The sequence below is a fragment of the Hypanus sabinus genome, chromosome X1 (assembly GCF_030144855.1).
Source record: "Hypanus sabinus isolate sHypSab1 chromosome X1, sHypSab1.hap1, whole genome shotgun sequence".
In the NCBI taxonomy this organism is placed as follows: Eukaryota; Metazoa; Chordata; class Chondrichthyes; order Myliobatiformes; family Dasyatidae; genus Hypanus; species Hypanus sabinus.
Window position 1 is genome coordinate 46,649,806 of NC_082738.1, and position 72,089 is coordinate 46,721,894.

The following is a 72,089-nucleotide window of genomic DNA, read 5'->3' on the forward strand; positions in this document are numbered from 1 at the left end:
GATTTAGTGCGTTCCTGGCGTTTTGACGAATAAGCTCTTCTTTACTCACTGTGCAGTTATTTAATTATTTAAACCTAAATCCTCCAACTGCACTGGTGGAGCATGATTTCATGTCTTGGGATTAGAAGTCTAAAGCACTGGCTTCCAGTCTACTAGCTTTCCTAAACAGTGTAGCTTAAAATGTAGCTTTGTGCACCTCACTCAATGCATTGCTCACAAACACCTGGGCAGCAAGTTGTCAAAAATGTCATCTCTATGTTCATAATGCATGCATAATACAATGTACAGCCATCATTATATTGCAAGTTAACCAAGTATGAATTCCTGCTCTCAGTACACAATACACAAGCTGAAGTCATGACTCTATATGCTCAGCAGCCTACTTTACAGGCAGTGCAAATACATAATTTTGTATTCCTTTGACCAGCTGCCGTTTCTCTTCACTTATTTCTACAGTAGTTCATTGTAAAGCTATCTTTATAGACTGAATTCTCAGAAGTAGAATTTTTCAGCATTACCTGGTACAACTTAGCTGAAGGAAGATGCCTCTGGATGCTGAGTGTAGGAAAATGTCGTTACTCCTACAACATATATATTTCTCATCATTCTCCTCCTCAACTAAACAGCCCTCAAGTTTAAACATTGAACTTGAAATTCTTTATCCCATTTTCACCACTCACGTATTGCTAATAATAAAAAATACTTTTTTAACTAAGTTAAAAGTCATAGTTGCAGTGATCTATATAAATTCCTTGTCAGCATATATGCACACAACTAAGAATGGAGAGACTCAATTGAATTATACACATTTGCCGTGCACACTAATGAGATATTAGCTTTTCATGTGTGTAAACTATCACTAACAGTAACAATAAAATTTATTTCAGATCAATGTTTTTGATTTGTTTAAAAATAAGATGGGACATTTTTACGATAGCGGAATTTGGTTCGTAGAGCTACGAACGGACCCAGCTAGCTGGGACCCAAGTCGGTTCCCTTTCTATATTCTCCAGAATAACTTTTAATTCATTGCATGCAGTTTGAAGGTCGCCTTTCACCAAGACTTTGTCGATGAGATGACCATACTTCTCTTCGATATGGGCTGCTGACTGAGTCATTTCCTGGTAATCATCTTCCTACAGTTAGAAAACAGAATATGAACAGGAAGACCAGAACCATTTGAAATGAAAAATAAATGGAATAAGTGAGAAATAGAAATTCATACTGGAGCGTGAAATGCCAGCACAATGATCCAAGCCGCTGATGCACCATGGACAATTAACATATCCTGAGTTTCACCAAAAATATGAGCAAGGTTAATAACAATCACTACTATTCACATGGGAGTTGGACAGCAAGGTCTAAAAATGAGATTTAATAATAAAATCTAGAAGTCACTGTCTGAGATGTGACAGTCATCCAAAAGTTTGCTGAAACAGTATCTCATTGTTTCCCCTATTCAACTAAATTGCAAAGCTAAAAATAGACTAAGTTTATTAGGAAAAGTTAAACATTACCTATTCTCTACTACATACACATTGAGTATCATACTAAGTTCCTGTTCAGATTGGCAACAACATCTCCTCCACAATCTCCATCAGCACAGGAGCACCACAAGGCTGTGTGCTTAGCCCCTGCTCTACTCACTTTACACTAAACACAGTTCCAATGCCATGTTCAAGTTTGCCAATGACACCACTGTCATGGGCCAGATCAAAAGTGGCTGAGTGGTGTCATCACAACGACCTCACTCAATGTCAGCAAGACCAAAGAACTGATTATAGACTTCAGGAGAGGGAAACCAGAGGTCCATGAGCTCGTCCTCATATGAGGACCAGGAACAGAGGTGGAGAGTGTTAGCAGCTTTAAATTCCTGGATATTACTATTTCAGAGGACCCTGTTATGGACCCAGAACATAAGTGCAATTATGAAGAAAGTATGGCAGTGCCTCTACTTCCTGAGGAGTTTGTGGAGATTCAACATGACATCTAAAACCTTGACAAACTTCTATTGTTGTGTAGTGAAGAGTATATTGACTGGCTGTATCACAGCCTGGTATGGAAATGCCAATGTCCTTGAATGGAAAATCCTACAAAAAAATAGTAGGTTCAGCCCAGTCCATCACGGGTAAAGCCCTCCCAACCACTGAGCACATCTACATGAGATGCCATCCTAGGAAAGCACCATCCATCATCAGGAACCCCCGTCACCCAGGCCATGCTCTCTTCCCACAGCTACTATCAGGAAGAAGGTACAAGAGCCTCAGGACTTGCACCACCAGGTTCAGGAACAGTTATTACTCCTCAACCATCAGGCTCTTGAACCAAACGGAGATAACTTCACTCAAATTCAATTGCCTCATCATTGAAATGTTCCCACAACCAATGGTCTCACTTCCAACGACTCTTCATCTCATGGTCTTGATATTTATTTATATTTGCATTAACACAGTTTCTGCACTCAGGTTGAACACCCTAGCTGGGTGGCCTTTCATTGATTCTGTTATAGTCATTATTCTAAAGATTTGTTGAGTATGGCCACAAGTAAATGAATCTCAGGGTTGTATATGGTGACATATATGTACTTTGATAATAAATTTACCTTGAACTCAGAACATTTTATTACCAAACAATTTCTATCACTCTCATTACTTCACATTTAAATTACCAGCAATTTAATAAATAACACCAATAAAAGTCGAATGTATTTTTCACTTTTATATTTAGTGCTATGGGTTTGGTCACATATTTGGCAGATTTCATTCCTTGAAGGACATTGATACAATAATCCAGGGATGTCATGATTACAAATACTGATATTAAATTTTTTATTTCCTATGTTTTAATTTCCCAGCTGCCACAGTGAGTTTCAATTCTCAATTTAATGCTGCACCATTTCCTTCTCATAATTTAGTGAATGCTGTTGGAAACTTAATTGGACGCCAAAATAATATAGTGAGTTACAAATATTGCAGGGATAGAGCTTAGAACATAGTAGTGTTCTGTTATTTTGAATATTTTCCTGATTCTTTTACATTTTTTGAAAGGTTAAAGTGAGATTCATGAAAAACTTTGTAGCATAAATTACTTTAAGTGTAACTTTGCTGTGATTAGACTTACCCCTAATTCCTTAATGACATCAGTCTCTGCTGTTTCAGCTGCTGTTGAGTTGGCCCGTGGTTCTTGAATAAACGGCTTGACAAATATCACATATGGTTTAAATTCTGCTGTTCTGAGATGTTTGATTGTCTGTAATTTAGACAAAAGCGCAACTCAGTTGTACAAAAAGATTACTATTGTACAGACGTAGCTACAAAATGGATATTATGCCAGAGATCAGTCTATATCAGAATATTTAAAAAGATCACATTTTTGTATCATTTCCCTCATACAGATCTCAAAGTTTGGAACTTTCAATAAGCATAAAATGCAAATTTACTTTGTAACATCAATGCTGGCAATTTTTAAATAATTACATCTCACAAATAACAATGAGATCAATAATTAGCTGATTTGCTTGTACTGGCATTAATTAAAGAAAATATTCGTTAAGACAGTTCCATGAGATGCTATCGTTTCGGTCTGCTGATTTCTAGCATTTTTTAACTTCATTTAAATACCTGCCCTTCACTTGTGCAGTGTTTCAACCAGATTAGAGGTTCTGCAGCAGTTCAAAATAGTATTTGTCACCTGAGAAAAGATTTCTTCAAACCTGTGTTCTACATTTGGCAGGAGGTACAAGTCAGTGTCAAATGTTACTTCAAAGTCAATTTATAATTGATTGCAAAATAAGGTGCAGAGTAGGGCACTATACTTGATGATTTCCAAAATCAATATAAATAGTATAAAGTGCTGGGTAAATGGACTGGAATCACTCTGTTGAATAGAGTTTGGCAAGCAGTCGTGTCTATTAAGGTAATCATCATCATTCCCCTCTGTTCCACTATTGTTTTCAGCCAGTGTGTGTCTTCTGACCCAAGCAGGCAAGTTTCCATGAGCCCATTAAGAAGCAAACTTTTATGGATACTGTTGCAAGTATGAGTGAAAGAGTGAGTCAAGCCTTTTAGTATTTCTGCTTCTGTGTCTAGCATACGTGGGTAATAAAAACAGAAACTGCTGCAAACACTCATCAGGTCTGGCAGCATCTGTAGAGGGAAAAACAGTTGATATTTCAAGTCCAAGACCTTTTAACTGGACGAAAGCTTGAACCTGAAACATCAGCTGTTTCTATTTCTGCAAATGCTGCCTGGCCTGCATTTGTTTCAGGCATTTCTGTTTTTATTTCGGATTTCTAATATCAACAGTTTTTTTTTACAATTTTAATTATACATAACTACGTGTGGCATCACTGTTGGACATATTAGGTCACGTGTGAATCACTACAAGCATGTATTTAGTTTGAAGAGAATTTTAAGAGTCACAGTACACTGCAACACAGAAACAGACATTTTGGCTGATCTAGTCCATGCCAATCTGTTATTCCGCCTGCTCCCATCAACCTGCACTTGGACCAGAGCCCTCCATATCCCTCCAATCCATGTACCTATCCAAACTTCTTTTAAACATTGAAATCAAACCCACATCCACCACTTCCACTGGCAGCTCGTTCCACACTTCACACCACTCTCTGAGTGAAGAAGTTCACCCCCAGGTTCCTCTTAAACATTTCACCTTTTACCCTTAACCTATGGCTACTAGTTCTAGTCTCGCCCAATCTCAGTTGAAAATGCTTGCTTGCATTTACCCTATCAATACCACTCATAATTTTGTATAGATCTATCAAATCCCCCCTTCATTGTGCCAGAGTAAGTCCTAACCTATTAAACCTTTCTCTATGACTCAGTTCCCCAAGTCTCAGCAACAACCTTGTAAATTCTCTTTCAATTTTATTGACATCTTTTCTGTAGGTAGCTGACCAGAACTGCACACAATACTGTATTCCAAATTAGGTCTTACCAATGTCTTCTCCAACTTCAACACAACATCTCAACTCCTGTACTCAGTACTCTGAAAGTCAATGTGCCAAGAGCTCCCTTTAAGATGCCACCTACCTGTGATGCCACTTTCTAGGAATTATGGATCTGTATTGCCACATCCCTTTATTCGACTGCTCTGCTTAGTGCCCTACCATTCGCTGTGTAAGTCCTACCCTGGTTTTAATTAAACTAATGTCACATTCTGGAGCTTTCAGTATTTTCACATACTTTGTGCACTACTTCACATTAGCTTGGAGCATGTGCATTCTAATATTCAAGTTAAAAGTTCAATAGTCAGATGACCTTCTTTAATGAAGTCATAAAAAAGAAAGACCTGCAGATGCTGAAAATCTGAAAGTAAAACAAAAGTGCAATAAACACACAGGCAGTTAGGCAGAATCTATGAAAAAAGAAATAAAGTTAACATTCCAGGTCAGAACCTTTAGCGAACCTGATCCGTAGTTTGCCATCTAGACTACGTCACTTGGCCTGATGTAATACTTTCTTTCCGCATCTGTTGAATGCTCCATAATGAATTGCTTGCAGTAACAAGAATTGAAGTTTGATCCTTACCCATTTCTAGGTGATGTGTTTTAAGTTTGTCACTTCTCATAGCTTAGAAGCTGCCACATCGATGATGAAGTACACCATCTCTGTCAATGTGTCAGCACAGCTTTAGTTAATAGAGGAAAAAGATGTTTGAATATCAAAACACAGACCTCATGGTTTACCAGAAAGGAGTGCTTCCTACACTCTTATCTTCAATGAGACTTGGATCACCTATGGCAAGCACCCGAAGGCATTGGAAAATACCGCAGACTTGTCTCCATATAATCCTCCAAGTTCACCAGAAGAAAAAGGAAACCAATGTCCATTCGGTTTTGGGGATAAGGCAGAAGAATGGGGTGGAGAAGGAAAATAGATTTCCTATGATCAAACGGTGGAGCCGACTCAATAGGCTGAATGGCTTAATTCTGCTCTTATATTTCATAGTTTTCTCCTAAGCCAGCGGCCCCAGTGATACACCCTAGACAGGTCACATTATTTTCATGCAGCTTCCTAAAACAGGCACTCTATTCTGAGCTCTTGTGGAAAGAGATTACCAGACAGATGGAGAAAAAGATTTAAGGATACAATCAAAGCCTTCTTGAGAAAATGCCATATCCCCACATGACACCCAGGAGTTTCTCAGTTTTAAATGCTCACAGAGCAGAAGCTTTTGGGATAATACTAAGAATGTCAAGTTTATGCATCAGACATGCTGCAAAGCTGACGGAAGGGGCACACCACTTCATATCCTTCAGGCTACTGAGAGGGTAGGGGAGGGGGATTGGATAACTGCTTTTCAGAACACCTGCATTCAGTCTGCAGAGCAACCCCGAGCCTCCTGTTGCCTGGCCCTTTAATACACCATCCCACTCCCTCTCTGTCCTATCAGTGTATGCTTTCTTACACGGTCACTGTGATGCTCAAAGTGAGCTTGAGGAAATACCGCCTCCCCCCATCAATATCCCCCCCCCCCCCAATTTTCCCGTTGGGTATGTTGCAGCCTTCTGGATTCAACACTGAATTCTACAACTTTGGCTAACTTGATTTCTTAGTCAGAGTCAGTTATCCATTTGTAATATTAACTCAGCTTGTTTTGTGTCCTCTTTTTCTCTCTGAGAGTGTATGAGATACCAAGCCTTGCTTTTGATAACTCACACATTCTTTTGTCAAGGTGTTTCTGTTTCTGTTCTCACTCACTGACTGAATAACCTTCCTTTCTGGCTGTTAGAGACACACCCCTTCACCACCTTCCCTGCTGCTTTACAAACTTTTTGTGTCAACTTTTCGGTTTTCATGAAGGATCTCTGACTTGAAACGTTAACTCTGTTTCTCTTCCCACAGACACGGCCCAACCCACTGAGTGTTTTCAGCATTTTCTCTTCTTGTTTTAGGTTTCCAGCATCTGCAGCTTTTTTGATTTTCTCTGGCATCTACTTACTAAGGACACATAGAATTTCTAACCGCCTTCTTCATTTTTATCTTCAAAGACTCTTCTGCTGGAATAATTGCATGAGACATGATGGGCAGGATATACCACCTCCACTCAAGAGATGGAATTAATCTAATATTTATGCACCAAGCTCTGGTGTCTAATCAATGGAAGTCACAAAGTGTTCACCTTCTAACAAAGAGATGGGAATGCTACTGCTAAATCAAACATCTTGTAGTTTAACCAACACATACAAAATGCTGGTGGAACACAGCAGGCCAGGCAGCATCTATAGGAAGGAGCACTGTCAATGTTTCAGGCCGAGACCCTTCATCCTATAGATGCTGCCTGGCCTGTTGCGTTCCACCAGCATTTTGTGTACATTTCTTGAATTTCCAGCATCTGCAGATTTCCTCGTGCTTGGATCTTGTAGTTTAACTATTGTTTTCCTAGCCCTTAATTGTTCTGTAATGCTTGATGGCTCTGGGCCTGTACTCGCTGGAGCTTAGAACAATGAAGGGGGATCTCATTGAAACCTATTGAATATTGAAAGGCCTAGATAGAGTGGATGCAGAGAGGATGATTTCTGTAATTAGTAAGTTTGGGACCAGAGGGCACAGCCTCAGAATAAAAAGATGTTCCTTTAGAAGAGAGATGAAGAGGAGTTTCTTTAGCCATAGGGTGAGGAATCTGTGGAATTTATTGCTACAGACGGCTGTGGAGGCCAAGTCATTAGGTATATTTAAAGCGGATGTTGATAGGGTTTTGATTAGTAAGGGAGCCAAAGGATACAGGAAGAAGGCAGGAGTATGGGGTTGAGAGGGATATTAAATCAGCCATGACAGGAGCTGACTTGATGGACTGAATTGCCTAATTGTCCTATGTTTTGTGGTCTATGGTCTAATGTAAACTAAATGTAAACATTAAGTCTGTAAATACAAATCAGCTCAGATTTATGATAACCTTTATTTTAATTTAGCATCATGTTCAGGACAAAAGGCTGTTCTCTATTCTGTTCTGAAGCTTTATTTGATGAAAATATTTTCACATTCATCGTTGCTAACATTACAAATTATTCACCTCACTTTGACTGGAATAGAAAGCAATGGTTACCAAAGCACTTACTTGAGGATTTGCATCCACTAAGCAAATCTTCTTTTTTAACATTACTGTGCGGATGGAATCTACATTTATTCCATACAGATTGTCCTTGTATTCCCCATGTTCAACAAATCTAAATCAAAAGAACAAAACACAGCAAATCAACCCTCTGGACTCAGTATCAAGAGCTTGTCTGATGTCTGATCATGGTCAATATTCCTCCCTCAATCAACGCCAGTGTAGAAACTCATTCACTGTCTGTGAAACTTCACTGGCATATGTTGGATGATATTTCCCCTATATTATGGCTGTGAGTTTAGAAATATTTAATGATATGACTAAGCATGTAAGACTTTGACGCAAAACTCCAACAATTCCTTTCAGCCCACAGATGCTGCCCAACCTGCTGAGGAGTTCTTCCAGCAGATTGTTTGTTGCTCCAGATTCCAGCATCTGCAGTCTCTTGTGTCACTCAAGTACACTGTTTTGTTACCTTGTGTTACTGCAGCTATCTAACAACAGACACATCACAAACACAAGAGATTCTGCAAATGCTGGAAACCCAGAATAACACACATAAAATGCTGGAAGAACTCAGCAGGTCAGGCAGCATCTATGGAGAGGCCTTTTGGACTGAGACCCTTTATCAAGACTGGAAAGGAAGGAACCTGATAGAAGAGCAGAGTGGACTATGGGAGAAAGGGCGCCAAACGGAGGTGATAGATTCCTTCTTCTTCAGCCCTTTACCTTTTCCACCTATCACCTCCCAGTTTCTCAGTTCATCCTCCCATGCCCATGCACCTGGCTTCATCTATCATTTTCCAGCTTATTTTTACATCCCCTCCTCCCCCCCCCCTCTTATGCTGGCTTCTTTCCTTTTCCTTTCCAGTCCTGATGAAAGGTCTCGACCCAAAATGTCGACTCTATTCCTTTCCATAGATCCTGCCTGATCTGCTGAGTTCCTCCAGCATTTTTGGTGTGTTACTAACCAGGGGCACCCGCTGCTTTTAACAACAAAAAACTTTTTAACTCTTACATGGGCTGAGCTGCAGTGACTCGGAAGTCAATGCACCGTACTTTCAACAAAAAAGAGCATCGAGTCCAGGACGTTTAAGACAGATCTGGAGTATTAATGTTCTCCAGCAAAATGGCCAATATTTAGGGATAAATGCTTTGTTTTTTGCCGCCTTCTCTGCTTTCTTATCTCCTTCTCCGCTGGTAGAGTAGATCAGAATTTCTAGAGAGCCCGAGATATTGTTTTTGGCTTCTGATCTACAGGGGACCTTTCACCATTCCTTAAGAAAATGATCTTTGTGGTGTTAAAATATTAATCAACTGCTCCAGAAATAACACAATGGTGATACTGCATCTTAAGAGCAGTATCAGTGGTGGCATCAGTTCCGCTCTGTAGGATACAATCTAGGAAACCAAGACCACACTTTTAGGAATGCTCTTGAATATGAATGAAAGGAACATTAACCACAGTAATTCTGTGTGTTTTGGAGAGATACAGGAAGTGAAGAAACACACGATAAATGCATTGCAGGAATCTTGTTTATAAAAAGGCAAATATTTGATTTAGAATCTAGCTTTTAGCCAGACCTTAAGAATGTAGAAATTGCTGGATGAAATAAAGCTCATTTCAATTGCCTTCTATCAGTCTAGTAACTATATGATGAATGATCCTAGAGTGGCTGACTAATTATTGCAATAAAATATTCATAATGCAGAGAAGTTCCAATGGATTGGTTGCCATAGAAACTCATTTAACATTAATTTTTAATTCTTGCTGTTAAAATTAAATTGAAATGGAGGGCTTCGTTACAGAACAAAAGTTGACAATCCTGAATTTTATAGGGCATTTCCTGTGAACAAAGCATCCCTACCTGTTCTTCTGAATATCTGCTTCAAATGAGGGTTTGCTGACAAAATGGTACTCCATGCCTTGCCTCTCATGGGCTTTCTTTTGCCTTGTTGTTGCTGAATTCAAATAAAATAAGCAATTACATATATAATAACCTTTCTGTTGAGATCAATGGACCAATTCTTTGCCCATATCATTCATACCAGCCTTTGATTTTAGTTGATTGAACATCACATTTCAATCTAGAAGACTTGGGTTTAAATCCCACCTGAATTCACTTATACTTAAATGTCTTTCAGATGGTAATATATAGGTAGAGAAAAAGAAAGAAAAAAAGTCATTACTTGCACATTGCCACAATAACTGATTATAAACACTCAGGGATGTCAGCATTGGACCCAACACATATCTATTGGACACCATGTAATCCCTTTTGAATATTAGACACCAACACTAGTTAGGCCATAGTTGGACTCTCTAGCCCATTGCTACCTGAACATCCACCTGATCGCTTTCAAATCTGGGATCTTGATGTTTCATTTCATAAAAATGTGAAGTCACAAAGTACAGAAACTATTGACCTACCTTGTCCATGCTAACTATGATACTTATCTACATTAATCCTTTTGGCTTACATCTCTCTATGCTTCTCCCATTGAAGACAGAAACGGGTGAATTTATTATGGGGAACAAGGAAATGGCAGATGAGTTGAACAGGTACTTTGAATCTGTCTTCACTAGGGAAGACACAAACAATCTCCCAGGTGTAATAGTGGCCAAAGGAACTAGGGTAAAGGATGGTCTGAAGGAAATTTATATTAGGCAAGAAACGGTGTTGGATAGACTGTTGAGTCTGAAGGCTGATAAGTCCCTGGGACCTGATGGTCTGCATCCCAGGGTACTTAAAGAGGTGGCTCTAGAAATCGTGGACGCATTGGTAATCATTTTCCAATGTTCTATAGATTCAGGAACATTTCCTGCTGATTGGAGGGTGGCTAATGTTATCCCACTTTTCAAGAAAGGAGGGAGAGAGAAAACAGGGAATTATAGACTGGTTAGCCTGACGTCAGTGGTGGGAAAGATGCTGGAGTCAATTATAAAAGAGGAAATTACGACACATTTGGATAGCAGTAACAGGATCAGTCCGAGTCAGCATGGATTTATGAAGGGAAAATCATGCTTTACTAATCTTCTGGAGTTTTTTTGAGGATGCAACTATGAAAATGGACAAGGGAGAGCCAGTGGATGTAGTGTACCTGGACTTCCAGAAAGCTTTTGATTAAGTTCCACATAGGAGATAAGTGGGCAAAATTAGGGCACATGGTATTGGGGGCAGAGTACTGACATGGATTGAAAATTGGCTGGCTGACAGGAAACAAAGAGTAGTGATTAACGGGTCCCTTTCGGAATGGCAGGCTGTGACCAGTGGGGTACCACAAGGTTCGGTGCTGGGACCGCAGCTGTTTACAATATACATTAATGACTTAGATGAAGGGATTAAAAGTAACATTAGCAAATTTGTTGATGACACAAAGCTGGGTGGCAGTGTGAAATGTCAGGAGGATGTTATGAGAATGCAGGGTGACTTGGACAGGTTGGGTGAGTGGGCAAATGTATGGCAGATGTGGATAATGTGGATAAATGTGAGGTTATCCACTTTGGTGGCAAGAACAGGAAGGCAGATTACTATCTAAATGGAGTCAAGTTAGGAAAAGGGGAAGTACAACGAGATCTAGATGTTCTTGTACATCAGTCAATGAAAGCAAGTATGCAGGTACAGCAGGCAGTGAAGAAAGCTAATGGCATGCTGGCTTTTATAACAAGAGGAACTGAGCATAGGAGCAAAGAGGTCCTTCTGCAGCTGTACAGGGCCCTGGTGAGACCCCACCTGGAGTTTTGTGTGCAGTTTTGGTCTCCAAATTTGAGGAAGGGCATTCTTACTATTGAGGGAGTGCAGCGTAGGTTCACAAGTTTAATTCCCAGAATGGTGGGACTGTCACATGTTGAATGATTGGAGCAACTGGGCTTGTATACACTGGAATTTAGAAGGATGAGAGGGGATCTGATTGAAACATATAAGATTATTAAGGAATTGGATACGCTGGAGGCAGGAAGCATGTTCCCGCTGATGGGTGAGTCCAGAGCTAGAGGCCACAGTTTAAGAATAAGGGGTAGGCCATTTAGAACAGAGATGCAGAAAAACTTTTTCACCCAGAGAGTGGTGGATATGTGGAATGCTCTGCCTCAGAAGGCAGTGGAGGCCAAGTCTCTGGATGCATTCAAGAGAGAGTTAGATAGAGCTCTTATAGATAGCGGGGTCAAGGGATATGGGGAGAGGGCAGGAACGGGGTACTGATTGTGTATGATCAGCCATGATCACAGTGAATGGCGGTGCTGGCTAGAAGGGCCAAATGGCCTACTCCTGCACCTACTGTCTATTGTCTATTGTCTATCTATGTGCCTGTCCAAATATATTTTAAACATTGTATATGTTTCTGCCTTCACAACTCCATTCCAGATATTCATCATTCTATGAGTAACAGAAGTTTCCCTTAGATCTTTCTGATATGCTTTCTACAAGAAGAATTTGAGAAGTATTTTACACTTAGTTAATTTAAGAGTTTAAATGCGACAATTAAATGAAATTAATGTGACAATTACATGAAATGGAAACTGCTTCACTTAGAATCAAGCAAGGAGACATATATTGTGTTCAGTTCATGTCACCTTATTTTAGGAAGGATGTGAAAGCTTTAGAGAGGGTGCAGAGGAGATTTACCAGGATGCTGCCTGGATTAGAGAATATATCTAATGGGGAAAGGTTAAGCGATTTAGGGCTTTTCTCTTTGGAGTGAAGAAGGATAAGAGATGAACTTATAGAGGTGTGCAAGATGATAAGATGCAGAGATGGAATGGACGGCCAGGACCTTTTCCCCAGGGTGGAAATAACTAATATCAGAGGGAAGTGTAGAGGCATTGTCAGAGGTAGGTTCCTTACACTGAGAGAGGTGGGTGTGTGGAGCATGGTGTCAGGGGTGGTGGTCGAGGCAAATATATTGAGGACAATTAAGAGACTCGTAGATAGGCACGTCGTTGAAAGAACAATGAAGAGCTATGTGGGTGAAAATGGTTAGATTGATGTTTGAGAAGGTTAAGGGGTTGGCACAACATCGTGGACCTAAGGGCCTGTACTGAGTTGTTCTGTTCTATGTTCTTATTAACTGATTAATGCCAAAAAGCACCTTCTGCAATGCCATTGTGGAAAAGAGCTTGACCTTTAAATTGAAAGCCTCTGTTAAAGGACAGGCGAAGCAAAGCAACTAACCATTTCATGCAGGACTAGCATCTCACAGTTTTCAACACAGAAGCTGTAAGTGCTGTTGTACAGGCCTAACAAGGCAAGTCTGGCATAAGACAGAAGTGTTATCAAAGAGTTGAGAGACCAGATAGGGGTAGAGTGGGGGTTAAAGGGAGGGGGATGTGTGTGAGGAGGGTCATGGATCAATAGGAAAATTGTTGTGTGGAAATTGGAAGTAGGGTGCATAGATCTTCATGCAGGCCAAGGATCAGTTGTCAGGGAGTGTGGGCTGCAGACTGGTAATTGGGTGTTTGGGCAAGGATTGCCAGCTTGTGGTAGAATTAGGAAGGGAGTGGCCAGATGAGTTTATTGGGGTTGAAACGAGGATGGTTTGGAAACTTGAAGGGAAGCCAGCTAAGCACTTTATCTAATGGCTGTTCCCAGCACCGGAGTCTCAAGGTTTGGGATATGCTCAGGTTCACTAACTAACTCCTTTACAAAACCCTGGAAAAGCATGTGGTCCTAGGACCAACACTCATAAGACCCCTACTCTGGGATTCAGAGAATACTGTGAACTCCAAGTGTGACTGATGGTGATCACCTCAATTTTTGATGTGTAGTGTATAGGGCAAGGTGTAGGTGCTCGCCCTTTGCTTTAAAATTTGAATTAATTTAAGAAGTATACATTTCACTAATTGTTAGTGGTGTATCTGTAACATAGTTGGAATTTGGTGCAACAGCCTAAAGGTTAGAGTAATGAATTACCGACCCGTGTGAACATTTTCTAATAATTACTTGGAATTTGCAAATTAGTTAACCTCACCAGTCTGTGTTGAATGACAAACACACTAGAGAAGTGCACATTTAAACACGCTTGTACTTACAAGGGACAGCCACATTATAGCGATTGGGATTTTCTGCTATTATTCTTTGCCTCATCTCATTTATTTTTGCTCCTAAAGATCCTGGAAGAGTGCACAAAATCAATGAGGTATATAAAGGCACAAAATATAAGATCTGACCAGTTTATTAAACTATGATATTTGGCCAAAATGCTAGAATAGGTACATTGTTATAAAATATTTTATTTTTCATTTTTTTCATTCCAGTGGTTTTAAGGGGTTTTGCATCAACCCAGCATCCAGCAGTGATTGGACATGGCTTTACGTGATATTAATTATACACGCCGAGTGTTCTTTATCGGCTGCATGCCCTCTCACTACTATAGTGTGGAAGCAGTCTGCATGATCATGATACTTCCAGTGCACGACAGGACTTACCAACCAGTACCACCAGTCTGTGTGTATCATTAGGGCGACGCTGGTAGATGGCCACTTCTTCGTAGGTTAGGTATTCCACACTCTCATTCTGCTTGGTCTGTTTTTCAGTTTGGTTATTCTGTCGGCATTTCCTGCTCAGCCGAAAGCTTCTCCGTAAGCCAGCTGTAACACAACATCAAGGACACAAGGACAACTGAGGAAGAAGGAAACAGCTCATTGGGGCTCAATGCAGGAGTCATTGTTACCATACAATTCATATGAATATTATACAAACAGAATGCAAACTGATGAACATTTCCTTTCAAAATACATACAATTTTTAATTCCATTGGAAATTTCACAGAGATGTGTTAATCTGAGCAAGTCCATCTGGCCCACATTGGTTATCCTTCCAGAATCTCGGGATCTTTTCAATTAAAAGACCCATGAGAACTTAAGACCTAAGAGCAGAATTAGGCCATTTGGCCCATCGAGTCTGCTCTGCCATTCCGTCATGGCTGATTCTCTCAACCCCATTTTCCTGCCTTCTCTCCATTACCTTTGATGCCCTAATTAATCAAGACCCTATCAAACTCCACCTTAAATATATCCAATGGCTTGGCCTGCAAAGAATTCCACAGATTCTCCACCCTCTGAGAAATTTTTCCTCATCTCTGTTCTAAATGGACATCCTTCAATTCTGAGGCTGTGCCCTTTGGTCCTCGACTCTCCCACTATAGAAAACACACTCCCCCACATCCACTCTATCTGGAACTTATCAATATAACCATATAACAATTACAGCACGGAAACAGGCCATCTCGGCCCTTCTAGTCCATGCCGAATGCTTACTCTCACCTAATCCCACTGGCCTGCACTCAACCCATAATCCTCCATTCCTTTCCTGTCCATATACCTATCCAATTTTACTTTAAATGACAATACCAAACCTGCCTCTACCACGTCTACTGGAAGCACATTCCACACAGCTACCACTCTCTGAGTAAAGAAATTCCCCCTCGTGTAACCCTTAAACTTTTGCCCCCTAACTCTCAACTCACATCCTCTTGTTTGAATCTCCCCTACTCTCAATGGAAAAAACCTATCCACATCAACTCTATCAAGTCCCCCCCTCAACGTTCTATACTCCAAAGAATAAAGACCTAACTTGTTCAATCTTTCCCTGTAACTTAGGTGCTGAAACCCAGGTAACATTCTAGTAAATCTTCTCTGTACTCTCTCTATTTTGTTGATATCTTTCCTATATATTTCCTATATTCAATAGGTTTCAATGAGATCTCTTATCATTCTTTTAAACTCCAGTGAGTGCAGGCCCAAAGGTATCAAACACTCCTCACATGTTAACTCTTTTATTCCTGGGATCAATCGCTTCAACTTCCTCAGGACTCTCTCCAAAGCTAGCACATCCTTTCTTAGATTAGAGGCCCAATTCAGCTGGCAATACCCCAAGTGTGGTCTGACCAATACCTTATGCAGCCTCAGCATTACATCCTTGCTTTTGTATTCTAGTCCTCTTGTAGTGAATGCTAACATTGCATTTGTCTTCTTTACCACCGACTCAACCTGCAAATTAACCTTTATGGGATCCTGCACAAGGATTCCAAAGCCTCTCTGCAGCTCTGATTTTTGAATTTTCTCCGCATTTACAAAATAGTCATGCGAATCATTATGGAAGAAATTCTCAATTTCATTCCTGTGATTGATTTATTTCTACATTAGTTGTTCTATGACTAGCTGTCATTATTAGGTTATTTTACTTCCTTTAAGGAATGAAACTCTACTTTGATTGGTATTTTAGTGTACTAACATCTCCCAAAACTCAGTAACTCCCTGGTAGAGCTCATGTGGGTCATCAAGTAAATGGCAAAGAAATTGCTGTCGTTGCTCAGCCACCTCCGTGAGTGGTTTTCTACTGATGTCTTTTTGGGCGAATGCTTCCTGAGAAAAAGCATTTAGTATGTCATTGCTTCTTACTTCATTGTCAACTTCAACCATAAATGCACCCTAAGGATCTCAGTTTTTCCCTCTTTTTGTGTTGTTATTACATTGGTGCTTTTGGGATATAACCATAATTCCAATTGTCCCTGTTTTTTTATCAATATAGTTTTGATTTTCCCAGTTTCCTCCCAGTGATCCTCTCACCTCCCTTACAGATTTTGGGAAGATTCACTCCTTTACTTACTGCAGTTTATTCTGCCCAATCATCAATAACACTAGACATCTTTCTTGTTTTTATCTTATTACTGAATTTGTTCAATTTGCATAGCACTTTTGGATCCATGCAGGATAAGTAGGATGCAAATAGCCAGTTGCCAATACTGATCACTGCAGCTTCTTACACCTTCTCAACATATCGAACTTTTGGCACATTACGCCATTGTGCTTTCCTCAAAATCCACTCCACATCAGTTGAGATGTATAGACATGAAAGGTCAGTGTAACAAAAACACTTTGTTACACCAACATTGGACAGGAAATGTTATCAGATAAAATGGTTTACATCATGTTTTAGCTATTGATTGGCTGAATTGTTATTGATTAGAAACAGAACATTTCCTCTTTACAGCCCTTGAGACACTATGATGGACTTCTAACTTAATACTATGGAGAAAACATTGAAGATTTCATGGTTGGTACAAAAATGCTATAGAATTAGAATAAGTTGCTGGACCGAGATTGGCCAAAAGTAGAACTGATACTACTATATTTGCGTTGTGGCTCTTTGCCGTTTTTGGACAAATGTGACCTTGTGAGAAGCCAGGAGAAGCCTTGGATTTCTACAATCAATATAAACTATTACTGGTTACATGTAATGTACTGGACCATAAATCCTGCAAAATTTGTAAGAACTATTAAATTTAAAAAGGGATGCAATTTGGAAATGGATGGAAATAATTGGAAGTTATGATTTATATTTAAACTAAACACTCCTATCAGCTAAATGCACAAATTAGCATAATTTATTATTGCTGGCTGTATTTAACCTTTGCTGAAGGTTACAGTAATTCACATTTTCTATTTTCTTTCGCAGTTTAGGTTCACTGGGAATGGACTGAGTTCTCACACAGACTACAACTTTTGCTTTACAAAGAATACATTGCATGTTTTCACTTAACAGCAAACTATTTACTGCTGTCAATTGTTCTCCTAATTGATTTGCTCTCAATGCATAGGGAGGGTGTGTCGGTGTAAATCAGTTTCACGTTCATAAATCTGTATTGATTTTAGAGTAAGATTTAGAATGAATGCCAATTTATTCCAAAAAGAAAACACAAATATCATTCTGAATTAACAATCATTCTCTCTGTATCTAAGAGTGAAACATACAACAATGTATATTCATTGATCTATTATTCCTGTGACTGATAGAATGAAATCCATAGCTTCTCATCTTTACATTAACTGTTGAAAAAATGAATTTCATGGATTGGATTCTCACAGTATGTACTACATACAATTCAATTTAAACTTTTCATTTTATGTCAGTAACTTGAAATGAGCGGCCATCACTAGTGTTAAACTAACATGATCACAGAATTTACTTTCTTGACTGACAAATACTTAAGAGTCATTTGGAGAAGAACTTGATAGCTTTTACTACCCATGGTATTGTGGTCATGTAGCCTTTTAAGAGAGGGTGATAAAGGACAGGAAATTGTGCAGAAAGGAACAAAAGCATTTGTACTGGAATTTACAGGCACAGGATGAAGCAGGTTCACTGTTCCAAAGCCTTCAACTGATATTATGCATCAGACTACACATAGGATTGTGAAACAGATACAAATTAATTTAAATTTGACCCATATATTTCAACAAGCAAAGCAAGGTGACAAAAATGTCATATTTTGAAAGGAGTTTCATTGTAATGTCATGAAAAGCACATTTAGGTAAGACCACTGTTTTATGATTTTAGGTAAAATAAAATCCTGTTTATATTAACTGCGATTCTGATATTTTCCATGGATTTCAAGGCAATTACATTTAATTATTCCATTAATTTGTGCTTAAGGTTTTGGTTTATCTTGCTGCTGAAGGATTAAATCCCACTTTTGGTTGAGATTCCAAGATTTTGGGATGAAATCTGATCATCTTTTTCCAATAAATTCTAAAACAGTGGCCTTGAGAAAAGTACTGAGCAGAATCTCGATTCTCACCTATATACAGCCCATTCAAATACCCATCACAATCACAGTCCTCTATGAGGCAGAGAAGCAGCAAATAGAAAGGGAAAGAATGATCAAGACCAGAAAATAAAAAGCTGAAAACCACTCAGTTTTTGAGAAGGGCAAATCAATAAGCCACCAAACTCTAGAGTAACAATAGCAAAATGCTGCAGGTCCATGTCTGAACCACACTTCCAGGAGTTCTTTAATACATTCTTGTGCAAGTTCTTGTGCTTACTCATTATCTATTAATACTTTAAAAGTTTATCTATGTTAATCACATTTCCTCAATTACAAAAATTTACATTTTAATTAGGTTTCGAGCATTTTTTCAGAAAATGGCACTCGATCCATGACCTAAGCATTTACTCCTTCCAGAATTGGATGTAGTGTATACGTTTTACAAGATGCAAAGCAGCATTCCCATACTTCTTCAACAATAGCTCCCATATCCTGAAGGACAAAAGCAGCAGATTCATGGAATATTGCCCACTTGTACTTTCTACTCCACAACAGACACAAAATTAGAATCAGATGTATTATCACTGTCCCATATGATCTGCACTGGGACTTATCACTGACCCTTCATTATTATAGACCTCAAATCCTGGATCTCCTTCCCTTCTTGTGGGAGCTCATAGATAGAATGGCTTCAAGAGGAGGCATCATCATTTTCTCAAGGATATTTAGGGATGGGCAATAAAAGGTGGCTTTGCCAGTGATGCCCACATCCTACTGATAAACAAAAGTAAGGCAGAATATCTTAAAAGCTCTCCATCTTTGATGATACCATAAAGATATTTCTTTACATCACTTTCATTATATCCCCCAAACACATTGGTGTGGTAGAGTTAGGTCCAGCTCTGAGGTGGGAGATGGATGATGAAATGGATCCATTGATTCATTAATTCAAAAAGCACATGTTTCAATAGGATCTATAATAAAATAAAGAAACCCAGGCTAATTAAAACAACCAGCTTTCCACTTCTGCCTGCATTGCAACTGTTCAATGGAAACCCCTTTCTAGTGCAATGAAGAATCTTTGGCTTGTAATCAAGGTCCTCGTTAGCAAAAAAAGCATCATGCCATTGTTTCTAAGAGAAATAAAAATAAATTGAAATTCAAATCTGTTGTCCTTATCTGTTCAGGTCGGTATGCAACCCAGAGCAAAGAAGCTTACTCTTAACGGCTTTACTCTCTGTTATGGCCTAGTGCACCACACTGCCAATTAAGTGAAAATAAATATTTTTATGCTTCAAACATAAGCATAGAAAGTTGAATAAAATCAGAGAGCTGTTGCGATTCTTATGATAAATACTCTTTAGACAAGTTCAGAATTGAAATCATAGAAACATAAAAAACCTACAGCACAATACAGGCCCTTCAGCCCACAATGCTGTGCCAAACATGTACTTACTTTAGAAATTACCTAGGGTTACTGATAGCCCTCTATTTTTCAAAGCTCCATGTATCTATCCAGGAGTCTCTTAAAAGACCCTATCGTATCCACCTCCACCACCGTTGCCGGCAGCTCATTCCATGCACTCACCACTCTCTGCGTAAAAAACTTACCCTGACATCTCCACTGTACCTGCTTACAAGCACTTTAAAACTGTGCCCTCTCATGTTAGCCATTTCAGCCCTGGGAAAAAGCCTCTGACTATCCACACGATCAATGCCTCTCATTGAAACAGTTGTTACAAAAAGATATTAATGTAAAAAGAATTCACTATTGATCATTCACTGACTGGTTTCTTAATTGCAAGCCAGAAATTAATCACTTAAATCACTTTAAAAGTGGAGCAATTTTCCTCGTTCAATATTTAACGCAATAGTGCTTTACCGCATGATAATTAATCTGAAATAATACTGTTCACACCTTAATCTGTGTGCATTAATCCTTCTATGATCTTGGAAACAAAAATAAAATGTTAATATGTGGATATGTTCTATATTATTGGTAAATACTGAAGAGTTACATTCATTATTTAGCTATGCATGGTTGTTTATCGTGAAAATGTACATGCAATTTACAGATGTGGAACACCCACCTTTCTCACAACTTTGGTCATCTAAGAATAGCATTGATAAAGAAAAAGGAAAATATTGAAAAAAAAAATTATTGTCACCAAAAAACTGATCTGGCTCATACGATTAGAGAGGATATAGGTATTAAATCAAAATGTTAGGGTGCTCAGATTCATATAAACTGAAATTTCCTTTTCAACAGAAACACTTCACCTGTAACACAATGAACTATTAATTGTAATTCTTTTAAAGAAAATGTCACTCCACGTGTATAGGAAGAAAGGTGGGATTTACTGACTCTTTGATGATATACCCTTGCTCAGGGTATTCTGATGAAAAGCTTATGCCCAATGCCTTGTGGAAAAACTACATGGACAGATTACAGAATAAACTGTCTTTTCTCTTTACAGATGATGACAGATCTGTTTTGGCTAAGAACATTTTCACTCTTAATTCAGACATATTGCACTGTACTTTTATTTCAGTTTGCACTCCACTGGAAATCATGAGTAATGTTTTCGGTCACGAAGTTTGGAAGGTCCTGAGGTAGTTGGTAGAAGCAAATATATTAAATAATTTTCAGTGGAATTGGATAGGTTATTGAGCTGGTACTTGGTTACATAAACAAAGCAGGGTCATTAATTTTTTGCATGATTGTAGTTTTAAAGAGCCGCTTTAGGCTGAATGGGTTATTATGTTGTAGGCTTGTGTTATTCTATGCTAGAAGCAGTCACATTCACCAAAGTCACCATTTCTAGTGGTTTCAGTTGAGAAGACGTGAATGGAAATGAGTCACGAAGTAATGGAATCATGGGCCTTTCTACAGGAGTTAATAGATTGTGACCAATGATGCAAAACTTGCTGAAATTGATTTTTCCTAACTTTGGATCTACAGGGAATTCATAATTTCAGTCTTGCAAAAAAGTACTTTTTCAGACTTGAATTAGAACTTAAGTGGTGAAAACATCAGAAACGTAAGACACAAAAAGTCTGCTTACATGATGATCTTTTGCTGCTTTTCTCTTGTTCCAAGGTGACATGTTTTTGCCAATAGGCAAGCCGTCTGAAATTAAAGGAGAGATGTCTAACTGAGATGGAAAGTATTTAATCAAGATTACCAACTTTTTTCAAAGGCTCTGATATTTACAAGTTCTAGGCTTGTTGGTGTTCACATTTTTAACTATAGAATTGCTTTTATTTTCAGGTCTTTCCGTGGGTCTATTTGCAAGTGCATCATTCCATTTTGTATTGGGTCTCATTGCCCAAAAATATTTATGTTATTTGGGATTAGGCTAATGTTGAGCTGGCAAATGTCAGTTGGAGCAATGGTTTTCACATTGCAGTTGACTTCTGTGCCTCTAAACCAGAGAGGGGAAATACAGTAATCATATTAAATACTCAAATGGCTGGGCAAAGATGTGCAACAGGAGCAGGAGTAACATTCCTTGCCACATTGTTGGAAATACTGGCTAGAATCTATCTTCCAGATCCACATAACGTAAACTAAGAAAGCAGAGGGTATACTTGTATGAAATCCAGCTCATAATTTCATCATCTTCATTGACCCATTAAATAATCATTAAACTTGGCACTGGGGGGGTGATTGATAAATTTGTGGCCTAAGGTAGAAGGCGTCAATTTTCCCACCTTTATTTTTCAACATAGTTCCCACCTACATTTACACACTTAGTCCAGCGGTTGTAGAGCATATGGATCTTGGACCTCCAGAAAGTGTCCACAGTAGGGGTGAGTTACTAATTTCAAACTTTCTGCATAATTACACAGAGTTGACCTGCATGTACATGTAATGAGAGCTGTATAACTCATCTCCTTCTACCTTAGGCCACGAACTTATCAATCACCCCTGCTGTGGACCACTTCTGGAGGTCCAAGATCCGTATGCTCCACGACCCCTGGACTAAGTGTGCAAATATAGGAGGGGACTATGTTGAAAAATAAATGTGCTAGGTTTTCTAAAATTGACTCAACAGACAATAGACAGTAGGTGCAGGAGTAGGCCATTCGGCCCTTCTAGCCAGCACCGCCATTCACTGTGATCATGGCTGATCATACACAATCAGTACCCCGTTCCTGCCCTCTCCCCATATCCCTTGACCCCGCTATCTATAAGAGCTCTATCTAATGCTCCCTTGAATGCATCCAGAGACTTGGCCTCCACTGCCTTCTGGGGCAGAGCATTCCACATATCCACCACTCTCTGGGTGAAAAAGTTTTTCCGCATCTCTGTTCTAAATGGCCTACCCCTTATTCTTAAACTGTGGCCTCTAGTTCTGGACTCACCCATCAGCGGGAACATGCTTCCTGCCTCCAGCGTGTCCAATTCCTTAATAATCTTATATGTTTCAATCAGATCCCCTCTCATCCTTCTAAATTCTAGTGTATACAAGCCCAGTCGCTCCAATCTTTCAACATATGACAGTCCCGCCATTCCGGGAATTAACCTTGTGAACCTACGCTGCACTCCTTCAATAGCAAGAATGTCCTTCCTCAAATTTGGAGACCAAAACTGCACACAATACTCCAGGTGGGGTCTCACCAGGGCCCTGTACAGCTGCAGAAGGACCTCTTTACTCCTATACTCAATTCCTCTTGTTATAAAAGCCAGCTTGCCATTAGCTTTCTTCACTGCCTGCTGTACCTGCATGCTTGCTTTCATTGACTGATGTACAAGAACACCTAGATCTCATTGTACTTCCCCTTTTCCTAACTTGACTCCATTTAGATAGTAATCTGCCTTCCTGTTCTTGCCACCAAAGTGGATAACCTCACATTTATCCACATTAAACTGCATCTGCCATACATTTGCCCACTCACCCAACCTGTTCAATTCACCCTGCATTCTCATAACATCCTCCTGACATTTCACACTGCCACCCAGCTTTGTGCCATCAACAAATTTGCTAATGTTACTTTTAATCCCTTCATCTAAGTCATTAATGTATACCGTAAACAGCTGCGGTCCCAGCACCGAACCTTGCAGTACCCCACTGGTCACGGCCTGCCATTCCAAAAGGGACCCATTAATCACTACTCTTTGTTTCTTGTCAGCCAGCCAATTTTCAATCCATGTCAGTACTCTGCCCCCAATACCATGTGCTCTAATTTTGCCCACTAATCTCCTATGTGGGACTTTATCAAAAGCTTTCTGGAAGTCCAGGTACACTACATCCACTGGCTCTCCCTTGTCCATTTTCATAGTTACATCCTCAAAAAACTCCAGAAGATTAGTCAAGCATGATTTTCCCTTCATAAATCCATGCTGACTCAGACTGATACCTTCTACTGCTATCCAAATGTGTCGTAATTTCCTCTTTTATAATTGACTCCAGCATCTTTCCCACCACTGACGTCAGGCTAACCAGTCTATAATTCCCTGTTTTCTCTCTCCCTCCCTTCTTGAAAAGTGGGACAACATTAGCCACCCTCCAATCAGCAGGAACTGTTCCTGAATCTATAGAACATTGGAAAATGATTACCAATGCATCCACAATTTCTAGAGCCACCTCTTTAGGTACCCTGGGATGCAGAGCATCAGGTCCTGGGGATTTACCAGCCTTCAGACTCAACAGTCTATCCAACACTGTTTCTTGCCTAATATAAATTTCCTTCAGTTCATCCTTTACCCTAGTTCCTTTGGCCACGGTTACATCTGGGAGATTGTTTGTGTCTTCCCTAGTGAAGGCAGATCCAAAGTACCTGTTCAACTCATCTGCCGTTTCCTTGTTTCCCATAATAAATTCACCCGTTTCTGTCTTCAATGGCCCAATTTTGGTCAACTATTTTTTTGCTATTCACATACCTAAAGAAGCTTTTACTATCCTCCTTTATATTCTTGGCTAGTTTATCTTCGTACCTCATTTTTTCTTGACGTATTGCCTTTTTTGTTATCTTCTGTTGCTCTTTAAAAGCTTCCCAGTCTTCCGCTTTCCCACTCATCTTTGCTATGTTATACTTCTTCTCTTTTATTTTTATACTGCCCTTTATTTCCCTCGTCAGCCTCGGCCGCCCCTTACTCCCCTTAGGATCTTTCTTCCTTGTTGGAATGAACCGATCCTGTACCTTCTGCATTATTCCCAGAAATACCTGCCATTGTTGTTCCACTGTCTTCCCTGCTAGAGTATTGTTCCATTGAACTTTGGCCAGCTCCTCCCTCATAGCTCCATACTTCCCTTTGTTCAACTGTATTATTGACACATCCAATTTTCCCTTCTCCTTCTCAAATTGTAGGTTAAAACATATCATATTATGGTCACTACCTCCTAATGGTTCCCTTACCTCGAGGTCCCTGATCAAATCCGGTTCATTGCACAACACTAAAGCTAGAATTGCCTTCTCCCTGGTAGGCTCCAGTACTAGCTGTTCTAAGAATCCATCTCGGAGGCACTCCAGAAACTCCCTTTCATGGGGTCCAGTACCATTCTGATTCTCCCAGTCTACCTGCATGTTGAAATCCCCCATGACAACTGTATCATTACCTTTGTGACATGCCAAATTTAACTCTTCATTCAACTTACACCCTATATCCAGACTGCTGTTTGGGGGCCTGTAGATAACTCCCATTAGGGTCTTTCTACCCTTAGAATTTCTCAGTTCTATCCATACTGACTCTGCATCCCCTGATTCTATGTCCCCCCTCGCAAGGGACTGAATATCATTCCTCACCAACAGAGCCACCCCACCCCCCCAGCCAGTCAGTCTGTCCTTTTGATAAGATGTATATCCTTGAATATTCATTTCCCAGGCCCTGTCCGCTTGAAGCCATGTCTCAGTTATTCCCACAACATCGTACTTGCCAATTTCCAACTGAGCCTCAAGCTCATCTACTTTATTCCTTATACTTTGTGCATTCATATATAATACTTTTAATTCGGTACTCCCCTCTCCTTTCATATCAATTCCTATTTCACTTGGCCATACTGTATGATCTCTTCTTGAGCTTTCTACTCCATTGATTCTGTTGTCCTTTTTAACTTTTCTTATTTTCACTTTCCCATTAACTCCATCCTTATATTTCCAGTTCATCCCCTCCCCCCACTACTTAGTTTAAACACATCCGTGTTGCAGTGGCAAACCTGTCTGCCAGAATGCTGGTCCCCCGTCTATTAAGGTGCAACCCGTCCCTTTTGTAAAATTCATCCCTACCCCAAAACAGATCCCAGTGGTCCAAGAATGTAAATCCTTGCTTCCTGCACCAGTTCCTCAGCCACACATTCAGATCCATTATCTCCCTGTTCCTGCCCTCTCCAGCACAAGGAACTGGAAGCAAACCAGAGATAACCACCCTGGAAGTCCTGCTTTTCAGCCTTCTTCCGAGTTCTCTGAAGTCCTGCTGCAGAATGTCCTTCCTCTTCTTCCCGATGTCATTTGTGCCGACATGCACTACCACTTCTTCTACCTTAGGCCACAAGCTTATCAATCACCCCTTGTATTTTGGAAAAAGTATAAGGTATATTGCAGTAGAAAATTGGTGAGTTTAACAAAGGTCATTGTTACTAAAGGTTAGAGAGCAACTTCCAAGAAATGCACAGCACAGTTAAAAACCAATATCATAACACAGCTGTCTGAAGTAGCTTGCTCCTACTTAAAATGCACTATATCAAGGAATCTGCCTTTTAAGGATGATGCACACTGTCGTTTTCCTTCATTGATAATCGGGGAGAAAACCCTCTTACATCGTAGGTAACACACACAAAATGCTGGAGGAAGTCAGCAGGTCAGGCAGCATCTATGGAGGGGAATAAAGAGCCAATGTTTTCTGTTGAGATCCTTCATTAGGACTACATTCACCCAGTCCTGTTATAGAAAAGTAATTTTTTTTAAAAATTCACCATTGTGCAAAAGGTCAACCCAGCATCAGAAAATGTAACCTTGATTTCCTCTTAGGTATTCTCGCACAAAAATATGTGAGAATAAATGGACACAAATGTATCATTAATTTGTATTGTAAATAAAAATGCAGAATTAAATAAGAAATACTTGAGATATTTTTGTCCAAGATGCAACTTTTTAATAATAAATTTTATTTTAAAATTTTACAAGACAATTTTATCCAATTATTAATGATGGGATGAAATGGACTAAAGAAATATGGAGAACCATTAATTTCAATCCCAGTCAGTATTAGGTTACAGAAGGAACGATTGAAGTGAACTGGAGAACTGAATTATGTTGTTCATGAGTGAACTTTTGTTAATTGAGACCAAGCTCAAACTTTGGCAAGTAAGGTTGAGAGGTAATCAGCTTTGAGACATATATTTGTCTTGTAGTTGGCTATCCACTTCTGAGACACTTAATTTGGCAATTTACCAAAAAAAAAATGTTAGTGACAGTTTTTACTTTATTCTTGACCTGAAAACCTTTAAGAACAAGCATACATAGATACCTACTTCTCTTGAAATCTTTTTGATGGAATAAGACCAGCCCGGAGATTTGCATCTCCCATACGCTTTGCTTGCCACCACACAGAGTCATCCTGGCTCACAACTTGAAGAATGTCTCCTTTCCTGAAAGGTAACCCTGCCTCTTTACAGGGAATTGCTTTATCCTCACTTGGGTCATAATCAAATAAGGCTTTCACGTGCACCTATGGAAAAGAATAAAGTCATTTAGTTTATTTACATAGATGTGATTTTCTTAGGTCTCCTACTCTACAAATCTAAGCTGAAAAAATCCATGATTTTACTTTGCAACGCACACAAAATCCTGGAGGAACTCAGCAGGCCAGGCTATGGGAAAAAGCAGCTATGGAGAAAAGTACAGTCGACGGTTTGGGCTACCCTTCAGCAGGACCGGAGAAAAAAAGATGAGGAATAGATTTAAAAGGTGAGGGGAGGGAAGGGAGAAACACAGGGTGATAGGTGAAACCAGGATGGGGAGGGATGAAGTAAAGAGCTGGGAAGTTGATTGGTGAAAGAAATACAGGGCTGGAGAAGAAGGTATCTAAAAGGAGAGGACAGGCGGCCATGGAAGAAAGAAAAGGGAGAAGGAGCACCAGAGGGAGGCAAAGGGGCAGGCAAGGACATAAGGTGAGAGAGGGAAAGAGGATGAAGAATGGTGAAAGAGGCAGTGGCATTACCGGACATTCGAGAAATCGATGTTCATGCCATCAGGTTGGAGGCTACCCAGACAGAATAAAAGGTGTTGTTCCTCCAACCTGAGTGTAGTCTCATCGTGACAGTAGAGGAGGCTGTGGTGTTATATACTGTCTTCAGTGCTCCCGATGTGGCCTCCTGTACATTGGTGAGACCTGACGTAGACTAGGAGACCTCTTCCCATTCCCATTCCAATATATCGATCCATAGCCTCCTCTTGTCACCCTGTGTTTCTCCCTTCCCTCCCCTCACCTTTTAAATCTATTCCTCTCTCACCTTATCTCCTTGCCTGCCCATTGCATATCTCTGGTTCTCCTCCCTCCTTTTCTTTCTTCCATGGTCTTCTATCCTCTCCTATTAGACTCACCCTTCTCCTGCCCTGTATCTCTTTCACCAATCAACTTCCAAACTCTTTACTTCATCCCTCCCCTCCCGATTTCACTTATCACCTTGTGTTTCTCTCTCCCCTCCCTACCTGTGAAATTTACTCCTTATCTTTCTTTCCACCAGTCCTGCCAAAGGGTCTCAGCCTAAAACTTTGTTTTTCCATAGATGCTGCCTGGCCTACTGAGTTCCTCCAGCATTTTGTGTGTGTTCTTTGGATTTTCAGCATCTGCAGATTTTCTCTTGTTCACGATTTTACTTTTATCAATTTTAACTTACAGTATGTTTCCTGATAGTCAAACTTTTCACTTCAGTGAAAAAAAATCTTTAATGAACATTGAAAACTTGCATTAGGACATATAGAAATGTTAAGTCGGCATGTCCAAACTCCTTAAATTCTATTTAGCATTATTATAACCCAAAATGATTCAAATAATTCATTTAAGTTATGTTATGTTGCCAAACATCTCTTCATTAAGTGATCAGAACAATGGACGTTACAAATAGATCTAGCACCTTATACAACAACATAATTTATTTTATGCTTATGAATGTATGACTTTGGCCCGTTGAACCTTTACAATCATTTAAGAACATGGTTGATCTCATTGTAACCTCCCCTTCACACACTGAAGTAACCCTGGTAATATTTTACACCCTTCTTAAATGTACTACACTGAAAACCCCACATTACAGAGAGGTTGCTTGCCCAGAAAAATAGTCCATATTGTGATTTTTCTGTAATACAAATCTTTTATTTTATTGACTCCCCAATAGTAATGCAACATTAGATAAACAATTTATAGGCAAGCTAATTTCTGATTGTGTTGTAGCCAGAAGAAAAATAATTGTTTTAATTAATCATAAATTAATATTAATTTTGTTTGATAAAATATCAATAGCAGAAATTGCTCCATCAGTTTCCAAAGCAAACTTCTGAAGTGGCTTCCTGCTGTAAATTGACAACCTGCGTAAACGAGTTCAGTTCTCTGTATACGTTTGGTCTTTATTTATTTAAATTTTTCACATAAGTTCTATTAAAAGCAGATTTTCCATACCCCAAATGTTTTGGTAGTGATTTGTGAATTCCATAAGGACACATTTCCATTATCCAAACATAGTTGTGTACAATAACATTGAATGTATTTGCTTAAATGCTTTCACCCTTTGAAGACGAGTGTTCCAATGATTCATAATACTCTGAGAGAATAATATTTTGACCTTAAATCTGTGTTAAACAAGTGACCCTTAAATCCATATCCTGTCACAAGAAGAAACATACTCTCTGCATCTGTCCTGTCAAGAGCACTCTATGAAAGCTATCCTTTACATTATTTATTCACTTCCCCCTCTACCCATATCTCAGCACTTGGTTAATAGTTTTAGTGCTTATCTACTGTTACTTCTTGTTTGCATTCTGATCAGCAGGACTGTGCTGTTTCATTCAACACAACTACCTCCATCGATTTCTTGGTACAGACCAATTATCATACATCGCCTACCATTAACTGGACTTTAGAGTATCCTATCTTCTAGCCGTCTGCAACCTGCCACATCCCATTTATAGCAACTGTATTTCCTAATTTTGTTCTTATTGTTTAACCAGCACAATACTTTACCTCCTGTTTTGTGACTCCTTACCTTTGACCTTAATCGACGTCTTGAGACTTTGTAAAATGCATTCTGAAAATCCAAGATTAAAATATCAACTTATAAATCAGCCTAACTTGAATCTTCATGCAACTCTGTACAAAGTCAAGAAAATTATCCTACTACTTCAGGTTACTTGACTACAAGTTCAGCGATCATTAATTTTACCTTGATGCATGGTCTCCTACAGAGAGTTCAGCTTTTACATGTCTCCAGCAACCGTTTCTCACTGAGTTGCCAGTTCTGTATCTAGCTTACTGTTTCTTCAACAAACACCTACACTTTTCTGAGTTCAAATCAACATATGAAATGGATCAGGAATAGACCAAATAGGGCCTCAGGTGTGCTCTGGTGTTTACAACCAATCCCCTACCTTCTTCTATTTCTCCATCTGATCTATATACAGTGGCTTGAAGAAGTATTTAGCCTCCACAACTATTTTCACATTTTATTGTCTCAGTTTCTAAATGTTAAGTATATTGAACTAGGATTTTTGGACCTAATCTACAAAATATTGTGCATCATTAGATTATGAGACCATAAGACATAGGAGCAGAATTAGGCTATTCAGCCTACTCCACCATTCAATCATGGCTGATCCTTTTCTTTCCTTTCCTCAGCCCCACTCTCCGGCTTTCTCTCCGTAACCTTTGATGCTGTATCCAATCAAGAACCCATCAAGCTCTGCCTTAAATACACCCAATGACCTGGCCTCCACAGCTGCCTGTGGTAACAAATTCCACAAATTCACCACCTCTGGCTAAAGAAATTTCTCCACATCTCTGTTTTAAATAGACAACTCACTATCCTGAGGCTGTGCCTTCTTGTCCTAAACTGCTCCACCATGGGAAACATCTTTTCCACATCTACTCTGTCTAGGCCTTTCAATATTTAAAATGTTTCAATGAGATCCCCCCCCCCCATCCTTCTAAATTCCACGCGAGTACAAATTTCTGAGGGGCAACTTCTGTAGAAGCCAAAGAGACAACTTATGAAGGAAGAACTGCATCTAATCAAGCTTCTTTTTTGATTGAATTTATCAGCTATAGTTCCATATGAGATAAAGTTCAGATGTTGTTAATCAATTGAAGATGTATTGTGCAGAAATTTTGCAGATATTGTATGCAATGGAACCTGATGAAGTGTCAGACTTGAACTTTCCATGTTAGTTGACAGATATAGGATTATAGAAACAGATATATCAGTAATAGGACCAAGTTTCTTATTGGAGGAAAGAGAGCATATCTGAAATTATTATCTTGCTGATGATTTTCTTCAAGGCACCAATGCCCAGAAATCGTCCTTGGTCCAATATGCAAAATGCACTGTGATCTTGGTCAGTGCTTTGGATTCTGTGCCAGACGTTCACTTCATTGACTTCAATGAATTGAATTTCACAGGTAGAATATAATGTCAAGATCAAATTATATAGTATATTGACTGCAACTGATCAAAGATGAGTTTCTAGGTACAATTGCTTAAAGAACACAAGAATTATTTATAAAATAAAATATCCATTAGGGCTAACAAGCAAGACTCGAATGTAAATCCCACTTACTCTCTTTCCTTGGCATTTGTGTCAATCCTTCCTCTCCTTATAATGTAAACAACAGTCTCAGAAACCCACTTAAATCATTCATTTCCTTGGCTATTCCTTATAATGTTTGATATTTATTGTCGTCTTGTGAAACAGTTCCTCATTTTAAATTTGCCTTCCTTGGGTCAAGATCACCCTTGTCATTTCTCTTTCTTATTTAGAAAACTTTCATTAGCTTACCGTATTCTGTCAGGCAGAGATTTAATTATTCATCTATTAATATTGCTACTGTTTAATTGCTCAGTTAAGTCCTTGCAAAACCTTTGATTAGGCCTTGTGCTCCTGCAGCATTACTGAGCGGTTTACTTAACAGCAGCTTCACTGAGTGCCTGCTTCACAGGCTGTCCTTACCCTACTTTCATTCAGCGGATCCTCTTCTTTGACTGCTGGGATTAACTTCAGGGTTATTGAACCCTGACAATGGGCCTGCAAAAAAAAATAGTGACACCAGGCGAACACAGTCAGTTCTTTTCAATACGTAGCATTCAGCTTCTGTGAATGTCTGGCTTCTTTGCACTTACTAGTTAATTACAATAAATCACAGAGCCATTCAACACATAAATAGACCCTTCAGCCCACTATGTCCATGCTAATCATCAAGCACCCATTTCTAATCTTTCTGCTTGACCAGCAATTGACCCGCAGTGTTCTTTGCCTTGGAAATTCAAGTGCTTGCCCAGACACTTTTTAAATATTGTGAGAGTACCTGGCTCCGTCACCTTCTCAAGTCGTGGCCCTCTGGACAAAAACAGTTTTCCTCAGATCCCTTTGAATCTTTTTTCAAACCTCTGCTCTCTGGTTTAAGATGTCTCTGCTGTGGTTAGAAGTTTTTCACTATTCACCCCCTGTAACCTTGTACCCCTCTTTCAGATCTCCTCTCAACCTCTTCTGTCCCAACCCCACATCAGATTACGTTTCCAGTTTGTAATGGGGTCAGATTACATGAAGTACCAATGAAACAACTTGTGTCTAGCATGTGAAGTTCATCTAACTCAGGGGTTCTCAACCTTCTTTATGCCATGGACCAATTCCATTAAGCAAGGGGTTTGTAGACACCAGGTTGGGAACCCTGAATCTTACGTTATCACCTCTTTAAAAGTGCTTATCCCTGGCTTTTCCTGATTGGACCTTTAATCCTATTAATCTATTCCACCTATTATTAAACTCACATATTTGCAACTTTACAATTGACTTAATCTATTCAGTTTGATTAATGACACTGTAAAGAAAATGGAGAAAGTAATTTGTATAAAACTTTGATTTAGATACATTATGCTCAATAAATTTTAGTGTAATATGGATGTAACCTTACAAACAAGTTTGCTTTATCAATCCTGTCTCTTCATTTAAGTGTTTAGATATTTTAATGCCAGATTTTTGTGCTAAGATAGGCTGCCTCAGATTTTCATGTAATTGCTTTGCTTTGCCATTTTGTCTTCTTCTACACAACCCAGGGCAAGTGAATCGAGAGGAACAATGTTTCTTTTACCAGATGTAGAATTGGAATTAGTCAACAGTGGTTCTCATAACCTGCTGGTGTGATATATCAGCACCAGCAAGGAAAGTGAGCATCTCACTAACACCTAAGGTTATCAAGGTTTACAGACAAACATTTGGCATTCAACTCTACAACTAGTTCAAATGTTTTATAACATTTATATAATCGGTCTGACAGTGAAACATGTGCTAATAAAGAGGTATGCAGGAAAAGCCTGAAGCAAAACCAAATTTTAGAATTCCCATATATCACTGTCTGGCCTAATGAGGCAATCTTTATGCTCCAGGATTGTTTTGAATGGACTAACTGGCAAAATTTCAAGGAGGCCACCACAAATGGAAAAGACACAGACCTTGTGGAATATGCTTCATCTGTCACTGGATATATCCAGAAGTGTGTATATGAGGTTGGTACCTCAAGTACAGTCATCTTCTGGCCCAACCAGAAGCACTGATTGAACACTGAGGTGTGCTCCCTACTAAAGGCCCAGGATGCAGCCTTCTGGTGACAGAACAGCTTTTAGAGCAGCCAGGAATAACCTTCTCTTAGATATCAAAAGGGCAAAGGCTGCCTACACAAAAGAAATTCAGGAATACCTGTCTGATAATGATCCCTGGTGTGTGTGGCTGGGCATCAAGGGCATTACTGACTATGCAACAAAAAACAGTGTTGACTGTATCAGTGATGCCTCCCTCGCTCACACGCTAAACAGTTTTATGCATGCTTTGAGGCATACAACACAGTGCCAGCCATCTAAAGCTACCCCTCTCTCAGGTGAGCAGCCACTATCTGTAACAGCAGCAGACATGAGAAGGACTCGACAGAGAGTCAACCCCACAAGGCAGCCAGACCAGACAATATCCCAGGCTGAGTACTTAGGGAACATGCACACCAGCTCACTGACATCTTCACAGACATCTTCAACACTTCACTCATCCAGGCTGCTGACCCACGTGCTTCAAACCAGTCACCATCATCCCTGTACCTAAGAACTCTACACCCTCAGAGCTAAACAACTACCACCCAGTGGCACTGACGCCAATCATCACGAAGTGCTTTGAATGGCTGGTGATGGCATACATCAACAACTCCATTCCTGCCACACTGGACACTTGCAAATATGCTCACTGACAGAACTGCTCTACGGCAGATATCGCAGCATCTGTCATGCACTTGGCCTCGACACACCTAGAAAACAAGGACATTTGCATCAGAATGCTGTTTCTGGATTTTAGTTCAGCATTCAACGCTATTGTCCCACCGACCTTGGTGAACAAACTCCTACTCCTCATTCTAAATACACCCCTGTGCAACTGGGTATTGGACTGACTAACGAATAGACCTCAGATAGTCAGGGTGCACAACTGCTCCTCCCCCCCATCATCCTGAAAATGGATGTGCCCCCCCAGGACTATGTGCTGAGCCCACTGCTGTACGGTCTGCTCACATATGACTACACGGCCAAACACCCAAGTAATCACATCATCCAAGTTCACCGATGACATGACATGAGGTGGAGCTCATCACCAACAACGATGAGATGACCTGCAGAGAGGAGATGGAGCAGCTGGAGGCCTGGTGCCAGGGAAATAACCTCTTCCTCAATGTCAGCAAGACGAAGGAGATGGTTATTGACTTAAAGAAGCTCGTGCCACTCACACCACCCTTTACATCAGTGGCTTGGCAGTGGAAACTGCAATCGGTTTCAAGCTCCTGGGAGTGCACATCACACACAACCTATCGTGGTCAGAAAACACATCCTACACAGTCAAGAAAAATCACCAATGCCTCTGCTTTCTGAGGCTGAAGAGAGAGTTGGACTTTGCACATCTATACTCACATCATTCTACAGATGAGCAGTAGAGAGCATCCTGACAAGCTGGAGTACCGAAACTACACTGCAGTTTACTGGAGGGCTCTATGATGGGTAGTCAAAACTGCCCAACGCATCACCGGCCCCAGCCTACCCACCATCAAGGACATGTATACAGAAAGGTGTCAGAAACATCATGAAGGATCCCTTCCAGCCTGCTCTTCATGGAGTTTTTGTCCCACTCCCATCAGGGAGGAGGCTATGCAACATCCAGGCCAGGACCACCAGACCCAAAAAGTGACTTTCCCCAAGCAGTAAAGGCTGATCAACATCTCCACCCACTAACTCCACCACTAATTTATTATTTTCCATCAGTCATCTTATGTACAGCCTTACATTACTTTATGGACATAAAATCAATCTATGTATAGAAACTATTTTATGTATTTATAATTATTGTTTTTATTATTATTGTGTTTTTATGTGCTTCATTAGATCTGGAGTAACAACTATTTTCTTCTCTTTTCAACTTGTGTACAGGAAATGACATTAAGTAATCTTGAATCTTGCAGTATCTGACTGAGCATGCAATGTTTTAATGGTCACGCAAAAATTCTTTAATTGTAAGTTTCTTTTCAAAGAGAAATTATCTACCAGTATTTGACTGATTTCTTCTGGTGTCTTGTGCTCAACTGGAATGTCATTAACTTCTCTTAGTTCATCTCCAACGTGCACTAACCCTGTAGAAACAAAATCAAAATAATTAACCATCTTTGTTCAAATCAGAGATAATCCTTGGCACCCAGAATCAGTAGTTCCCTCCTTGTGTTAAACAAACTGGTTCCAGAGAATGGTAATGAAGGAGCAGTGAGGAGATGTTCAATCAAGCTGTGTATCAGATACTGTGGTTAGCAGCACAGGGGCACCTTAGGGGACTGTCCTGTCCCCCTTCCTACGCACCGTCTACCTCGGACTTCAGATACAACTCGGAGTCCTGCCAGCTGCCGAGGTCTTGGGATGAGTCGGCAGTTGTGGGCTGTATCAGCCAGGGTCAAGAGGCTGAGTACAGAAGAGTGGTGGACAACTTGGTTGAGTGGTGTGGGATGAATCACTTGCAGCTCAACATCACTAAGACAAAGGAGTTGGTGGTGGATTTCAGGAAGGTGAAAACATCCTGCATTCTCATCTCCATCAAGGGAATGGATGTGGAAGCCGTCCAGGACTACAAGCACCTGGGAACTCACCTGGACAGGACTGAAAACACAGGGGCTGTGTACAAGAAGGGACAGAGCTGACTGTACTTCCCGATGAAGCTCCAATCACATTCAGTGTCTACAGAACTATGCTGCAGATGTTCAACGACTCAGTAATGGCCAGCATTCTATTCTACGCTGTAGTCTGCCAGGGCAGCAGGGTGAGAGCAGCTGGTGCCAAGAAGATCAATAAGCCCGTCAGGAAGTCTGGTTCTGTTCTGGGGGTGGAACTGGATTCCCCGGTGGTTGTGTCTGAGAGGAGGATGCTGCAGAAGCTATGGAGCATTATGGACAATCCCTCTCATCCCCTCCATGACATTCTGGACAAACAGAGGAGCATCTTTAGTAACAGACTGATTCCACTGAGGTGAACCACAGAACACCACAGGAGATCCTTCTCCCAGTGGCTATAAGACTCCACAACTCCTCCTCACTTGTACGAGTACATGGTTTCATTGCTCATCTGTATTTAGCACTATTACATTTTAATGCACGTTTTGTATTTTTTTCGTACCTTAATGCTCACATTTTGTATTTTAAAGTATAGATTTCCGACTGAACAACCTTGCAACAATAATTTTCTTCAGGATAAATAAAGTTTTATTTGATTTTGACGTATCTTATTCTAGGGCTCTCTTAATGTCAGAAAGCATGATTCTACAAGAGACGGCAAATAGAGAATGGAGAACACAAAATGCACCAAATTTAGCGAGTCAAGCAGCATCTATGGAGGGAAATGGACAGTCGATGTTTTAGGATGAGACTCTTAATAGAAAGGGAGAAGATAGTCATTCTAAATAGATGGAGGGAAGGGATAAAGCATGTCTTGTCAAGTGATCGGCAGATGAGAGGGGGAGAAAGTGGGAATGATCTCAGAAGGTTGAAGATGATAGGTAGAAATGACAAAGTGTGGAAGATGATGGAATCTGATTGGAGAGGATGATGAAGCTTGAAGAAGGAAGTGGGAAGGGAAATGGTAGGAGGTATTTGTGACAGGGGGATGCAGAGGCAGAAAACACAGGGTGATGGAGGTCAGTTGGATTTGGAGGAGAGAGAAAGAATTTGGGAAAAGCGACAAAGTGGGAGCAGTTACGGGAAGGTTGAAAATTGGACGTTCAGTACACCGGTTTGGAGACTACCCACATGCAATATGAGGTGCTGTTCCTCTAATTTTTGTGTGTATAATTTTAGGCACAGCTATGAAACTGTCCAACATACTTACTAACAGTCACTGTGCTGACTCACATGTGAAAACTAGCAACTTAGTCGAAGGGTTTAAGTTTGATCTCTATGCTGGGAACTGTGCAAACATCCCTGGCATTAAAAGATCAGAAAACAAAAGGGGGTATAAAATTCTTCAATACTGCTCTTTTAGTTCAATAATACACTTCTAGTTACTGCCTATGTCCTTTATAAATTAATCAAAAGCAGTGTGTTATAAACAACAGCAAGTAAAGTTCTGCACTGCACAAAGAATTGCTGTCAATTAGTCAAAATTACCATGGTGAGCTCCAAAGAACCATATTTGGTTATTATTATTGGACATTAGTTTCAATGCCAGTGAAGATCACTTCTAAGTTGGTAGAATACGTGGAATTTATCAAAGGCAAAATGAGGAATTTTTTTGTTCTACAACTATCAGTCTCCCTGACCTAGAGAGGAAGAAAGTGCAAAGTTTGCAGAGAAACAAATAAGCAAATTAAAAGAAGCTGGAGATCGTGAGATGGAGGGAAGGGCAAAAGTGATGAGCAATGACTGGAGGAAGTGAGAATTTAGAGAATGGAAAGGTGAAGGTATCTTCTTCTCACTGAGGATGGAAAAACAGTTAGTCGGAAAGTAGTTGGAATTTTGTACAATAACAGATCCCTAATCCAATACAACAGGATGGTACTCCCACTTTTCTGACATGTGGTAAACTTTCTAGTATTATGGTACGTTAAATATTGCCCACGGACTGAGTAATCCCTTAAGTCAGCTCCACCTTTGCTTAAGCTCAAGTGTTTCCTTGACTAAATGCTTTGGGCAATACTTTCCATTCATCTGCATTGGCATGTCCTGGCCCTAAATAACCTGAACATATTCCACACTCCCAGTCACACCCTCAGTTATCTCGTTGCAAGCTGCTCCACTGTCCCGGATTTGCATCAGGGATACCATGTGAACATGGTGAAAGAAACACAAACCCTTCCCTTGGTTCTGTATTTACAGAGCACCATTCTCTAATTGTGGCAGGTAACCAAAGAGAAGTTGGTTAAAGGCTTGAAGGGGAAGCACTTATCGAGATACGTTGCACAGATTGGACAGCTCTTCCATTGTGCCAGTTTGGGTAAGTCAGGCCAAATGGCATCCTTCTTCGCAGTACTACTCGACTGATATTTGCCTAACTGTCATTACAGTGAGAAAAAAACATACCACTACGGTCTGCTGCTCCTCCTCGCATGATCCGAGCCACAACAATCGCACCTGTTTGCTCATTCTTCCTAATTGTCGCCCCCTGTTGTTGAAAAATAGTTGCTTTAAACGACGAGGGTTGAAGTTGGTTCTCTGGCATTTTACCTTGTTTTTCTAATTCCTATATTTCTTTCAATCAGCTAATCATTGCCCTGGTTTAGCCACAATGTGGCATGACAGGTACAAAGAACTTATTCTGACAATGGGTAAATTTGTTTATTAAGTTGAAGGTCTGAGCAAAGAAATTTGAAATTTAAGCTTAAACCATCAATATCATATAGTGCTTTAAGCATTAACATCTATCAGAATATTAAGATCTTTCAAAAGAATGACGATATCAAATATAATTATATTTTAACACATGCCACAAAAAGTAACCACTTCAGTCTCAGTTTTTTGCCATTCTTTTTTAATGCTCTTCTTCTTCTTACGCCCATCACCCCTACTGGGGCATATGCCACCGACAGCAGCTCATCAAAGCCCTCTGTCCTGGGCTGAAGGCTGACTGGCCCTATGGCTTCCACTTTCACCACATGACTTCATATGTCTTTGAGGCAAAAGTTCTTCCTCTCCCAGGGCTGAGGTATTTGGAGCTTCTCTTGGCATTTCTGTAGCTCTGGGTTTTTAATGGGATGAAGTTGCTTGCTCCATGCCCAACCCTCCTCCTTTTGCAGCCAGGCTTGGAATTGTCCATGGCAGAGTTCTTAATGCTCTTAGTTATAATCATTTCACCTGTCCTCAGACCAATTACAAGTAAAATGTAAGAAATCTGTACTGCAGTGTGTACTATTTGCTGCTAATTTAATTGTTATCCTAGTCTGCTATGAAAGAGTTTTGCTTTGGACTTTCTTAAGGAAAAAAAAAGATAGTTTCAGCCATTTCAATGTGCTATGTATCATGCAGAGTCATAGAGAGATACTGCATGGATACAGGTTGTTTGGCCCACCAAACCCATGCCAACCATCAACACTAATTCTAATCTCATTTTACTCTCATTAACACTCCTCCTAGATTTAGCCGTTCACCTGCACACTGGGAACAATTTACAAGTGCTGATTAGCATACCAACCCATATGGCTTTGGGATGTGGGAGGAAGCTGGACCACCCGCATGGTCACAGGGAGAACATGCAAACTCCACACAGAGAGTACCCAAGGTCAAGATCCAACCCAGGTCTCTGGCACTGTGAGGTAGCAGCTCTACTAACTGCCCAATGAGAAAGTAAACCCTCATTTTCTTGAACCAATTTTTCACACATCCAATTCCCATGCTCCCTACTACATTAGCCTTGCAGGAAAAAAGTTGTCTAAATCAATGCTTAGCAATGTCAAGTGTAATGACATTTTAAACTGCAGGTTTTTAATCACTCCATTGAATTAAAACTGTACTATTTTGGCTTCTTTTTAAGGACTGCTTTCTCAAGGTAAAATGCAATAATGTTCTTATTTAGTATATCATTCACATCTGTTATCTTCCATCTGCACTTTCAGATGCATTAAACATTGATATAAATTATTACAGTTGAATTATTAAGTATAGTTAATTATTCAGCATGATCTTTCATCCAGATTTGTTGCAGAATATAGAGGAAGCTACTGTGACATGTAAAAGTAACAGGATAAATTTGATGGGATGGGAATAGTAATGTGCTGGTTTGCCTCAGTCTTCATGAATTTAATTTTCCAAGATATAGATCCAAAGTTATTGTGAACATTTATTCTGGGCTTGGATTTTAATTAGAACAATTAAACTATCTACTTGTATAAAGAAATTTACTTAAATAAGCTGTTGTTAGTTAATTTTGTACCTGATTGTCATTAAAACCCAAATAGTTCATTCATCTCCCTCAGGGAAGGAAATGCAATTACAGTGCCACCAATGTTTCAAAGATACATTTAATGTCAGAGAAATGTATACGATATACATCCTGAAATAATTTTTCTTTGCAACCATCCACAAAAACAGAGGAGTGCCCCAAAGAATGAACGACAGTTAAATGTTAGAACCCTGAAGCCCCCGCAACTCCCCCCTCCCACGCATAAGCAGCAGCAAAGCGACGATCCCCCCTCCCTCATCACTGGCTCCCGAGTTGATGGATGGCAAGTAAGGCTGGTCGTGATCAGCCAGGTCTGTATCCTGGGATTGAATTGAAACAACTTATGTCAATTAAAGTTTAAATATTAATTCTGAATACCAATGGTTCTTTGTTTTTCACAAGATGGACAATCTTCATCGATTCCTCCTCATCCTCAACTTCCAGATCATCTGGCATTGGTGGTAGAACTGGACCAAAGGCCTTGTGTGCAATCGTATCATGTGCTGAGAGTACAGCCTGTGAATGTTCAACAAAATTTGCTTTTGTATCAGATACAGCAGCATTTCTAGATCCTCACCAATGTGTTCCAAACTTGGAGATCACAAAGTGAACAAACTCTTCTAAATATTTTACAGTTTTTATAAATGCTATCAGCACTTTCATTTCAGAATCTGAAATTGTTGATTGAGTTGACTAAGTTACATTGATTGTGTCCCACCATTAACATTTAATATATTGCGCATCAGTCTTATGGTGATCACTGACAATCAGCAATGATACTTATTGTAAAAGATCTAAAGATGATTTAGATTAGTTGTATGATTACAATGGATAGCATAGAATAGCTTCAACTCTGTAATCGGACCGTCCTCTCAGGTATCATTGGGTGATTAATAATTGCTTGATTTGAGTTCTTGGGGTTTAAATTACAATACAAACTGTAGAATCGTGCTGCAACGTTTGTGTGTGGTTTTGTGTGTCAGAGCAACGTGTAAGAGAGAGGCAGAGAGTTAGAAATGCTGCATTTACCGAGAAGTGAGCAGGAAGTTTGCCCTTTGTGGCATTTATTCCCTAAAGGAAAGACTCCTGAAGTGCCTGGACAGGAATGTCGATTTGTGAGAATGTTACATCTACTCAGCAGGGTAAATGCACTACTCCAACTCCTTTCTCTTATGCTCTTCATCCAGAATGGTTGTCACTAAACTTGAAAAACAGTTTGCAAATCAAAAAATCAACTAAGTACAGGCCTTTGGGCATTATCTGACTATAAACACAACTGTAAAACTTTCATGATTATTTGAACAAATGAACAAATAATTTGAACAACACCCATTTGTGTTGGTCAACCAACCTGTACCATACCAGCCAAAACTATGTGATATATACTTGGTATACAGGATGCCCCCGCTTTTGATTGCAATCCTTCTAACAAATGTTCATTTTTGTGAAAGGTGATGTCACCGGCCCCTCCACCTTTTATGGTTAGTGGTGTCCATCCTGGAGTATTAGCTTTGCCTCCGTTTCGGTGGATGCTACCTGGTCTGTTGAATATTTCTAGCATGTTGACTTCTTTTTTAGCTTCTAACTGAGAACTGATGATAAGCTGCAAGCAGAGCTTATGTATGTCTGAGTTCCTTACTTCAGCAGTGTTTGGTATGTCACCATTCATTGGTTTCATCACAGTATGGTATGGAGGCTCCAATGCACAAGATCACAAGATTTTAAATGTATTATTCATTACTTTCCAGAGATGTACTTCCATAACTTTCACTGTGGGTGTTGAGGGAATGCCATTGGCAAAGACATGGAAAGAAAAGCTATTTTTAAAGCTGCAGCTTCTTAACTAACAACTTGCTCCAGACACAAGAAAATCTGCAGATGTTAGAAATTCAAGCAACACGCACAAAATGCTGATGGAATGCAGCAGGACAGGTAGGCGAGGGATGAAGCTAAGAGCTGGAAAGGTGATTGGCAAAAGGGATACAGAGCTGGAGAAGGGACAGGATCATGGGACGGGAGGCCTAGGGAGAAAGAAAGGAGGAGGGGAGCACCAGAGGAAGATGGAGAGCAGGCAAGGAGTGATTGTGAGAGGGACAGAGAGAGAGAGAAAAAAGGGGGGGGGGATAAATAAATAAGGGATGGGGTAAGAAGGGGAGGAGGGTCATTAACAGAAGTTAGAGAAATCAGTGTTATTGATATCAGGACTTGCTCCAGATCTTTGAAATACAGCTATTCCCTCCTAATTTCTAACCTTTTGTTTTGGCATATGCCTGTGACTTGAATATACCCCTAGGATTCTACAAGGAACTAATTGCATTAAAGTGCAAGATGTCAGATTTAAAATCCAAAGTTGAAATGGATGTGTTTTAATTGAAATATAGAATGTGTTGCTTCTGCATTACATATGATTCTTACCTGAAGGTGTGGTTTGGCTAGTAAATGTATCAATTCTCTGATGTCACTGTTGTTTGGTCCACATTGCAGCTCCTCTCTTATCTAAAAGGAGTTTTAAAAATAAGTCTATGACATAGCATCATGCAATTTCTATACCATTTTATAGCCAAATTTTAGGAATGCATCCTAAAACTCATTAATCTTAATACAAAAGGAATCAGGAATGCAGTGATTCTCTGCAAAGTCATTTGTTGGTCATATTTAGGACCATATTTAGTAAAGGCTCAACATACAGTATAGGCCTGGAAGTGACTCAACATTACAATGACTCCAGCTATGGTACACACTGAAAGGTGTCACAAGTCATCAGTACATAGCAATTTCAGTACACTTGTGCATTCTTTATGGAAGTGTAATCAGTTTCAAGTCTATAAAGGAAGTAATATAAACAGATAGTGATGTTTGTGCGTGGAAGTCAAGCAGTATGCAATACAGGGTAAAGATTCCAAGTTAGTTTTGAAAGAAAATTTACAGATAATCAGAAACATGGATCTAAGGTAAAGTCTTAGTTATAATGAATAATGTTACATATGTATTATTTAATTCTTAAGTGATGCCTAATCACAACTTCTGGATTTTAACATTTTAGTCTTCACCATTCTTTCAGTTTCATTGAATCACACATAGTCACACTACAGTCTTGCTGATGTAAATACAAGCTAAAATGAAACTGATCCTTAGCCATCCTTCAAACAGTTTATATTGAGCATTACTCTTAGAAACTGAAGGTGACAGGGACTACAGACAAGGGTTCTGATCTACCACTCATCACCTCATGCAGATTCCAGCTTGTAATTTTTAAAAGAATATTACTTTTTTGTGCTTGATGTGATCTCTGTTAAAGCAGTAGAGTACAAAGTTGGCTGAGTAAGTGGGAAAACTTATTTGGTCTTATGAAAACCCAGCAGGAACTTTTGACTTCAGTGTGATATCTAGTAGAATTTTAATTAACATAAAAGTAACAAACAGAAATTGAGCAACTGTCCCTGTAAGGATGGAGATAATCCAGAGAAAACAATATGCTCAAAGGAGATATCAGTGGGATAGGGAAAGTATGCTCCCTTTTCATCATGCTAGTTTCCATTCTTATCTTAACCATAGCTGTCTAAACTATATGGATAGAAATTTAAACTTTTTCTCCAATCTGAAGGAAATGCTTAGAAGAAAACAAAGCAAATTGTCCAGCAAAATGCATACATACAAGGAGAGATGTTACAGAACTATGATTGGCTCCTTCTCTGATGAGGTCAGGCACATTTTAGTCTCTGATTTTGATACATCATCCACTAGTAGAATGTACACAAAACTTATTTAAAACCAAAATAAAAAGTGATTGGACCCAACCAGCCAATTCCCTTAGTCTGAGCATTACTAAACATTATGATACACCATCACAGGCTTGCTACAGATTTAAACTTCTGAGTGAATCAAAGTTTGAAGAAACTTCTGCACATGATAAGTTTAGACAGCGGCAAAAACCAGCCCTATCCATCAGCAACTGCATTTTAAACTCTTATTAATTGCTGAATTGACTTATCACTCAATTTAATCATTAAAATTTCTCAACAAGAGGCAAATTTGTTTGTAATCCTGCTAGTGGCTTCCTACTAGATTCCTGGTCTAATAGCCATCAGCTGTAATGGAATTGCTGGATTTTACAGCTTTTGATCTTAATATTAACTAACAAGTATTTAATGTTCACATAATTTCCCTGGTTTGTTAATATCTTTAATGGCATATTCTTACTTTTTCATCAAAACTGATTATACTAAAGTTAATAACTAGCATTAAAACAATAGCATTGTGAAGTTTATTTATAGTGAACGAGTTAAATTGCATAGTTTTAAGGAAAGTAATTAATTATCCTAATTTTGCTTATGACAAAACTAATTAAGACAGTTTTCCCGAGAGAATAATCAACAGCTCAGCTATAATGCAAACATTGACATGTTAATTAGCTCACTACGAGCAGTGGAATTAAAAACATAAATCATTGACGCCTGTGCACCCATCACAGTGTCACTTACCGAATCACTTAATTGCACTTGCCAAAAGTGGAGCCCATCAATTTAATCTTCCAAAGAATATAAAGTTTGTTGATGGCTCGTTTGGTTAATCTTTAGTGAGATTACTGAATGGCTGCTTATTTCAATGTCTATTTTAAAATATTTCATTTTTAACCTTCACCATGGGAACAGTAGCATAGCATTTAAGTTATTGAAGGTGAATCAAGTGCATACTACAATACATTTTGAATGTTGTGACTGTCCCTGCTTTTCAATGACTAGGGTAAAGGTAAGGAGGTTTAGAGGGGATATGAAGAAAAATGTTTACACCCAGAGGGTGATATCAGAAATGCACAGGCTGAGTGGGAGGGAATTAGAACCAGAATCAGGTTTACTGTCACTGACATATGTCATGAACTTTGTTGTTTTGTGGCAGTGATACAGCACATAAAAGATTACTATAAGTTACAAAATATATAAAAATAAATAAATAGTGCAAAAGAAGAGCAAGACAGGTTTCTTCCATCTTGCCATCCCATTACTGAATGGTTCATCTCACATTCCCCTAAACCGCTGATCACTGGTAAATAACAAATGCAGAAATTAAAATAGACCAGAAAATGCTGCATATGTCATCAGGCAGCATCTGTAGAAATGGAAACAGTTGATATTTCAGTTTATTTCTCAGTTTCTTTTTCCTGCTTCCAGTATTCGGTTTTTATTTCAGTGCAGAGAAGTGTTACTTCCCAGCATTACAAATGATCTTTTCCACTTATCTTAAAGTTACTTACAGTCGAACTATTTTTCAACATAATCAATGCCTGGCCTTGACTGGAGGTCGAAACTACCTAGGCCTCTGACTGTAGCTACTCACCTTCTCGGCTAAAGCTGCTGCACTGTGTACGGCAGGCAATGGACTTTGCCGGATGTACTGCTGAAGTTTCTGATGAATCTGTAATACAAATGAAGACTGTTAACCCCACTTTTGCTCTTTCCTGTGAATTCCACTCTTATACAAAAAGCTTCAGAGGCATCCAGGCTGTTGGAGTTAACATTTGTTTCAGCTTCAGTGCGAAGAACTGACATTTTGTCATGCTCAAGTGTGAGGCTGCAAGCTATCCAATCCTATGGATCAGTTCACAACATGTGGCCAGCAATATTATTCTGCAGTAATCTTTCAGTCAAGTCTACCCAATCTCTTTAATGTGGTTTCCATTTATTCCTGCAAGTTGCACTTTAACTGATGACCTTCTGAGGCCAGGTCTAGGAAGGGATTCTATATGTTGCAGTAAATGTGAATGCTTCGTGCATCTGCATTGCAATACTGTACCTTTATAAGTGAGTTGAAACTATTTTCGCTGAAGACTTCAGTAAGGAAGCCAATTTCTGCTGTGAGATTCGCATCTGGCCTTAGCTGTGCAGTCAAAAGAGCTAGCACCTCATGTAATCCTGCAACAAGAAATGATAATAATTCCCTATTGTATTGTGTCATAAACAGCACAACTATATATATATATATATATATATATATAATTAGATTGTCCTAGAAAACACTACAATAGTACACTATGCAATTGTCATAGAAAACACTATAATAATAGACTGTGGGATTGTCAGAGAAAAGACTACAATTAAGTGCCATGAAACTGTCATAGTAAATACCATGATGATACCTGTGGAGTTATTGAATTATTGTTTCTGTCTTGGATTCTTGATCCTTTTTCATTAAGCATTTAGGAACATTTGTTTTTGCTCAGAATTGAAAATGTACTCTTGCCACCACTTTAAGTCAATCCTTGTTTCACCGAATTAGATCTTGTCCGTCAGCGACTAAACCTCCATGGCTTTAACATGCTCGGAGACTGAGCTCCAAAACTTCCTTGACTCATTCACTGAAGCACTTGGGCAGATAGGCCTCATATTTAACATCTGTAATACAAAAAATCTCTACCAACCAGCCAATAATTTCAATACTTCTGACAATAAAGCTATGGAAAACATGACCCACTTCTTGTATCTCTGGAACCATGCAATCCACTTTCAACCTCAATGTGCCAGCACAGCTTTGATAGATTGAGAAAAGGGTACATGAAGATCAAGACCTCACATCCGAGACAAAACTTGTGGTCTACTAGGCAGCAGTGATCCTTCACCTATAAACTTCTGGGATTTGGACTGCTTACAGTAGGCACCTTAAAGATCTGGAAAAATACCAACAACATTATTTCTGCAGAATGCATATCAGCACATCGATAATTATAAATTCAACTTCTAACATAAAGAAGAGCGGCCCAAAAGAGTGGACAGACCCTAAAGAAGACCTTCAATCAAAGAATACTTTCATTGTAATTTCATTTTACATTTTACTATAACTGAACTCAAATTTACTGTGTACTTCATCGGTGAACGGATTAGTGTCCTCTCACTGCAGGCCAATGTACCCTGCATTAAGGCCCTAATTGCAGTCAGATGACTAAGTTGAACAGGTCATGGCATTTATATGTCTGACAAGAAACTCCAAAACACTGGTACTATAGTCTAAGCCATATTACAGAAAGATAGGCAGATGGAGGAAATATATGCTCAAAGCTTCCTTGAAAAGGTACAACATTCCAATTGACTCTTGGGACAAATTGGCCTATATTCATTCAAAATGGCCATGCAACAGAGCAGACTGAGTCCGAGTATAAACGTTGGAAGGGGAGCACTATTTTCCAGATGACTCACATATCTACCCTAATAGATACGGTATCTCCTGCCCCTAATAGTGAAAGAGTCTGCATTTCTCACATTGGCCTAAGTCCTTAGACAAAGCAAGACACCCTCAATCCTGTGGGACTGTTTGAGAGGAATTAACTAATTTATTATTTAAATAATATCCCTTAATAAAGGTTCAAAGGCTCAATACAACTCTGATATTTGTCTTCTCTAGTTAGCCATGAAATACAGAAAAACCCATTGGCATTGTTGACATCAACTCTCCCCGAAACAAAAAAGAAAACAAAGCAAAACTCACAAATGTCAAAACCCCCACCCCCTCTGTCGCATAAAATAACTAACAGATCACCTACTTGGAAAATGGCAGCTGGAATATCAAAATCCCCCAAAGCCCCAATCCCCCTCCCTTGCAAAAAAAAGCGATGGTAACATCAAACCCTCAATCCACTCCCTCACAAAAAAACATCATTAATGCTATGAAGATTCAAAAACTTTATTGTGTTATGAATGTGCCACAACTCTGAGGGGTCGAAGGGTACAAAGTAGCCCCCTCCTTTTTGAGAATCGCACGATCACTGTTAAGTCAGTTCAGGAGACCCAGGAAATGAGAGAAAGACATGCAGAATCCACAAAGTGTTTGGAATGTGTCCTGGCCTCCGAAAGGCGGAACCATTGATAACGGCTATTGTCTCTTGGAGACGGAATTGTGCATTGGATACTGTACGATTCATCATCGAAGCCCCCAGGCAATGAACCGAGGGGGGGTTGATGGAGGGATTGCATCATCCCAACCTGATTGACATCTGAGACCCTGTGAGTCAGGATAAAAGAGGGTCTGTGGGAACAGCCCCTCAGACACACCAGAAGAAACGCTAGAACTCCTGTAACAGCGTAATAGCGAAAGCCGGTGGAAACAGCCCACGTGCGTCCATTTCCATTTGCCTCGGAATTGGTGGGTCTTGCCACGGAAGAACGATTTTAGCTAACAACAAAGGGGAAACCAGTCCCCCAACGACTCTCGAAGGACTGACTTCATAAAAGGAATGAGCAAGTTTAATTCTCTCTCTTGACTCCAACCAAAGGCTGCAGCCTACAGCTTGAATGAACTAAAGTGACTTTTATATTTCCATCGGACAATACATTAGCCCCTAGACAACGATAGAGCTATTTCTTATTGATTATTATTATACCCGCGCTTTTAGATTTAGTATTGACGACGTACACTATCTGTATGTTTGCATTGATATTATTTTTGTGTATTTTTATCAATAAATACTGTTAAAAATAGTACCATCAGACTTCAACGGACCTCTCTATCTTTGCTGGTAAGTGACCCAGTTACGGGGTACGTAACAGTTGGGGTTCTCGTCTAGGGATTTGACACCAAATTGGGAGGCCAGTGAATCAGGCTTGTCAGTCCAAACTTGGATCTGGTTACACGGGTAGCCAGATGGGAAACCAGTAAAGATGGACGTGGATGAATTTATAGAAAACCCGACTCTAGAGCCGGCCACCAAATCAGACTTGATAAATCTGGCAAAAGGGCTAAACCTCGCAGAGGTGAGGTTGTCCATGAAAAAGCGGGAGGTGCGAAGGGCAATAACTCAGTATTATATTGGGAAGAATGTGATTGCAGCTGAGGTATTGGAAAATATCCCTGAAAAGGTACCAGCTAGTGGGACGGCTCAGTTAGAGTTGGAGAAATTAAGGTTGGAACATGCAATTAAGTTAAAGCAGCTGAGAAGGAGAAAGAAAGGGCCAAGAGAGAAAGGGAGCATGCACTCCAGCTAAAGGAGTTAGAGGTGAAACGGGTTCAGGAAAGAGCTGAGAAACAAAGAGAGCATGAAATTCAGTTAAAACAGCTGGAAGCAGCTGAGAAGAGAAAGAGAGAGCCGAGAAGGAGAGAGAGTATGGAGAGGCAGAGAAACAGAGGAAACATGACTTGGAGATGGAGAAGTTAAGGCAAGGGTGAAGAGATCAAGGGTCAGACCGAGAGGAGCGGTTTAATGTTAGTCGGGAATTGAGGTTAGTACCTCCGTTCAAGGAGACGGATGTTGATAGTTATTTCTTGCTTTTTGAAAAGGTGGCAGTGAATCAGAAGTGGCCCAAAGAGCAGTGGGTGGTGTTGTTATAAAGTGTGTTAAAAGGGAAGGCACAACGGGCATATGCGGCGTTGTCCATGGAGGAGGAGAGTTATGACAAAGTAAAGGCGGCCATTCTCCGGGGTTACGAGCTAGTACCTGAAGCGTATAGACAAAAGTTCAGAAATTTAAAGAAAGGGTGGAATCAGACGTATACTGAGTTTGCCCATGAGAAGGGGGTGCCCTTGGACCGTTGGTGCACAGCAGAAATAGTGGACAAGGATTATTGGCATCTCAGGGAGTTAATTCTGATTAAGGAATTTAAGGGTTGTGTTTCGGAGGAGATCCGGATGTATTTGAATGAGAAGCTGAATAAGTCCATCTCAGAATTTGCTAGGTTCGCAGATGAATACGCCCTAACCCACAAGACAAAGTTTTCCTCGAATAAAAGTTCCCAGAGAGACCATGGGAACGATGGTCATCCTAGAGCCCGATGGTCCTAGAGCGGGCTCTGCCGGCTGAGGCAGAGGTCCCACCGGGAGCTAGTGGTAAGATTGAGGGGGAAAGGCCAGACGGCCAGAGATTTCCAGGCTTGACCTGTTTTAATTGTGGAAAGGGGGGGGGGCATATTGCATCTAGGTGCTTTGCTCTGAGGATAGAGACAGGAAAAAGGAAAGCAGTGGTCCCTATCGGATGTGCCGTGGTAATCAGTAAATCGATAAGAGATCCCCAGGTAGACAGAGTACGAGAAGGGTCTGATTCTTGTATGTAAACCGTGTCTGTGAGGGAGGGAGACACACCAGTTCCAGTATGGATCTGGAGAGACATGGGGGCTGAACTATCATTGATCAGCAGTAAGGTACTAGATTTTGGTCGCAAGACAGGAATGGTAGCTGTGAAAGGAATAGACAAAGGGACGGAAATGGTGCCCTTGCATAGGGTCATTATGAATTGTGAGCTGGTATCTGGACCAGTTGAAATGGGGGTGCGATCAGAATTCCCGAGAACTGACGCGGACGTCCTTCTGGGTAATGATTTAGCCGATGGTAAGGTTTGGGCAGCAATGACGCTGACAAAACAGCTTGTGAGTGTTGAGGCTCCGCCCCTGGATTCCAAGATCTATCCCGCATGCGCAATTACTCGCAGCCTGCCGAGAGCGGCAGCTGAGAACAAGAGCAGTTTAAATCCGGCCAGTATCGATTTGGCCAAGACGTTTTTACCGACCCTGTACCACGAGGATTTAGAGGATGGTAAAATGAAGAGTAGTAAAGTGAAAGAGAGTAAAGGAGAGGGGGTAGACCTACCCTTATCGAGAAAAGTTCTAGAGGCACGAAATAAAGATGAGAAACAGATAGAGCTGTTAAAAGGTCCAGAGTTGGACATGGATGATATGTCTGGTTTGGCCGAACTGTTTGAAGAAGTTGAACATTTTAAAGATGTTCCCGATAATGAAATGAGGACAGTCCTAGATGAAAAGGGTGCCCTTACCTTGAAGAAGTCTGCTGGGTTGGCAGATGAGGTTGTTTCAGCCCGCGGGGTTGAGTTTACTCCGGAAGGGAGTTGCCCAGAGAGTAGCTGGGAGAATCAGGGGAATTTAGAATTTGGACCGGGTACGGGTATTGAAAGCCTGGAAGAGGCAAATGTCCCGTTTGAGTGTGTCCAAGATGTGGATGCACGTGGTACTGAACCTGGTAATGGAGCTCAGAAAAAGTCTGAGGTATTTGATTCAGTTGATAAGGAATGCAGTCCTTGTGGGTCAGATAGACTTGGTTCAGGGAAGAAAGAGTTAACCTTGGTAAAAGTGGGAAGTGAGAGTTCCCAGGGGTTTGTGCTCGAAGGTGTGTTAAAAATTAATGCGGAGATCAAAAGTGGGGAGATGAATATTATAATTGAAGGAAAAGGGAAATATGTAGTTCCCAAATTGAATGAAGAAAATTTAAAGGTTGGATTGATATCAAAGGCAGCAACCAGGCTACAGAGACAATGGTGTGATACCACAAAGCCTGCGAATCAATTACAGATTGAGTTGGAAGGTAACGGGGCCCCACACGCTATTGTTATTCCAGAGTGTGGTGTGAAAAGGCAGAATTTGAAATGCTGTTTGAACAAAGAGTTCGAACTGAAAACTAATAGCCTGAAGGGTCCTGAAGAGAAAACTAGCAACTTGCGTAAAATTAAAGAATGGGGTGGAAATTCAGAAGATGATCTAAGTTTGGGACACATTGTTGATAAAATAACTCCTATGGAAGGAACGGACGAAAGCCTATTTCGCCAGGGTGCCCAAGCTCCCCACGTGGGAATTAACCGGAAAAGAGGCGAGGGTTAATGGGGACGCCATTTTTAAATAGCAAAAGCCGGTTTTACGGGATTTCGACAAAGCACGTGAATAATAAAGGCAACCCCATGGAAGCCTGCCTGTTAAGTTTGAAAGCAACATAAAGATTAATATTTTGCATGAACTTTTGTCATATACACGTAAGCTAAGATCACAACTCTTTAGTTTTTGTTTGCTGAAGGAAAGAAATAAAAATAGGTGGTTATTAAATTGAAGTCTGATGCTACAAGACTCTAGTAAGGTACCAGATGTTAAGATATTAAAGGAAGTGACACTGTAATCGTTAACTGTTTAGATGCTGAATTGAATGTATCACTGTATTACTCCGTAGAAAAAAAAACTTTTGTATTATGTTGGATTCTAAAATCCTGTAAGACTCTGTACTACTTTGTTTTCACCGCTGGTGAAAATGCTTTGAAGAAGAGGGGTGTTACGAATGTGCCACAACTCTGAGGGGCCGAAGGGTACAAAGTAGCCCCCTCCTTTTTGAGAATCGCACGATCACTGTTAAGTCAGTTCAGGAGACCCAGGAAATGAAAGAAAGACATGCAGAATCCACAAAGAGTTTGGAATGTGTCCTGGCCTCCGAAAGGCGGAACCATTGATAACGGCTATTGTCTCTTGGAGACGGAATTGTGTATTGGATACTGTACGATTCATCATCGAAGCCCCCAGGCAATGAACCGAGGGGGGGTTGGTGGAGGGATTGCATCATCCCAACCTGATTGACATCTGAGACCCTGTGAGTCAGGATAAAAGAGGGTCTGTGGGAACAGCCCCTCAGACACACCAGAAGAAACGCTAGAACTCCTGTAACAGCGTAATAGCGAAAGCCGGTGGAAACAGCCCACGTGCGTCCATTTCCATTTGCCTCGGAATTGGTGGGTCTTGCCACGGAAGAACGGTTTTAGCTAACAACAAAGGGGAAACCAGTCCCCCAACGACTCTCGAAGGATTGACCTCATAAAAGGAATGGGCAAGTTTAACTCTCTCTCTTGACCCCAACCAAAGGTTGCAGCCTGCAGCTTGAATGAACTAAAGTGACTTTTATATTTCCATCGGACAATACATTAGCCCCTAGACAACAATAGAGCTATTTCTTTTGATTATTATTATACCCGCGCTTTTAGATTTAGTATTGACGACGTACACTATCTGTATGTTTGCATTGATATTATTTTTGTGTATTTTTATCAATAAATACTGTTAAAAATAGTACCATCAGACTTCAACGGACCTCCCTATCTTTGCTGATAAGTGACCCAGTTACGGGGTACGTAACAATTGTCATTCTAACCGTACATCAGCTCTGCAGGGCAGAATGAGACAGCATTTCCCTGGAGCAGTGCAATCATAACATAACAAATGCAACACTAAATAATAAACTTAACAATAAATAGTAAAACACAACAGCCACATGTCAGTTAAAAACAAGTTATAAGTGTCCAGTGCAAGTTAAAAGTGTCCAGAGCAGAGTCAGGTAGAGCAGCTATTTAGCAGTCTGACTGCCTGTGGGAGGAAGCTGTTTAGTAACCTTGTGGTTTTAGTTTTGATGCTCCTGTAACGTTTACCTGATGACAGAAGAACAAACAGTTCCTGGAGAGGGTGTGAGGGGTCTTTAATGATGTATGATAATGTAATAAGATAATGTCTTTAATGTCTTTAAGATCATGAAGAACATGAGATAATACTTCTTAAACTATCTACAATTTTTCACCATAGGCTAACTCACTTAAAAGTGACACTGATACCCTTGATTTACACCCAACATTTAGTTTTCAATCAATATTATTAAAGTGGATTATCCATGATTTATTTCAATGGTGTTTGCAAATCTTATTGTGTATAAAATTAAAAGAAAGAATGCTGGAAATACTCCGTAGGTCAGACTGAATCTGGTGGAGAGTTAAACAGAGCTACTGTTTTAGATTGAAGAACTTCATGAGAACTTGCTGTATAAACTTGGGCTGTCACATGGCAATAATGATGACAATGCTTTGAATATATCCTGCATATGTGAAAAATCCTATATGAATTCAAGTTTGTTATGAAGCACATGAAAATATTAATTTCTAGCTGAGTTTACAACATGCTGTTTCACTTTTATTATTTTTTAAAATATGTTGGGAATCTATAACCTAAATATGCATCCAAAATTAGATAGCTTAAAATTACAGTTTGAATCAAACAATGCTTCAATTTTAATTTCAGCTTTGTTTAACTATAACTGACCACAAATTTGCTGCATCAGATCAAATGTCTGAAATACTTCACTTGTGGTAATGAAATTTGGTCTTAGCAAAGAAGATATAATTAAAATTACACCCTTCTTCAGAATATGTAAAAGTTGTACTGATAACTGTCATAATGAAAAAACATCATGCACTATGACATTGCCATTGCTTACAGTTACAGTGATGCAACTGCAGTTGTAATGATAATTGCATAGACCTATATCATTTCCCAGTGGGCCAACAGTGCCCTTGTTCAAAATGGTCAAAGGCATTTAGCATGCTAATTAGTTACTTCTCTCACGAGCCTCAAGTTACTAATAAGAAGATGTAGAAAGAAATTACTGATTTATATCAAAAGCTAGCATTAGATATATATCTTTAAGATAATAACTGTTTCACATTAATTTTATTGAACAGTGGTTTGTTTCAATTATTGTTTGCGGGGGGGGGGGGGGTGTGGAGGAGGGGGGGACATTTAAGCCAACAAACTTGCAATTTTACATGTTCCACCTCAGAATTCTCCAGGGACGTGCTTCCGGGATGTCCTTTTGAAGTACAGTCGTCATTGTAATGTGTTAATCAATCTGCACATAACAATTATTTTAAAGCAGCACGTACTTTGATAATAAATTTACTTTTGAACTTGCTTATGTTCTTTAAAATATTATCTTTTAATAGTTTTGTGCAAGCTTGCATCAAATGCTATTTTTAAAATGTATTCTGAACTTAAAATTTATTTGCTAGTGTATAATACTAATTACATATTAAAGTAATTGTTTGGAAAATATCTAAGTTTGAAATTGCAGACATCGAGTGCTTGAAAGTTACCATTCTAAATTTCTCAATATTGAAAATTTGATCATTTTCATTTTAGCAGATCAAGCCACTGTTTAGTCAAAATGGGACAGTTGCAGTCATGATCATTTTTTCCTCTCAAGGTAGCTGATGTAATCTTCATTCTGCATCAGTACAGAAGCAGATTTGTGTGTACTTTATGTATGAAGTGAAACATTCTTTTACCTTGACTTTACTCATAAATTTGGAATAATTACTGTGAACCCTAGATAACTGTCTTAATTTCTCTTTTTCTGTTCATGTTGGTAATCATGATATCCGCTGGAGCATCTGACGCACCATCGGCTTTGTAATGTTGGCCACGTTTCCATTGGTTGCAATTTTAATAGATGATAAAAATCTGAAAGTTTATTTCAATAAAAGTTTTAGACATCTGCAATTATTTAGCAGACTTTATGCTGAGCTTTATGTTATTAATAAAGTCCAAGTGTTAGAGTGGAGATACTGCAGTAATGCTGGATCAGAATTAAAATCAGGTTTCGTATTACTGGCATTTGTCATAATATTGTTGCTTTGTGGCAGCAGTAGATTGCAATACATAATAAAAAGCTATAAATTACAAAAAGAGATACATTAAAAATTAAATAGGTAGTGGAAAAAGAGAGTAAAAAAATATTGTGGTAGTGCACACAGTTTCTTTTTCCATTCAGAAATCTGATGGCTGTCCCTAAAGCATTGAGTGACTGTCTTCAGGCTCCTGTTCCTCCTCCATGGTGGTAGCATGCCCTGGATAGTAGGGGTCCTTAATGATGGATGACGTCTTTTTGAGGCAGTCAGTTTGAAGGACTGGCTTTCCAGCTCTCCAGCACATAACTCAGGAGTTCACCATTTATACACTCCATCTTTCTGCTCCAATTTATGTCAGTACGGGCAGAACCTCTTGCCCAAACCACCATATTGTTTGTTGCTTTCCTCCCTCTTTAAAGGAAGAATGTGGAGGCTTTGCAAAGGTTACAGAAGAGATTTATCAAAATGTTGTTTGAATTAGAGGATGAGAACTGACTGCAATTGCTTAGACATTGGCATGGTGACGTTCAATTTCCACTGCTCTCTGTAAGGATTTTGTTTGTTCTCTGCAAAGGTTTCCTCTCGGTGCTCCAGTTTCCTCCCATATTCCAAAGACATAAAGGTTAGTGTTAGTGAGTTGTGGGCATGCTATGTTGGCACCAGAAGCACGGCGACACTTGTGGGCTGCCCAGCAGAATCCTCACTGATTTGATTTGATGCAAAGCAATGCATTTCACTAAGTGTTTTGATATACACGCAATAAATAAAGTTAATCTTAACATTTTGGCACATCAAAGAAAGGTGAAGTCCACATTCTCAGCTATAACAGTTCCTGTTAATCTTTTTCTTTATTTTTTAAAAGATACACTTAATTAAAATGCATGCATTTGTGTTTGAGGGCAGCACAGTGGTATACCATGTAGTGGAGCTCCTTTACAGGAAGAACGTGGAGGCTTTGGAAAGGGTACAGAAGAGGTTTGCCAGGATGTTGCCTGGATTAGAAGGTATGAGCTCTAAGAAGAAGCTTTTCTCTAGAGCACTAGAGATTGATGGAATATTAACAGTGTGTTTAAGAGGCTGTTAGATAGACATATGTATATGCAAGGAATGGGGGCATATGGATCATATACAGACAGATGAAAGTGGTTTAATTTGGCATCATGTTCAGTGCAGACATTGTGGGCTGAAGGTCTTGCTGTGGTGCTGTACTACCCTAAGTTCTATACACAGTGATCCGGGTTCCATTCTGATCTGAACTCGGTCAATAAGAAAAATACAAAATTAATAATCTAGTATCAGTAATGTTGATCATGAGTGTGTGAATTGCTATATTAAAAACCTAAATGGTCCATAATATTTAAGAAAACCAATCTGCAATTCTTAAATATTACTGAACAGCTGCTAAAACGGATGACTCTTCACATTCGCTCTGAAATGGTTTAGCAAGCCTTTCATTTGAAGGTTAATAAAAGCTGGCTTTGCCAATGACGTCCACATCTCATTACCAAACAGTTTTTTTAAAGCTGCATGTATGCAGATAGCTGCCAAAATGGGAACTCGATATATTATGTTGGAAATAATTACAAAGCTAATGGATGTTGCACACCTCAGCATGGTGCACTGGCTCTGTCGACTCAGTTTCAGCCCAATGATTTTCCCACATGGGATCTTCTCATCTGTTTACTACCATTATTCTTGTTTACTGAGATAGTTGATTGTATGACTGATCATCTGCAGAACGAAGATTGGGATTTCTTAATTTTGGAAAGAGGCCTGTGCTTCCATAAATTTACAGGTCACGTATTGAAAGCAACACAGTTTGCTCTATTTCAGATATAGGCTTGCCTTTCTAATCTCCTTTGCAGTGGTAACACAGCAAGTTCATAATTATAAGGATACAAGTATCAAGAGTACCAAACTCTAAACGAATAAGCATAAAATTTACAGGAAATACTCAGCAGGTCAGGATAAAAAAAAACGATTATTTGGAAACCTTGACTTTACTTTGCACTCTCCATAGATGCTGCTGAATAACTCCTTTATTCCTATGTCAGATTGTTACCATTTGCTGTTGGGTTATCGTTCAAACTGATTAACTGCTTTTATATTACATTTAGAATATTTGCTCCATTTTGCTATATTATTGCACAGCTCAACTTCTGGTTGAAGGTTTAGGCAAAATAGTTGTCTTAAAAAAAACCTTGCATTAAAAATTAGGTTTATTTTAAAGGAGAAATGTACAACAGTTGAAATTGTTTTACCAGAGTTTTCACAAAAGGAATGTTTTTTATATACCTGCGGCAGTAGACAGAGCTGGCATGGTCGCATTGAAGCTGGAGGGCAAACCTTTCACGATTGAGGATACTATTGTTTAATTCAGTAAGACTCCTGCAACAGAGGATGCAGATCAAAAAAGAATGTGTTAATGAGCAGACATTTGTCAACTAAATACACATGGTAGCCTTAGCCACGATGCACATTTTTTTTGTATGAATCAGGTAACTGGGGGAAAAACCCCAGCTCATAACATTAGCATTATACAACAGAAGCCCTCAGAACAGTTCCTGTGCCAGGACTGTTAGCATACAGACTGCCGTGACGAGTTGTTTCCATGCTCATGAGACATAAATCCAAGCCATTCTGTAAACTGAACAGAAAGTGTAATGTTTGTATCTGCGCATGAGAAAGTGTTCGGTCCAGCTATATTGACGGTGAATGCTTCAAAAAAAATCCATACATTTTCTCCTCATTTTTTTTTCCTTTTAAGAGACCAAGTCATTAAAGATATCATCACCATTCCAAAGCAGCCACCTTTTAGTTCTCTACCCATTCACTTAAGTAGGTGGATATTGGCAGTAATTTTTTTACTAACTTGCAGTCTTGTTCAAACATGTATGCAAAGGCTTGTTACAAAGTATTAACTCTATCCTGCAAAAGTTAAGAACTTTTTTCAGTTATGTTATTTGTTATTTAGTGATTCACCTTTCCAATAGTGGATTGGAAAATAAGAATTAGAAAGCATGTTTGGCTTTATTTTTCTGACCCTTTTTATTGCATCTATACTGACATCAGCTGCTCTCAATAGAAATCAATTAGTTCAGTAATTGACTGGGATGAAAGCCAGAACTATCTCACTGAGAAGCGAGTGTGTTGTCCTCCTCCCTCTTCGAAATAGCTGGATGTTATTGAAGCCCAGGACTTATGTCTGTGTTGTGGTCGTGGTAGGTCTTCTCCATTTTCTGGTCTGAAAGTGGAAATGGATCAGATGCCATTGTATTTGTGATGATTGCTGGTGGCCGTGAATTATTGGTACACCTCAGTGGTCATGAGGATGATTATCCAACTAAGAATATATTGAAAGATCGTTGGGAACATCAAGATTTCAGTTTTGGGTGTGAAGGAAATCATCAGACAGAACGTGGCTCTGTCCAGTATGACCTATGCTCCTAGTGTGGTTTTATCCATTACTCCTCCCGGGCTATTTCCTTTACCTAGGGTAGATTCCACTCTTCAGGAGAGGCTGTCAGAATGTGCCTGGTGTGTAACAGAAGAAGTGGTGATTCTATGTGTATCATCACTATTATAGAATGGTTCCAGTGTTTACAGATGGCTCTAAAGACCCAGTGTCTCATAACACCAGTGCAGCAGTCTATGTCCCTGATGCACCATCAATAACTCTCAGAGACGGGAGGTGAATGATAGGCTTTTATTAGCAGCAAGAGACCACCACACAACATCTTGGAGACTGAGCGAGGGGCAATGCCTCCAATCGCCTTTATACCGGGGTCCGTGGGAGGAGCCACAGGAGCAGTCAGCAGAGGGCGTGTCCAGACAGGTATACATATTTTACCACAGTCCCCGAATTTCAGGTGTCAAATAGAAAATGGTTATCTAATGAGCTTTCAGTTTATACTATTGAAATAGTGGCAACCCTTGCACTGCAGTGGATAGAGGATGCACAGCCTAACTGTGTTATTGTCTGTTGTGATTCCTTCTCCGCATTGTGTAGTCTTAAGGTGGGGGAGTCCAATAGTAGTCCAGACATTTTGTTGGAAGTTTAACAAACATTTTACCAGTTACAGTGTTTGGGAGTGGAAGTATGCTTTTTGTAGATCACAGCTCAAGTAGGGGTGGAAGGAAATGAAATAGTTGACAGGTTGGCTATACAATCTCTGAAGGTCAGTGCTATTAATGTTCCCATCCCACTAAGTCAGGGGGAGGCAAAGGTTTTAATTAAAGGTTATGTTCTCTCAATCTGACTGGATTGTAGGACACACAATTGAAGGGGAGGCATTTATATGGAATTCAGAAAAAGGTTACTTCACTTTGCAGGAGAGGACCACCCAGAAGGGAGGAAGTTATAATTACTTGGCATAGACTTAGCCATACTGGTTAAAATGCCACAGTGTTTAAATGTACCAGGCGACTGTAGATAGTGTCAGCTTCCAGAACAGTCTAATATTGGAACATAGAGCATGTGAGTGGGAGAGAAAGCAGACCCTAGGAAACAATATTGTTACAGTATACAATATATAACAATATTGTTACTTTAGATAGCTTGGTGGAGTATGGGCAAGAAGTATGAGAGAATCATGAGTATTTAATTTCTTCAAACTTGTTGGGATTTTTAAATCAACACGTACAAAAGCTGGATGAACTCAGCAGGTTGGGCAGCATCCGTTGAAATAAGCAGTCAACGTTTCGGGCCGAGACTCTTCGTCCAATCAAATACAATTCAAGTCAATAGTATTTGGTGTTTTATACATTTGTGAAGTTATTATTATCCTTATTAGTATTATTTCTTCTTGGGGGTGCGGGTGGTGGTAGATGTTAGGACCACTCTTCTGAATCTGACGAACACTCCAGCTCAGTAGGTGGCGGTAATGCACCTTTCTGTTGGTCTGACAACCACCAATTAAAAAAAGTGTGTGTTAACTTAGATACAGCATATGGACATTTGACAAGGCCAATTTGTGGTGTGTCTCCCATGTTGATATGGCTGAAAGAGTACGAGGACTGTGTTCTTATGGCACAACGATCTCAGCTTTCATTTGATGTTCTTAGCTGATGGATGGGGCCAAGGTAGAAGCGTTCACCACACGCAGCAAGTAGTGTATTCAACATTTTCGTACCTTTGGCTTGATCATGCCTGAAGACAGATGTCATGGATGTCAGAAACACGGGTCTTTTTCAAGACCAGCATTGACTGTTATATCTGCTAACTTTGAAGGATTCTCTGCAGCTAAACAAAACATCCTCGCTACATTATGCAACTAGTTGCAGTGTGATGTCCTCTGCCTGCAGGAGACACACAGAGGAAACAAAAACAACTGCCCAAAAATATCAGGAACGTCCCTGGTTACTGAAAGACCTCATCGAAAATACGGCAGTGCTGTATTTATTAGAGCTGGTTCAGTCGTAAAACCCACTTCTAAAGCAGAGGAGGACAACATCGAAAATCTAACTGTAGAACCAAGCAAAGTAGTAGTGACCTCAGTGTACAAGCCACCGGGCACAGTTTTCAGCTTCTCCAACCCTGTATCCAACCTGCACAGTAAACCACAGATCATCACTGGAGACTTTCATAGACACAGTACCCAATGGGGGTACAAGGAGTCTAACAACGATGGAGAAGCAGTCGAAGAATGGATGGATGCTAACCAGCTTAGTCTCATCCATGATCCTAAACTGCCAGCCTCCTTCCACAGTGCCCGCTGGAAGCACATTATAACCCAGATCTCGCCATAGTCAGCAACGACATCACTGGCCTCTGCAAGAAGCTTGTCACAGACCCAAAACCACAGACACAGCACCGTCCTATTGGTATTCTGATAAATGCAGCGGGGTTACCAACTGTCGTACCATTCAAAAGGCACTTTAACTACAAGAAAGCCGATTGGAACGGGTTCACAAGAGCACTTGACCATGAGGTTAAACCACTACCTGAGCACTACAACCTGTTTGCAAAAACTGTCCAGAAAATACCCAAAAGGAAGATCCCCCGAGGTTGTAGAGCACACTACATCTCTGGTCTCACCAAATAGAATGCTGAACTCTACAGGGAGTATGTCTCAATGTTTGAATCTGACCCCTTCTCAGAGGGAACAATAACTGCCGGTGAGAGGGTGATGTTAAGTATCTCTCAAGAGCATCAAAACACCTGGAACACCTTGATAGAGACAACAGATCTTACAAAAACCAGCAAGAAGGCATGGTCTCTCATAAGCAAACTTGGAGGCGATCCCAAGAAAGCTGCCCAACATCCCAATGTGTCTGCTAACCAAGTTGCACACCAGTTGCTCCTAAATGGAAAAACCAACAAGAAACAACCAAGAGCACAACTAGATAGGAAGCAGTACAGCGATGACCCTGGCTTCACTGGACCATTCACCACGGAAGAGCTGGAAATTGGTATGTCTAGTCTAAAACACAGAAAAGCAATTGGTCTTGACAATGTAGCCTTGGAGCAGATAAAGCATTTTAGACAGCAAGCAAAGAAATAACTCCTACAATTGTTCAACCACTGTCTGGCAACACATAAGCTATCTAATATTTGGCAGAAGTCACATGTAATAGCACTATTAAAGCCCGGAAAAGTTCCCTCAGATCTTAAAAGAGTTTTTGGCCAGTCTCACTGCTTTCCCACATCAATAAGCTGTTTGAACGCCTGATACTCAATAGGATAACACCAACTGTAGATGAGAAGATCATTCCAGAGCAAACAGGTTTCCACCCTGACAAATCAACAACAAACCAATTGCTTAACCTCACACAATATATTGAAGCTTGTTTTGAGCAGTACCAGGTGCTGTTTCTGTAGACTTGTCAGCAGCTTACAATATACTAAACCACAGAGGTCTCCTGTGCAAGATCCTAGAGATGACAAAAGATATTAACAGAGCTGTTAGAAAGCAGGCTTCAGAATGGCCGGTTCTGTGTTGAACTAGGTGGGAAGCGCAGCGGGTGGCGTATTCAGAAGAATGGCCTTTCTCAGCGAAGTGTGCTCACTCCGCTGCTGTACAACACGATTGACCAACCTATAGATGATGTCACACGACGTTTTATATATACTGATGACTTGTGCATCACTGCCCAAAGCACTGATTGTAACACCGTGGAGAAAACGCTTTCTGAGGCCTTGGAGGGACTAGCATCCTACTATGAAGAAAACCACCTTCGCACAAACCCATTATAGACACAAGTTTGTGCATCCCACCTCAGGAACCGTGAAGCCGAACAACAGCTTAAAGTGACCTGGTGTGGAGCAATGCTGACGCATCGCGAGCACCCTGTCTACTTAGGGGTCACCCTTGACAGATGCCTCACTTTCAAGAACCACTTCAATAAGACAAAGGCAAAAGTGAGCACACGAAACAACATCCTGAACAAGCTCGCTAACACAAAGTGGGGAGCAGGCTCGAAAACACTGCGAGCCAACGCACTTGCCCTTTGCTATTCCGCTGCTGAATACGCCTGCCCTGCATGGGAAAGATCTACTCATGCTAAGAAGATGGATGCCGTTCTGAATGCAAGCTGCAGACTTATCACAGGCTGTCTAAAACCAACAAACACCAACAGCCTATATATCCTGGTCGGGATTGTTTGCCCTGATATAAGAAGAACGGTAGCCAGCGAGAAAGAACGACTCCGTCAAACATCAGATGAGAGGCACCCTCTACATGGTCATACACCCACACCCAGCCGCCTAAAGTCAAGGAAGAGCTTCATGAACAGTGTTGTTCCATTACAATCAACCCCATCTGAAGCCCGTATCGCCTTGTGGACAGACTGGCTCGCCAGTCTCAAACAACCCCCAATGATGGAAATCCCACCAGATGAAAGTCTTCCCCCAGGAGCTCATTGCAACTGGGCAACCTGGAAGTGCCTTAACAGACTCAGTACAGAAGAAGGTTGTTCAAAGGTGTCACTAAGCAAATGAGGATATACAACCAGCCCGTCAACTTGTGAACGTGGAACCGAGCTACAAACTATGCAACATCTCCTGCAGTGCCCATCGCGAGAGGAACCCTGTACTGTTGCAGATCTTGCCGAATTCAATAACAAGGAGCAAAAATGTGTCCAGTTCTGGCTGGGCCATGTATAGACTGTCCGTGGACACCATAAGAAGAAGAAGCTGATGGACTATTTCCAGGATGATCTATTGCTAGGTGGGAGTAATGTCTGACTAGCACCCTCCATCTCAAACTGAGTTGTTGCAGACAAAAATGGGGAGGAGGAACAAGGCTGGAGATTTTTTTTTTGGTGTGGGTACATTATTGGGAGTTCAAAATGCTGTTTAAAATTATTTGGACTAGAAGTGCAAATTCAAGTTTGCTGCAGATGCCAAACTATGTGGCAGTGTTGGCTTTGAGGAGGATGTAGATAAGTTTTGTGAGATTAAGACCGGCTTATTCAATGGCAAGAGCATGGCAGAATACAATGAGGCAATTTATCAAAAAATAAAGGTGAGCATTTTTAAAAATAGTGATGTAGTCATGGAATTTGGATGCCCTATACATGGAACAATGAAAACTAACGTGCATGTTTGACAAGCAACTAGAAAGACACACATCTATCGCAATAAGATTTGAATACAAGGGTGGTGATGTCTTGCTCCATTTATATGGGGCCTTGGTGAGAATCCATCAGGTATTTAGAATAGATCTCTTTGCTTCCTACCCTGCAAATCTCGGGCTTGCCACAGAAGGAGCGCAGCAAGGATTTACCAGATTCATTTCTGAGCTGGTGGATTTGTTCAGTAAGGAGAGGACAGACAATCTGGGCTTCCTTAGTTTACAACAAAGAGGTTCTCTCATGGAAACAAAACTCCTTCAGGACCTGACTGGGTCGAAGTGAAGCTGATATTTCTTCTAGCTATCTGCAGCTAGGGGCCACAACCTTAAAAACCAGCAGCTGTTCAGGATAGATAAGAAAAAGTCATTCTGCACACAGAAGCTAGTGAATCATTGGCACTGAACACCTAGGAAGCTTGTGGAAGCTTGTTGCTCAATATGTTCGAGGCAGAGTAATAGATTTTGAGATATTAAGGGATATGGGGGTAACCAGGAATATGACTCTACAATTCATGTTTTCAATATTTTATGTGTACAATTGCTGTCTTTTGCACATTGGTTGTCAGTCTATCTCTGTTGTATGTAGTTTTTTTATTGATTCTATTGTTTCTTTATTTACTGTGAATGCCTGCAAGAAAATGAATCTCATGGTAGCATATAGTGACATGCATGTACTTTGATAATAAATTTACTTTGCACTTTGTATTGGTGTTGAAGTAAAAGTTCAGCAAAGAATTTCATGGATATCAATGTAGGCATGAAGAGTTGGTTCTGTTTATTATACCCTTTTCTCTGTAGAAAACTAAGATGTAAATGTTAAGCAACAACTGTTCCCTGTTCTAATTAGTACAAAGTTCTGTTTAAAGAGCTGAAATTTATTGCCCTACATTGATTTTCATTTAAGCAACACTTTCACTTAAGAATTCTTATTCATATGCAAATTCCTGCACAGCCCATTGATCAACATTGAATTTAATCACTTTATCAGTGGTAGTTCTGCTATTGGTCACCATGGCCCTTTAACCCAACACTTAAAGCCTCTGTGTCTCTATCCCCTTACGAGCGACCTTTATGGTCACCCGCTCCCATACCTCTTTTTGCAGCTTGACAACAGCTTTGAGAACCATGTCAGGGTGCCTTGCAAAAATTTAATGTCAAAGGAAATGTGTAATTAATTGCTGATATGCCACCATTTAATAGGTTACTTGCTGCTATTTCTTTTTGGGAAGAATAAATTGGTTTGGGTAACCTGAACATATGTTGGATCGTATTCACACAAAAGTCATTCCTTCAAAATAGGTGAAGACAAAAGAGTCACAGGGCAAGAAGCCAATGAAAGCCAATAGTCTGATACAATAAATTGGATGAAAGAAATAGCTATTATATTCCTGCATTTTTATTTAATGTTCAGATCACAATTTGAGATTACAGCTACTCTGGAGAGCAATAATTGGGTAAGTTAGCAATTACTGTTTAATCCAATGAGTCCTCTTTGGTATTTCTCATTCATTCTGCCTGATATACCTTTATCTGTTTCCAAGACTTCTATTCACATTTCCTTTGAATTTTTTTTTCTTAAATGTGAACTTGGGTCTTGAAAAACGTTGATGTACTGAGCTGGTTGTCAGGCAGGGGATAAATGTACTGGAAAAGTCATTTGTTACCATGAAGACACTACACTATCAATGGACATATGATCGGACTGATGGAAAACTGGCATGGATTGCTTAGTGCCCATCTAATTAGTGTTAAATGTTATAGCATTGTTGGTCTGTTGTGTGAGGTCTGGTAACTGAAGTGTTGAATAGGCAAGTTCAAGTTAAATTGTCATTCAACCATACATGTGTATACAACAAAACAAAATGGCATTCCTTCAGAGTCAAACAACAAAATATATTACTAACAGTCAAACACAGCACATACAGTTCCCGCATGGGAGGTTAGTTCAGAAGATTCAGTCGCTAGGTACACATGGTGAGGTAGTAAATTGGATGAGACATTGGCTCAATGGGAGAAGCCAGAGAGTGGTAGTGGAGGATTGCTTCTCTGAGTGGAGGCCTGTGACTAGTGGTGTGCCACAGGGATCAGTGCTGGGTCCATTGTTATTTGTCATTTATATCAATGATCTGGATGATAATGTGGTAAATAGGATCAGCAAATTTGCTGATGATACGAAGACTGGAGATATAATGGACAGTGAGGAAGGTTTTCAAAGCTTGCAGAGGGATTTGGACCAGCTGGAAAAATGGGCTGAAAAATGGCAAATGGAGTTTAACGCAGACAAGTGTGAGGTGTTGCACTTTAGAAGGACAAACCAAGGTAGAACATACAAGGTAAATGGTAGAACACTGAGGAGTGCAGTAGAACACAGGGATCTGGGAATACAGATGCATAATTCCCTAAAAGTGGTGTCACAGGTAGATATGGTAGTAAAGAGAGCTTTTGGTACATTGGCCTTTATAAATCAAAGTATTGAGTATAAGAGTTGGAATGTTACGGTGAGGTTGTATAAGACATTGGTGAGGACAAATTTGGAGTATTGTGAGCAGTTTTGGTCACCTAATTACAGGAAGGATATTAATAAGGTTGAAAGAGTGCAGAGAAGGTTTACGAGGATGTTGCCGGGACTTGAGAAACTGAGTTACAGAGAAAGGTTGAATAGCTTAGGACTTTATTCCCTGGAGCGTAGGAGAATGAGGGGAGATTCGATAGAGATATATAAAATTATGATAGGTATAGATAGAGTGAATGCAAGCAGACTTTTTCCACTGAGGCTAGGGGAGAAAAAAACCAGAGGATATGGGTTAAGGGTGAAGGGGAGAAAGTTTAAAGGGAACATTAGTGGGGGCTTCTTCATACAGAGTGGTGGGAGTGTGGAATGAGCTGCCAGATGAAGTGGTAACTGCGGGCTCACTTTTAACATTTAAGAAGAACTTGGACAGGTATATCGATGAGAGGGGTATGGAGGGATATGGTCCAGGTGCAGGTCAGTGGGACTAGGCAGAAAAATGGTTTGCCACAGCCAAGAAGGGCCGAAAGGCCTGTTTCTGTGCTGTAATGTTCTATGGTTCTCTAGTTAGAAAAGCAGAAAAATGTAGTCACAAAAAATAATACAGTCCAAGATCATACATGAAGCTTCATAATGACTTGATGAATGATCTTGGAAATTTATCAATTAAATTGATGGACACATAAATCTTCAACTTTCATGCAAAGTTAATTTCATATTTTAAATTACAGTGGATTCTGGTTAATTGGGATATATTGAAACCAGTACATTTTGGCCCAATCAAACATCTACCCCAATTCATTGGAATATTGTAGTTAAAAAGATAGAATGAGTATCAAATTTGTATTTAAATGAAATACAGAACAAATTAGAACACTACCAATTGTACAACAGTGCTATAAATCTGTATTAGTTCCTAATCGTTATCAATGAAGGAACTCGGGCACTGTACACAATGAACAAAATTAGCACAGACACCTAGTTTAGATAATGGACTGCCTTCATACAATGCTATCGAGGATTGCATCCTCAAAATCTTAATTTTCATTGTAACATTCAAGATGCTTGTTGATACCTTCAAATCAGTTCTGAATTGCTTTTTGCTCACCAACTATCAGTGATAAACATCACTGCTTTTTGAACACAAACACACATCTGACACTACGTATTTAAAAACTATTTGCTCTAAGCTATAGCATCTAACAGCCACGCATGTGCACATAACTGATGCTAGTTAGAACCTGTTCAGCAATAGTCTCCTGCCCTAATTAAGTGGCATAGTGTCCCAAGTTAAAGAAAGGAATCCTGGCTATTTTCTTGATTAGTCTTTGTTCTTTAAGAGTTGTCCCAAATAAGCAGCTACCTGATTAACCGATGGCCCAAATCACTGGAATCCACTGTATTCCCAAGCAGTTTCATCCACAAATCCACATGTTTATTAATTTCTCATTGTGGCGTTGTTACTTCATGTGCAAAGCACTCTTCTGTTATCAGTGGATAGGCAAACAAACTCATTCCAGAAGAAAAATACACTGAATGAAAGAATCAACTATTGAGGATGGAACAGGTAAACATCCTGTTCCATATCTTTCTTGTAAATATCTTTCTTCTCCTTTACTCAGGAGGAAGCAGACGGCTTCTAAAGCAACCACAACAGCTCGGCCACATCTTGGCCACCAAATAACAGTGAATGTGTGGGCAAGTCACCATCTCACATTTTCTTTTCAGAGCACCTGCCTTCAGTCTGTTGTGGTGATCTCCTGCTTCCTGTTGCCCACCGGTTTAATTCACCATCCCACTCTCACACTGATTCCTGTGGCCTCCTAAACCCTTATGGTAAGGTCGCACTGCAGCATAAGTTTCAAAGCATTTGCAAATTTCTACTGAATTTGTCAACATTAGGAAACTTTCTGTCTGTACCACAATCGATCACTTCAGCCTATCGTCTATTTGAGTGTGTTTTTCTATTGTCTAACCTGTTGGGAATGCCCCACAATTTTATCATTTGCAGCACATTACACAAATTAAAATTACTAATTAGATCTTAACTGCAATTATCAGCCATCCTGGCCTCACCATATCAGTGATATTTCTTTTGATCTACCCATCCCTCTGCCACCTTCTCTGCTAACCACTGTCTTCAATTCCCGAGTTCTGATGGATGTTCCGAACCTGAAATGTTAGCAACACGCAGAGTCCTAGTGGAACTCAGCAGGTCAGGCTGCACTTAGAGTCGAGATCCTTTAATGTGACTAGAAAGGAAGAGGGGAGAAAGCCAGTATGAAAAGGTCAGGGAAAGTGTGGAGCAAGAGATGGAGGGTGATAGTGGATCTGGGTGATGGGTGGGGGGGGGGGGGGCGGGATGGGGTTGTTAGGCAGATGAGGGAGCAGGAAAGTGGGAATAATGTAAGAAACTGGAAGGTGATAAGTGGAAGTGACAAGGAGGTGAGAGGATGGACTCTTATAGGAGATGGAGGAGGTGAAGAGGGGAACTGGTGGAGAAATGTGTGCGTGATGGGCAGTTCGACTGGTGAGGGGTGATCAGAGCTGGAGGGATAAAACAAAAAAAAATGGGGGAAAGACTCCAGATTTCCAACATCTGCAATATCTTATGGCTCTAATGTGAAATGTTGACTGTTTCCCTTTTCTCAGGTGTTACCAGACCTCCTAAGTGTTTCCAGCAATCTCTGTTGCATTTGTTTTTCATGCAGTGGCAGATTTTTGATTTTAATTCATCATTTTCCTTCCCCTGCTCAGTGAATAATCTGACCTAAATGCTCATGTTCATACTACACTCTGGTTTGCTAAATTGCATACCAGATACACAAATCTTTGGAATTAGTGCTGTCTTGTGGATTCAGAGGAAAGTATGAAGATTAAATTATTTATCAATGCTTGAGGACTGAACAAATAATTTTCCCAAAGGCAAAGTATAATGATATATTTTCATAAATTATTATCAAGCTAAGTTCCAAACTTTTTATAATGCTTGTTGTGAGCTAAATTTGGTGTTTAAGTGCTTACTATCATTCAATAAAATATTAAATTTCACTGTAATAGTTTCTTCCTAAATAGTGTTATTGTGTGCTCTGTGTAAATAAGCACAGAAGACTAAATTTAAAAGTTAACTAAGTTAATTAATCACACATTAGGATTTTGCAGGTCATTTACCCTATTAGTTTTGTGCCAGCTTTCAGGAAATCCCTCTCATCATCTATATTTTCTCTGTGATCTATATTCTCCTTCCATTCTACATGAGTCAATTTGTGGTAAAGCAGTAGTTGATTGGCACTGTATTTAATTGGTTCTCTCAAACTATGTTATGTTTAAATTTAGAAAAAATTAGAAGTGGTACTTTTGAGACTTCTATTAAATTTGAAAAGTTATGGAGACCATTTATTCAACATTTTCATATGATGTAATATGACCCTGTGCCAAGTTCATTTGATTTCCCAGCTTTTAGCTTATGGATTTTGAGAGGACCGGAAGTGATGGCATTGATGAATACTTATTTTTGTGAGATATTATAAACAGCCCCCTTTTTTTTCCTCTCTTTTTTGCTTCTTTTTTCTTCTATATTAGTTATTAGATTAGATTAGCTAGTTTGGCATTATATTTTTTGGGGGGTTTTTTCTTTCTTTTTTCTGTTTTCTTTATATCATATATTATGAAATATTTAGACTTACTATGTTCATACATATATTTTATGGCTTATGTTTTGGTAAACTCATTTATATTGTAACTATTATGTATGTTTTTTTTCATATGTAATGGAATTTATATGTTGGTAATTTCTTTATCAATATATCATTTGTATTCTGTCCATATTACTAATATTAATAAAATGATTTAGAAAGAAAGATTGGCAGGAGGCAAAGCGTGGGAATAAAGGGAGCCTTTTCTGATTGGTTGCCGGTGACTCCTCGTGCTCCACAGGGGTCTGTGTTGGGACCACTTTTTACATTATAGGTCAAGGACTTTGATGATGGAATTAATGGCTTTGTGATCAAGCTTGTAGACAGTACAAAAACAGGTGGAGGGGCAGGTAGTGTTGAGGAAGCAGGGTGTCTGCAGAAGGAGTTAGACAGATTATGAAAATGGGCAAAGAAGTGGCAGATGGAATACAGTGTCAGGAAATGTGTGGTTATGCACTTTGATAGAAGTAGAAAAAACTTTTTTCTAAGTGGAGAGAAAATTCAAAAAATCTGCGGTACAAAGGGACCTGTGAGTCCTCGTGCAGGATTTCTTAAAGGTTAATTTGCAGGTTGCGTCCATGATGAGAAAGGCAAATTAATGTTAGAATTAATTTTGCAAGGACCAGAATATAAAAGCAAGGATATAACGCTGAGGCTTTATAGGACACTGGTAAGGCCTCACTTGGAGTACAGTGAGCAGTTTTGGGCCTTTTATCTAAGAAAGGATGTGCATTGGAGAAGGTTCAGAGGAGGTTCACAAGAACGATTCCGGGAATGTGTGTTACCATATGAGGACCGATTGATGCCTGTACTCACTGGAATTCAGAAGAATAAAGGGAGACATCATTGAAACATGTCAAATGTTGAAAGGCCTCAATAGAGTGGATAAGGAAAGGAGGTTTCCTATTGTGGGGGAGTCTAGGATCGGGGGCACAGCCTTGAAATAGAGTGATGTCCATTTAGAACAGAGAGGAGGAATTTCTTTAGCTAGAGAGTGGTGAATCTGTGGAATTTGTTGCCACAGGCAGCTGTGGAGGTCAAGTCACTGGGTATATTTAAGGCAGAGGTTGATAGGTTGTTGATTGGTCAGGGCATGAAGGGTTACAGGAAGAAGGCAAGAGATTGATGCTGAGACAGGAACAGATCAGCCATGATGAAATGATGGCGCAGACTTGATGGGCTAAATGGCCTAATTATGTTCCTATATCTTATGGCCTTCCGGATATTATAGGGAAAGCTACAAGACCATGGGGAGAGTGTGCAAACTCAAAATTGATACAATAGTAGATCTTTGTTTCAAAAACAAAGAGGAGATCTTTTGAAGATCAAGTTCTTACTGGACTTGTGCAGATTTGATATATTTCCTTGCTGGGTATCCTGACTCATGCATGACAATCTCAAAGTAATTGATTTGCCCTTCAGGAGTTGGATAAGAAGTGGACCTTCACCTGGAGATTTCTAGAATTCTCTTTCAAAAGAGTTGTGGAAATTTAATCCCTGACTATAATAAAGATACAGAGTGACTTTCAGATATCAAAGGATTCTGGGGTTAATCCAGGGAAAAGGCTCAAAGATAAAATGTTAGCCCTGGTCTTGTTGACTGGCAGAGAAACATAGGGTATAGCATCTACTATAGCACAGTTAGAGACTGGCAGATACGATGTTAGGGGCATCACTGAGTCATGGCTGAAAGATCATAGTTCAGAGTTTAACATCCAAGGATACACTTCATATTGAATGGACAGGCAGGTAGGCAGAGTGGGTGGGATGGCACTGTCGGTAAAAAATTAAATCTAATCCTTAGAAAGAGGTGACATTGGATCGGAAGATACAGAATCCTTTTGGGTAGAGTTAAGAAAC

The 72,089-nt window shown here is 39.9% G+C and overlaps 1 protein-coding gene across 1 annotated transcript; it reads right to left on the reverse strand.

Annotated features, from left to right (window-relative positions):
- Positions 1–956: 956 nt before the first annotated feature.
- Positions 957–57,772, reverse strand: mpp3a (MAGUK p55 scaffold protein 3a). Its single transcript, XM_059956734.1, has 19 exons — positions 57,748–57,772; positions 46,053–46,171; positions 45,597–45,674; positions 42,678–42,758; positions 40,641–40,778; positions 38,408–38,489; positions 35,397–35,482; positions 31,783–31,857; positions 27,096–27,292; positions 21,687–21,751; positions 20,712–20,732; positions 18,616–18,693; positions 14,913–14,937; positions 14,498–14,664; positions 14,102–14,182; positions 9,942–10,035; positions 8,080–8,188; positions 3,121–3,249; positions 957–1,136 (listed from the first exon to the last, which is right to left on the reverse strand). Exons 1-19 carry the CDS (start codon positions 57,770–57,772, stop codon positions 957–959), a joined length of 1,830 nt encoding a protein of 609 aa, XP_059812717.1.
- Between the last annotated feature and the right edge of the window lie 14,317 nt (positions 57,773–72,089).

Bases quoted from the DNA above. Each gene is read 5' to 3' on its own strand.
- mpp3a (XM_059956734.1), bottom strand. From the start codon at position 57,772: ATGCCAGCTCTGTCTACTGCCGCAG. The intron at 20,733-21,686 runs GTAAGCAGACTT...TGCTATTCTTAG, and splicing joins AAGCAGCAAAAGATCATCAT to ATGACCAAAGTTGTGAGAAA. The intron at 14,938-18,615 runs GCCACTGTTTTA...TTCTGCTCTTAG, and splicing joins TGCTCAGTACTTTTCTCAAG to GTCTTAAGTTCTCATGGGTC.